Below are 72,089 nucleotides of genomic sequence, written 5' to 3'. Positions count from 1 at the left end.
ATTATGCTGTGTGCATGTATGAATATATCACAGTGAATTCTACTTTTATATGTAATTATAATGTACCAGATTAAAAATAAATTAATAGAATATTTTAGAAAGATAATACATTAGAAAAAATAAATTAAAAAGAAAAATCACTAGAGTAGAGGAAAGGGATGGAGGAGGGAGGAGGAAAGGTAAAGGAGTAGTACTGAGGATTGAAATGGAGCAAAGTTTGTTATTTATACTAATGTTTATGACAAAATGATCTCAAAGCAATGTAAAACTATAATGGACTAGTAAAAACATAAACAAAACAATTTACTATTTGAAACAATCCTTAAACAAATAAAAAACTCTAAATTTAGCAAATTTCTTAATAAAAATATATTTAAAAAAAAAGACACAAGTTAAAGGAATGGGGTATCATTGACATCTCCATCACATTCAGCAACAGGAGGCTGTATGGCCCTGTATACTTTGGTGATTCCTGATTCTCTGTCTTCAGTGCAGATCTTGTTCCACAGTGTCAGTTCTACATGTAAGGGTGTCTAATGGACATCACAAACTCCATCTTCCTCCCTTCAGCTCCATCAAAACACACTCCCTTTTAGACATCTCCCTCCTCTTCTCCCATCCTCTCACCACCCAGGAGCAATCATTGGATGCTCATGCTTGCTGACTGTACCTCCTGAGTAGCTAGAACTCAACTTCCTGCCTAGATATGGTACCCACCACTCCTCAGTTACCATCTCTCACTTGGATTATTGCAACATGCTTTTCACTGCTCTCCAATTCATTTTCTACACAGCAGCCAGAGCCTTGTCTCAAACAAAAATGACCATCTCATCGATCTGCCTAAAGACATTCAAGCATGTCTTAGACTGTTCTGTGCTAACAGAGGAGAAATTTATGATGAACTCCAATTTGTTGGCTCACGGTTCTGGAGGCTGGGAAGTCCAGGATCAAGTCTGGCATCAGAGGGGACATTTTGCTGTATCATCTTTTGGTGGAAGGCAGGAGGTTAAAAGCACAAAAGAATGAACCTATTCCCACAGCCCTATTCCCTGGGGTCCTACATTCTTGGTTCAAATCTTGATACTACTCCTTCCTTGAGCGAGTTATTTAACTTCTTGTAAGCTCAGTGAGCAGCTGTGAGATGGGGACCATGGTGAACTTACCTTGTGGGTTGTTAGAGACGTGTGTTATGCCCTGTAGCACCTGGCACTCTATCTCTCACCACTGGGTCTCAGCTTATTAAGTCTCTGCATGGCCTCCCTCCCCGCTTTGCTTTTGTATCTCCCCTTGCTCCATCTCCATGACAAACACCTACTTCCATTGTCATCCTGGTAGATTGTCTGCTACACTATGGAAACCACTCTACAACATTCCCAGTGTTCCCTACAGTGCTCAGCAATGGGAGGGCTCAGTAAAAAATGAGGAATGCTTAAGACAGATGCAGAAGTCAGTTAATCTGGCTTGACCTTGGGAAGAATGTTCTGACCTTGAGGTCTCAGGGACCTTCGAACACCGGAGCAAGACAGCTTCATTTCTGGCAATGCACTAGTCATTGTATAATTTAGAAGATCTTTAGTAAGTATATTCCTTCACTGATTCTTAAAAATACTGGTTTCTTCACTATATGACCCAGCTATACCACAAAGAATTTAGGGTAATTCTGGGATGGCATTAAAATTTATCCTGAAGGACCAGGCACATGGGACATGCCTATAATCCCAGTGGCTCAGAAGACTGAGACAGGAGGATCACGAGTTCAACACCAGCCTCAGCAAAAGTGAGGCACTAAGTAACTCAGTGAGACCCTGTCTCTAATACAAAAAAAAAAAAAAAAAAAAAAAAATGTCTGAGGATGTGGCTCAGTGGTTGAGTGCCCCTGAGTTCAATCCCTGGTACCCCCCATAAAAAATTACCCTGAAGAATCAAAGTCATCTTACTATAGTGATACATGCATACCCGTGTTTATAGCAGCACAATACACAACAGCCAAACTATAGAACCAGCCTAAGCGTCCATCAACCAATGAATGGATAAAGAAAATGTAGTATATACCCACAATGGAGTTTTATTCAGTCATCAAGAAAAATGAAATCATGTCATTTTCAGGAAAATGGATGGAACCATCATGTTAAGTAAATAAGTCAAATTGAGAAGGTTAAGGGTTGTATGTTTTCTCTCATGCAGAAGCTAGAGAGGAAAAAAGGAAAACAAAGGTGGGGGTGGGTCCCCTAAAACAAAGGGAGATCAGTAGAGGAAAAGGACCAAGGGTGGGAAGCAGGGAGGAAGGGGAAAATTGCTGGGGAGTGATATTGGTCAAATTATATCATTAAATTGTGTGCATGTATGAATATGTAATAATAAATGCCTATGTACAACTATAACACACAACTATAAAAATGTGGGAAAAATGCTGGTTTCTCAGTCGTATTTCTAACTTTAATAACAATAGAAGACATGTCTCTACATCTGAATGATGGAACCACTTCTATCAGAAAATCTTCAGGCAGGTTTAGGGCTGAATTTGCAGAGTGCCAGTTAGTCTTTGGTAGGCAGTGTCTCTGCCTGGAAAATGCCTTCCATTAAGGAGCAGTGTTATTTATTCACAATGCCCCCATGTAAACCTGCCACAGGACCAGCCTTTCTCTTGAAGGGAGGAGTTCCCAGCTGAGACTGGTAGACCCCTCTCACTGTGTGACATGAGCTCAGACAGTGATTTGGCTCCTTTAAGAACTTGGACAGGCTGCTGGAGTTCCGAGCTCCCACTGCTCACAGCCAGCAGCAGAGCCCAGCTGTCTGCAGCCCCGAGGGGACTTCACTGTGTTTACACGGATGGTCATATGGTAACCTCTTCCAGCTCACGGGCAGGCTGCACAGTTACCTCATCTGCAGTCCAATGACCTCATCCACGTAAAATGTAGCAAGTGGGAACTGGGAGCAGAGTGGGGCTGGCTTCTCAGTGGAGCCCAGAAGAAGCTGTTCTCCATGTGGACTCAGGGAATCAGCCCTAGAGCTGTCCACTTAGTAATCATTCCCAGCCTGAGCTGACTCAGAGCCAAGTGGACGCCTTCTCCTGGGAGTGGAGCTGGGAGGCGCCTGTGCAGACATGTGTGTGCCCATACCTGGGACTTGCTTATCTCAGGTGATTCCTCCGCCCCCGCCCCAGTTGGGCCACTGGGTACAAGTTGCTGTTGCCCCAGATTCTTAGGCAGGAACCTCCAAAATGTTGTTGCACAAACAGGATGCAAAACACCACAAAGGGAGAGAAAAAGGCACATGATGTTCTACCTTGGGGGCGGAAGCATCACTAGATATTGTTTTTATTGTTTATCACTATCTTTGAATTATATTTGTTCTCCCCCTCCAAAAAATATTGCATGTGATGACTAGGAATATAAAATAAATTACCTTTGCCATAGGCTGCTGGGTTTATTAGCCCCTTTCAAGCTCTTCACCATGTAAAGGACAGGTTGACCTACAGTTGTCTCCTCCTTCCAGCAGGCTCCCTCTCTCTCTCCCTCTCTCTGTAACAGGAGCTCTGCTATTTGTGCATTTAACAGTTTAACCCTTTGAGTCAATCCAGGACTCTGTATTCTTTCTGGGATTTCTTTTGGGATGGCATTAAATTTTTTTCCGGCTTTATTGAGATACATCTGACATTTAAGAATGTATATATTTATCATGTACGACACCATGTTTCAATATATGTATACATTGTGAAATGATTACCACAATCAAGCTGATTATCCTGCCTATTATTTCACATACTTACCACTGTGTGTGTGAGTGTGGTAAGAACATGTAAGATCTACTCTCTAAGGCATTTCATGTATAAAATACATTATTATTAACTGTAGTTACCATGCTGTACAATAGATCTTCAGAACTTATTCATCCTGTCTCACTGAGCCTTCATCCTCTTTGACCAGGCATCTTACATTGTAAGGCAGTTGATTCATGTTATACACATTTTGCACACGCACACACACACACACACACACACACACACACACACACATATATATATAAAGCAGATGAAAAAACAAGCCCAGGAAATAAAATGGAAAGAACAACACAAAAGTTAAATAGCCCTAGAGGTCAAGAATTTATTTGGATTAGCTCTGCACAGCAAAAAGACTCTTAAAGGGGGGACTGCCCATCTTAAAGAGCAAATGTTAATAAACTTACAGTCATCCCCCTGACTACATGGAGCTCAATTAGCAATACAGGACCCATTGCCCTTGTTCTTTAAATGCAGGACAAAACCAGTTATTAGTGTGGTATCTAAGTCTTGTGGGGGCGGGAGGCAAAGTCATGGCTATAATGAGCAAAAAAGCAGGGGTCATTATTTTGATGGTGTGTTTGCTGTTGACTCCTGGTTGTGCACTTGACATATTCTTTCTTATTAGCAAGCTTGGAGCAGCAGTGGAGACTGTTCAAATGATTTTCCCAAAATCTAAGCCCTAGGACAGTCCTCCTACATGTAGATGAATACCCCGTAAGCAAATTGCCTCCCAACCTGTCCAAAATCACCTCTGCTGCTGGCAAATGGCTTTTCAGAGTAAGGTAAGCACTGCAGAGAACCCGAGGCTGTATATTTAAACAATTACAGGCCTGTGTGTATCTCAGCCTCCTGCTGCATGGTCCCAAGCAAGATGGTGTAATATGTGCATTTTACATATCAATAGCAGAGGAGGCTGTTTCCAGATGGCTGTACCTATTTCAAAGCCACCTTTTTATTCAGAAGGAAGACTGTGTGACCTCCCTCCAAGTAAATGTGTTTTGTAAGCCCTGGGAATGAATGCTTAAAAAATGGTCCTGGGCTATATTTCATGTCCAGTCCAACGTGTTGTGTGTGCACAGCTGTTCAGGGCTGGCATGTGGTAGCATATTAAAAGGAAGATTACCATTTCCAATTTTTTCCCCTTCTGAAAGCTTGATATGCATATATGAAACTTGTGGAAAAAAATAGGCATAATGAGACAGGGAAGCTGGGTCTCAAGGCACTAGTCGGTGCACATCTGGAGTTTGTAGCATTCTAGAGATAGTTACTTATTCCCAGGAGCCGCAGCCGGAGTGGGAATGGTAGCCCGGTATCCATGGTGAGCTTCCCTATCTCACCGTGCCAGGTGTGCGTGTGTGTTATTTCTTGGAAAGGCTGTCCTCTGAGGGGATGGGGAGGGGAGAGGACAAGAGAGGAGAGAAGGGAAAAAACAGAAGGGAGGTAATTAGGCACCACCTTGCCCAGCAGAGCCAGCTCAGGCGTCTGAAATCGAGGATGGGTATTGGAAGGGCGCTGGTGGAGTCAGATGATGCATTCAGAGTCTTCTTGCCGCCTGCCAACTCCAGGCTTGTTTCTATGGGTACGAGGCCAGGGAAGAGAAACCCTGGGGTCAGAAAAGGCGCACAGATAACAATACCAAGCAGGATGGGCCTTGCTCCTTGCCTTTTGTGCAGTTTCATTTTAATCTTGAACTGGCGACCTGAACTCATGCTGCTCCCTCCACACTGTACCCCGACCCCAGTTAAGAAATTGAAAGTGTTTCAAATCTTATATGCTGTTATTTAGAGAAAGGCTTCACAGACTATTGTTTTCATTGCATAATTGGCCGATCTTTATATTCCCATTTAATGGACAGAGAAAGTGAGGAGCTGGGAACTGTATGGACCAACCAGTCTTACAATAAAAGGAAAACAGCAGAACTGGGAAGTTTTCCCAGGAAAAGAATTTGTTATAAATTTCATAGATCCAGGGGATGCGTTAATTTTTTTCTTCTTTCTTCTTCTTTCTTTTTTTTCCCTGAGCTTCAAGATTGTGAGGTTCCAGATGCTCTCTGTAAAAAACAATGCCCCACAGGGAGGGGAAGTGTGAGGTCCGGCTTGAGGCCACCCTTATAAAGGGCTATAAACAGCAGCTGCTTCTATTGTGCGTGCCAAGTGCTGCCTATTAGGGTAGGTCTCCGAACTCCTTGTTTCTTTCTCTTCAACCAGATGTGACCAAGCGGGAGTTTGTCAATTCAGAGGTGGACCCCAGATGGTGGGAACCAGGAAGCGGAGGGGCACAGGGGGCTCTGGGGAGGCACTCCGCTCTTTCTCCCGTGCTTTGGCTTCCGGTCTCTGCGACTCATCAGCATTCCCTCGGCTCAGTTCTCTATAGCGGAGGCTGAGTGGAAAAGGGGACCGGTGTGTGTGATCTGCAAGCTCAAATATGGGCATGTTGAGGGTGCACAACACACTTGAGGGGAAAGATGACAGCGAAAGAGCACTTAGAGGAGCCCCGTTTAAATACCCGCAAAGGGGCAGCACGAAGAGGGTAAACAAAAGAGCCCCACGCTGCGGAGACCAAGCAGGACCTGGATGGTGAAACAAGAGGAGGTGGGCTGGAAAAGACAGAGACGTTTCTCTCCGCCTCATCTACCAAGGGCTCATCAGTTTTTGGATTGGCAGGGCTTCGGGCATAGTCTTAAGCCTCAAGAGTCGTGCAAATCAGGTTAATTGTGCACATGCGTGTTTCCCCGTTTACCATTTAAGAAACTGAGTTCATACATTCTTAAACCCTTATTTCTCCTTCCCTCTTTGGTTCTTCTCCCATGGTAGAGGACCTTGGAGACATGAGTTGAAACAGCTGCCTGCACAAGTTGTTCCCTAACCAGGAAGCACAGAGTGGGAGAGGGGAAGCAACATCTTTCAGAGTCCATGACAGTCCCTGTATGCAAGTGACACAGCCCAGACTAGGGGTCCTCAAAGCAGCATCCTCTGTTGCTTTGCCCTTTCCTTCTTTTGGAGATGATGAGAATTGTGGAAAGATTTATCTTCTGAAGTGCTCCACTGATTGCCAGAGCTGTTTCTGTCACAGTGATTTCCCAATTACACAAGTGAATTCTCCAATGCAGTTGGTAAAAGTAGATAGGTGGAGTGGTATGGAGAACAATTCAAAAGTACTGTATAGCCAAATTAAAGATTTGAATAGGTCATGGCACATCATCCTTCTAGATGCCAGAGAAACTGTTGCCTAGGTGCATATGGAAACAAATGCTTGTAAAGATGTTCCAGTTGGAGTTGGAGGCAACATAGGTACTCAAAATTTGGGGAATGGATAGAACATGGTAGGAATTTATGGTGTAATATCATGCAGCAGTTGAATATCATGCAGCAATTGATATAATGAAGAACCACAGTTCTTTAGAAAGGTGTTTTTTAGAATGAAAATGTAAGCAACAGAAGAACAAAATCTATAGAATGATACCTGTGTTAGTCAGCTTTACATTGCTGTAACATATTCCAGAGATGAATCAACTTAAAAAGAGGAAAGTTTTATTTTGGCTCACAGTTTCAGAGGTTTCAATCCATGGTTGCTTTAAGTTTTGGGGGAGGCAAAATATCATGAGAGAAGCATGTGGTAAGGATGCTGCTCACCTCATGTGGAGAAACATAAGGCAAGGAGTAGCTGAGGTCCTACTATCCCCTTTAAGGCATATCTCCAATGATCTAACTTTCTTCTACTCAGTCCTACTTCCTAAATATTGGGACATTCAAGATATAAACTATGGCACTACCATTTTAATGATGTTAAGGAATGTATATGTATACAAGCAATACTATATTTTTATATGTCCAAGGACAAATTCCTAATACATTAGATGAGTGTCTAATGCATGGGGAGACAGGAAAAAGACAAGACCATGAGGATCAAGAATAAAGGGAAAAAATTAAAGAAGAAAGTGGTTTGAACTGACCAATTATGATAATTAATGGGCCATGAAGTGAAGAAACCATTAACTCAGTTTTGTACTTGATTTTGTAAGAATAAAATTTTCCTTTCTCTGTCTCTCATCTATCTGCCAAAAAAAAAAAAAAAAATAGCAGGGTTTCTGTGATAAGAAGTACCAAAGAAGTGCATAATACACATGTAATATTATCAACAATCAATCATCAAAAATTTTTTAGACCTATGCTATGAGTTTAGTCCTGCACTAGGTATGATGGAAGCATGCAAGAGCATATGGTATTGTCCTTAGTCTTATCATGCAGATTGGAAATTTTATGTGAAAAAATAGCTGCAATTCAAAACAGCTTATAATTGAGGCCCAAACTGTAGAAGACCTACCACATGAGCTGCATGAGATTTTAAAAAAAGGATGGTAAGGACAGCAGCGGTCTGGGAAATTTTCCTGGAGAAAGATGCTCTACATTGGCCCTTACAGGAGGTGGGGGTTGGCTTGGTGGAGGGAAGAAGCACTGAAGCCAGGGGCAGACCCCACAGAAGGTGTGAGTTTGAGGTGAGTGGGAGTGTAGTGCCCACTTACCCTCTGGTAGCTTTCAGCTCTGGGAAATACGCTTTGTCTCTATGCAGGAGGCCATTGGCATAATCCCTTTCAGGCTCTCCTGCACCCTGTGGGCACTTGAGAGTGGGATTTGGAATTTGGTCACATGAATGCATCTGCTCCCAGAGTCATCCCTGTCTCTTTATTTACCCTCTTCGATTTGGGCTGCTTCCCAGCATCCCCTCATCTTCTGTGAGAAAAAGGGAAGGGATCATGTTTTAATGCAACAGTCCTACATTGGCAATGTTGCATAGAAAATTCTCTGCATGCCCATGGACAGATCTTCCATCTTGACAATTAAAAAACAAAAAAAAAACTTTTTAAAAGTCAATATCATACTTGAGGGAATTTAGAGAGTCGACCAACACTCTATGGTTTCTTAAAGAAACCAGGAGTCCCAGGCCCTTCCCTCTTATTTCTCCCTACTCAGACACCGTCACTTGAAGCTGTGTGGATAGATTCCTTTTTACTTACTTCTATATTTCTGCCTAATGGGTGTGCTTTTGATTTTTTTGTTGTAGGCATTATCTTATGAACCTCATATTGTGTAAGAAGACGGGCAGTTAGCTTTCTTTACACTTCCTCCCTTGTCAATGAACATTTCCTATCCCCCATCTTCCCAAGGTACTTTATAATTTCAGTTGAATCATTATTCAGAGTATGTTATTCTAAACTTACCCTTTCAGCAACTATGATTATTTTTTCTTTTCCAAGTAACTTTTTGATCTCTTTAGATCTAGTTCCTATATCCACCAGCAGTATGTAACTCTTGAGAGCTTGAAATATGACTAATGCAACTATAGGATTAATTCTTAATATTATATTATTCAATTTTAATTCTTTTATATCTAAATTTAAAAACTGACAGTTTTTGAAACTTTTGAGAATGTTTGGCATACCTTTGGTATATAAATTGCTTTTCATTTGCTAATTTAATGAATACTAAATACAGCTGAAATCAAGTATTCTGAGAAATTTTAGTGTGCAAATTGTGATGGGTGGCAAATGTAAAAAACACTGGACCTGAAAGATTTAGTTTAAAAAAGAACATAAAATATCTCTTTAATAATTTTTATGTTGATCTTATGTTGAAATAATGTTTTGGATATATTAAATATGATGTGTTATTAACCCAGTAAGTTCCACGTTTTTAATTCTGCAAATATCTCAACAAAATTGACACAGGTGCATCAAAATAGGTTGGAAACCTTAATCTAGAGCTTACACATCATTAAATTATTATTAGAATTATATTCTGATTATCATATGATTATACTGCATGTTATTATATTATGTATTAAATTTGAGTTTTTATAAGTGTTCCATATCTGGGATGATGGGACAAATGAAATGAATTTGAACTCTCTTTTTTAAACATGATTACAAACTGCTGAAAATGACATGTTTCTATTGGATAAGGCTGCAGAGTATTACATTTTGTTTATTTGTTCGGGTTTCTGTGGATTTATTGACTTCCAATTCTATGCCAGTGCTCTGGGTCTCCCCCGTCCTCTGATGAACTCTCATCTGGACTGGCAGCTGTCATTCTCAGATCCCCCTTCGCTAACATCCTGGGAATACTCTTCATTGTTCGACTGTGTTCAACGAATCTCATTTCCCCCCTTCTTGTTTAATTCCTTTGTTTAATGAAACATACTTTTCAGTAGTTTCCTAAGAAAAGTATGTGGCAGGTAATATTTTGTAGCCTCTTATATCTGAAAATTCTATATACACCCCTGATGTAGTTTGTCTGGGTAGGCGAGTCCTGTATGGAAATAATTTCTCAGAAATTGGAAGCTACTGTGCCATTGTCTTCTAGCTTGTTATGTTGAAGCTCGAAGTTATTTGATTTCTTATCCTTTGTATATGACGTTTCTCTTGCCAGTCTTGCTCTCTGTCTCCTTTCAGAATCTTCTTTTTTTTTTCACCAATACAACAAACTTTTATGATGATGAGTCTTGGTGTGGGCCACCTTTCCTTCAATTTTGGGAAGTTTCCTTGACTTACTTCATTGGTGATTTCCTACCCTCCATTTTTTCCATTTCTTCTCTTTTCATTTGCATGAAATAGTTATTGGTCTATGCTGGGTCTCTAATTGTCTTATCTTTTTTATTTTCCACTTATGTCTTTTGCTCTTCTTTCTTTAGCTTTTCTTCTAACTCTTCTGCTGAGTTACTCATTTATACTATCATATTATTGACTTCTCAAAGCTCCTTTTTGATTAATTGACTATCTTTCCTTTTTAATTGCATCCTGCTCTTGTTTTATGGGTATATATTTTCTACATTTCCTTCTTCAAGAATGATGATGTTGTTTTTCTTTTCCTTACATATCCTCTTTTTCTTCCCAATTCCATTTCTTCTGTGTGTTTGAGCTCTCTTTCACGATAAAGGATTCTCTAGATGGATAGAATTCTGAGGTTGTTTGTGTCTGTTGAGCTGCAGCCGGTTGAGCTTCTGAGTTGGGTGCTGTGGGGAAATCTGCAAATGAGTTGCTGGAGAGCTTGGGATTTCAACATTCAGCATGTGTATATTCACTGGCCCCTGTTTTCATAGGGCACCTCAGCCTGCTATTGGCTGCCTCTGCCCGTATCTACTTCTGCATTAACAAACTTCATGGTTTGATTCAATCATTTTATGTTGCTTATGGTTTTTAAGATCAGGCTTTTGGCAAGGTTGGTTGGGTGGTGTGTCTGGTCACATGGCCTCAGCTAGTGCAGCTGACAGAGGGTTCATTTCTGTGTGGCTTTTTCCCTGCATGGCTGGAGCTCCTTGACCTCCCTGTCTCTCTCCATCTCTCTGTCTCTCTGCCTCTGTCTGTCCATCTGTCTTTTTCCATGGTGTTTTACCCTCTAGTCTCCGTGTGGCTTGGGCTTCTCACAGCACAGAGGTCTCTGTGTGACCACATTTTTTACATGCTGCCAACTTCCAGTGGGCACGAAGCAGAAGTTGCCAGTATTTAGAACTGGCACAGTTCTCTTGCCTTGTCCCTCAGATTCAAGGATATGAAAAGGTAGTACAGGGAATTGAACTCAGGACCTGGTATAAGCTAGGCAAATGCTCTATCACAGTAGGTACTTCCATCATCTACAGAATGGAAGAGGAAGGTCATATTGCAAATGACTATATAGCTTTAGAGAGTGTCATCTTTGGAAAATTTAATCTGCTGTACTGCCAGATTAAAATTGATTTGAAAGAAGTTTTAACGCGTATGATTTTGCCTTGATGGGAATGTTTATCATTTTGTTTCTTCTTTATAGCTGTTCTCTGTAATGTCCATGTAACATTGTTGAAAATTCAAATGAAAGATTGTGCTCAGCCAGGCTCCTTGTCATGCACCTGTAGCCCCAGGTACTTGACAGGCTGAGGCAGGAGGATCACTTGAACTCAGAAATTTGAGGCCAGCCTAGACAATACAGACCTATTTAAAAAATAAATAAATAAACATTTTCCCTGAGTCCTCAAATCATTTTCTTTCTTTTTATGTACTAATTTTTTTCGTATATTTTGTGGCTTTTTTTTTTTTTTTTTTCCTTCAAAAGGGAATCTGCATTCATTGAGTTTGGAGACTTAAGGTGATTTTGTCAGTGAGTGTTGGGTCCTATTCTCTTAGTTCCCAAAGGGTAAATTTTATGTTTTTATTTATTGGGTGGTTTTATCTTCCTTACTTGGGTATCTTTTCATCTGGGAGAAGTTGGTTTGGAGGGCAGTTTTCCCTGAGGAGTTGACTGCTTTTCAAAATAGTTCCTTACAAGCCTTTGTGGGCAGGTGCTGATGGAGGTACCTCAGGTCTCCCCAAGTTCCTCCTGGGCAGCTGGCAGTTCTGTGAGTCACTGCTCTCATTTGCCACCCACCAGGTGTACCACAGTCCCATTCTCTTCCAGTTCAAGTCTGCCCAGATCTTTGGATAGGTTTCCACCCACTTACTTCCCATAGGGGCTTTTGGGTTGATGTTGAATGTTGGTTGTCAGGACTTTGATCTGTCTCTTTCCAACATGATTCACACAGACTTCCTCCAAGTTCCTAGCCCACTGAGACCATTTCCCCTTAATTTACATTAATGGTATGGACTTCTCGCACCACTTAGAATCACTCTGTTAGGATCCTTTCATTGAGATTTTGGGAAGGGAGGGGCATTAAACAAACTCATGTTACCATCTTCCAAGTTTCATTGGTCATTTTGTTCTTGATTTGAGTCAATCAGGTTTACTAAGAAAAGCTCCAAAAAACTGATGATGCTGGAAAGAGCGGGCATTTTATTTTCTATGGAAAAGAAGAGAGGAAACGCCCATAGCAGTGGCTCCCAGTCTGGTTTGCAGGGGGTGTGTTGACAGAATGCTGGTGTCCAGGCCACTCCAGAAACTCTGATTTGATTGGCTGGGATGGTGCTCAGCCATCAGTTTTCATACTCTCTGGGTGGATTTGGAGTTGAGTGTGCTGAGAACCACAGGTCCTGAGCCCGGGAATGGGGAAAAAGGGGGAAAGGAAATGTTAAAAGGAAAAAGGGAGACATCACAAGGAAGAGGAAAGAGCACAGGACTTAACCATGTGTCCTCAGCTCCACAGTTGGATGTTTCTTTAACCTTATATTACTTCTTTAGGTCCTGTTTCTCTCTGTAAAACAGTAACAATGATGCCTACCTCATAGCATTGATGCAAGACAAAGTCACATGCCTGTGAAAGTTAATGTTTGTTATTATAAAAAAAAAAGCAGAGAGAGAGAGAGAGAATAGTATTAGAAGAGGGAGAAGTAACACAAAAGAAAGGAGAAACTCAAGATAGAGAACAAAGGTTTCCTTTTTGTTGATTGTCTGACCTTGACCATGAATCTAAGACACCATTTTTTTTTTAACAGTAAAAAACTGCAGGGGACATTCCAGGAAGGGAAATGAGAGGGGCCAACAAGTGGGTTTCAGGAATTCAAATGCTCAGCTCTAGGGCCATCACAATCCCATCAGCTCACAGAGTGCACCCTTGTGATAGGTTATCCATATTTCATGTCCATTCTCCCATGAGACCACCTGCAGTGTAACTCAGGACTGATGGGCAGGTGGAGTAAGTCTTTGAAGAAGTTTTTTGTCTTTTTTTTAAAAATAAAGTTTGTGCAAAGACCTTACACCTAACCAAAGGCAAAAGAAATCTCTATCATATTCCTCAATAAGACTCCTAAAGTGCAAGAAGTGAAATCAAGAATCAATAAGTGGGATGATATCAAACTAAAAAGCTTTTTTACAGCAAAGTAAACAATCAAGAACTTTAAGAGAAAGCCTAGAGACTAGGAGAAAATCTTTGCCACCTGCACCTCAGATAGAGCATTAATCTCCAGGATATATAAAGAACTCAAACACCAAACAAACAAACAAACAAACAAAAAAACCCAAATAATCCAAACAATAAATGGGCAAGGAACTGAACAGGCACTTCACAGAAGAAGAAATATAAAGAAAAGTTCAGCATCTCTAGCAATTAGAGAAATGCAAATTAAAACTACACTTAGATTTCATCTCACTCCAGTCAAATGTCAATTATAAAGAATACAAGTAACAATAAATGTTGGCAAGGATGTGGGGAAAAAGGTCCACTTATACCTTGCTAGTGGGACTGTAAATTGGTGCAAGCTCTCTGGGAAGCATTATGGAGTTTCCTCAGAAAACTTGGACTGGAACCACAATTTGACCCAGTTATCTCACTCCTTGGCATATACCCAAAGGACTTAAAATCAGCATATTATATGATGCAGCCATATCAATGTTTATAGCAGCTCAATTCACAATAGTTAAGCTATGGAACCAATCTAGGTGCCCTTCAAGAGATGTATAGGTAAAGAAAATGTGATATATATACACACAAAGGAGTATTACTCAGCTATAAAGAAGAATGAAATTATGGCATTTACTGGTAAATGTATGGAACCTGAGACATTCATGCTAAGTGAAATCAGTGAATCCCCCAAAACCAAAGGCCAAATGTTCTCTCTGATATACAGATGCTAAGACACAATAAGGGGGTGGGGAGGGAAGAATAGAAGTTCATAGACCAAGGGGAATGAAAGAAAGGGAGGGAGATGGGAATAGGAAAGACAATAAAATGAATCAGACATAACTTTTCTATGTTCACATATGAATACACAACTGGTGTAACTCCACATCATGAACAAACGCAAGAATGGGAAATTATACTCCTTTATGTATAATATGTCAAAATACATTCTACTGTCATGTTTATCTAAAAAGAAAAAAAATTAAGAAGTCTGTATCACAAGGTACCCACTAACCTCTCTACTTTGCCCTTTTAATTTCATAAATGACACATTCATTGATTTAATTAATATTGCTTAATACTATTAGATTTTGTGGGAAAACAAGGATTTTATGTATCTTTCCCCTTGCCCTTTGAGGTGGGTTGGAAAGATGTATTCTAAATGTTGTGGGGTATTTTCTCTGACACTAAGCTGTTTCCTGATTCTCATATACAAACTCTGGATGTCCAATGATTAATTTAAATCTTAACCCTGACTCCTGGAGTTAGAGCAGACCCCACAGGTTAAAGGCTTAGTCCCACAAGGTTACCCAACTTCAGATGCCAGTCACAAGTCTCAGGCAACGTATTTTTCTGGTGACCAGCTATGTTTGCCAGCTTTTCATCACTGTAACCAAGACACCTGATGAGAATAACTTTGAGGAGGGAAAGTTTATTCCGGCTCATGGTTTCAGAGGTCCAGTCCATGGCAGGTGGACTATATTGCTCTGGGCCCACAGTGAGGCAGAATATCGTGGCAAAGGGTGTGGTGGACAGTTGCTTCACTCAGGGAAGCCAGAAGCAGTGGGGTGGGCAGTGGCCTCAGGGAAGATGCACACCCCCAGAGACCCACCTCCTCCAGCCATGCCCCACCTGCCCGTACCACCGAGTTAATACATTCAAACGAGGAGGGACTGCTGAGGTCACAACTTCATAATCCAATCATTTACTTCCAAACATTCCTGCCTTAACACAGGAACTCTCAGGGGCCACCTCATTTCCAAACCATGGCGCTGATATAAGTCAGGAGTTCTCACAGCCCCGCCCTCGCCTGCATTTGATACTTTGCTAGAGCAGTTCACAGAAGTCAGGCAAAGAGCGTGCTCATGTTTACCAGTTTATTATAAAGGACACAGCTCAGAAGCAGCCAGATGGAAGAGATGCATGGGGCCAGGTATAGAGGTTTCTTGCTCTTTCCAAATGCACTACCCTCCCAGCACTTAGATGTGTTCACCAACCTGGAAGCTTTGGAATCTCACTGTTCAAGAGATTTTATAGAGCTCAAACTCTAGACTCCTTTCCCCTTTCTGGAGGTGGGTAGGTGTAGCTAAATGTCTAATCACTCGGTGTTTCTGGCAACCAGCCCCATTGTGAGGCTATCTTGGGGACCACTTATTAGCATAAACTTAAGTATGATGGGAAGGGACTTACTATCAATAACAAAAGACACTCAACAGGAAATTCCAGGGGTTTTAAGAACTCTGTGTCAGGAACTAGAGAAAAAGACCCAGGAATAATTTTGTATTATACCACACCTTGATACCTATGTAGTTGACTCCCTCTTTTTTGGGGAAATACAGTAGTCTCTTCTCTATAGTTTCACTTTTGGCAGTTTGAGTTACCCAAGGTCTAAAGTGGTCCAAAAATATTCAACAGAACATTCCAGAAATAACCAATTCATAAACTTCAAATTGTGCACCATTCTGAGCAGCTCAAAGAAATCTCTCCCTCTCTTACTCTATCTTGCCCCAGATGTGAATTTGTTCAGTGTATCAACCCTGTATGTGCTACCCATCCAGTAGTCACCTAGTAGCTGTCTGAGCTATCAAATTGATTGTGGTTGTATTGCAGAGCTTATGTTCAAGTGATCCTTATAGCGTAGCCTAACACTATGTCATTTATCTCCCTTCATCTCATAACAGGCATTGAATCATCTCACATCATGACAAGAGAAGTGAGTACCAGCACCATAACATGTTTTTAGAAAGAGAAGTCACACATAGCTTTTATTATAGTTTATTGTTATGGTTGTTCTATCTTATTTTTACTTATTGTTGTAATCTCTTATTGTGTCTGATTTATAAATTAAACTTTATTAGTATGTATATATATACATAGTATGTACATATATTGGGTTTGGTACTATCTGCAGTTGCAGGCACCTACCAGGGGGCTTTGGAATGTATTCTGCATGGATAAGGGGATACTACTATAGGGTTTTGTAGGTACAATTAGGTTAAGGATCTTGAGATAAGTTATCCTGGTTTTGGGGTTTGCTCTTATAAAAGACTGGGACTGAGAAACAGAAACAAAGGGGAAAAGACCATTTGATGATGGAAGCAGAGATTGGGGATAATCTGCAATAAAACAAGATATTCCTGGAGCCACTTGAAGATGGAAGAGGCAAGGAAGGATCTGGAGCCTTCCAAGGAACACAGTTCTGTTTCTCCCTTGATTTTGGACTGATGGTTTCCAGAACTATGGGAGAATAAATTTTTGTTGTTTTTAGCTACCAAATTCATGGTAATAGGAAACAAATATGCCCTTCCTTGTTCTGTCTTCCTCTCTTTCCTTCTTCCTCCTTCAGCTTAATCATAATGTTTAAGATAGGACTTAATTATGCTGGAGCAAAGAACACAAGTCCCAACAGAAGGTAAATGATATGCAAGTTAAATGACTAAAGAGGACCAAAAAATGAGTACCACAGGCCAGCAGGAAGCCAAGTGCTAAGGGAAGAATGCCTGCGATCAGTACAGAAAGGTCGGGGCTTCTTTGTCCTCTGACCCAATTTTTCTCTTGATCAAACATCCTTGACGCTGGGAACTGCTTTGTCTCTCGCTGCCTGGAGAGACGCACCTACTTCAGTGACATCATTTTTGTCCCTCAATTCTGAACCTCCAACTGACTCTCTGAGTTCCAAGATATTTTCCAGATCATGTTTATAGCATTTTAATATATTTCTTGCCTCCTAAAGTTATTTTTGGAGTATACGTAACTTAAGGATGGCCAACAAAAATCACTGGGTTGTTTAATCCCTTATGAAAGACCATGAGAAAGTCAAGACCCCCATTGAAGAAATGCTAGGGAAAAACATGTTCTTTAAAAAGAAACAGGGCCTTTCCTCCTCCTGCCCCAATTTCTTTGGAAGGGGGACATGTATGGAAATCTCCGTCATGTCAGTAGCTGACTTCTGAGATAAGAACAGAACTCCAGTGACTACACAAAACAAACACACACATTATAAAAGTACTTTTGAGAAGTTACTTTTGAAAAGTCAACAAGCAAAATTTAGCAATGAGGTATGGGAGAATGAAATCTCCAGAGTCACTGCATCATAATACTCAAAATGTCCGTTTTTTAAAAGCAACAGAAATACAACATACACAGGAAATGTGGCTGATTCACAGGTAGAAAGAGTTTCCCTGAGAAATTCTGGACATTGAACTTATTAGCTGAAAATGTTTAATTTACTGTCTTAAATATGCTCAATGTGCTAGAAGAAACCATGGACAGAGAACGAAAAGAAATCAGTAACACAATGTATGAACAAAATGGGAAAATCAACACAAAGAGAAATTATAAAAACCAGTCAAGCAGAACAGCTGGAAAGTACAAAAACTGAAAAGGAAGACTCCCTGTAGGGATTCAGCAGCAGATTTGAACAGGCAAAGTATATGATCAATGAACTTGAATGTGAGAAAACTGAAATAATCCAGTAGGAGGAACAGAAAGAAAAAAAAATCAAGAAAAATGAGGAGAGCATAATGGATCTGCAGGATAGTATTAAAAATATGAATATAAGCATTATAGGAATCACAGAAGGGGAAGAAAAAATATTTGAATAAATAATGCCTGAATACTTTCCAAATTTGAAAACATAATCATATACATTCAGAAAGTCTAATGAACTCCAAGGGGGAGAAAGTCAAAGAGATCCACATGGAGACACATTATAGTCAAATTTTTGAAACTCAAAGAGAATTTTGAAAGCAATGAAATACAAGTTACCCCTCATCACTGAGGCTTCACAAAAAGATTAACAAATGATTGCTCTTCAGAAGCCATAGATGCCAAAGGGCAGTGATTGACACAAAGTCCTGAAAGATTAAGACATACTAAGAGTGGCAAAACCAACTTTTAAGAATGAAGGAGAAATTATAAGTAAAGACTAAGGGAGTTCTTCACCAGGAGTCCTACTCTATAAGAAATGTCAAAGGGAGTTAGTTTTTTAGTATCAGATGCAAAGGAAATTAATTGAAGACATGAGGAAAAATAAAGACCACTGGTAAAGGCAACTACATATGTAAATATAAAATCTAGTATCACGGTCCTTTTGGTTTGGTTTGTAACTTTACTCTTTTTCCTGTATGGTTTGATAGGTAAATGTCTAAAATGATTCTAAGTCTATATAAATGGGCATGCAATATAGGAAGGCATAATTGGTTACAATAACTATATACAGGAGATGGAAAGGAGATGTCTATAAGCAGAGTGTTTACATATTATTAAAACTAGCTTGATATTATTCTCACTAGTTTGTGATACATTTAAGATATTAATTATAATCCCCAAGATAACCACTAAGAAAATAATTTGAAAAATAAAGAAAAAGAAAGGAAAAAGGGATCAAAATGCTATAAAACCAAGTACTACCCAAAATATTCTACATTTTTTTCAGAGCACTTTCTAATGGTTTGTATTTATGGATTCTCATAAAGGGAGTCAGTTAAATACACTAGATTTTGATAACTTGGGAAACTTAGCTGTGAGATAGTGCATCGAGACACATTTACAAGGTCAAGTGCAGACTTGTGTTAAAGAAAGCACATAATACAATGGAGAGATCAGTGAACTAGAAGTCAGTAAAAGTGAGTCTTGGTTGCCTGGGTTCTTTGTGATAGCAAGTCATATAACATTGGACAACTGTTTTCTTATCTGTAAAGGGAAGATATTTACATTAGTAAGTCTTTTGTTATTGTAATGAAGTACCTGAGAGAGGTTAACTTTATAGGAAAAAAAGGTTGATTTAGTGCATAGTTTTGGAGGTTCCATAGCATGGTTCTAATATCATCTTGGCTCATGGTGGATAATATTACAATGTTGGGAGCATGTCTGAGAGGGAAAGATTACATTACCAAACAGGAAATCTAAGAGCCCTCATTGAACTCAGGAGCTCCTGCTAGGCTCCTCCTCTTAAAGGTCCCAACACTGCCACACTGAGAACAATGAACCCTTGGAGGACACACTCAGACCATACCCAAACTGTCACAGTGTTGAACTAGACAATCCCAAAAAGTTCCCTTCCAAGTTGATGATATGCACCATGGTCATACCTTCTGAATCGATGAGCATAAATAATAGAAGACCACTTTTTACTGACTTGCAGTGCAGATGTGTACTCCCTGATACTAATTTTAAGAGAAATGAAAATAGCACATGTTGGAAGAGATGGTGAGACATGATTTAGTGCAAGAGCAACATCTACACAATATAAATACCGTCTGTGTGAAGTGTTTTGGATTCTCTTCAGGCATCCCTCCCTGCTTTGAGTCTAAGTCAGGTTAGGGAGACGTTCAGTTCAAGTAAATACTGTTTATGGAGAATTTTTTTTGTGTGTCAGGCAATGTTCTCAAATCTGCACACAGAAAAATTTAGAGTGAGTTCTTCCTACCTTCAAGAGTCCACATACTATATCAGTCTAGGTGAGGAAACTGGTACTTAGAAAGACCAGTTTTGTGAATGACATCATGCAAGAAGAGGCCTGACTGGTGCAGGAAGCCAAAGATCTTGCCACACTATCAGGCTAACATGAGCCATTTTATTGATGTGCACATGAGGCTGCTGTAGAATTCTTTTTGGAAATAATTCTAGTCTGGCACACCAAACTGTAAGGATTTTGTCCTAATCAGTAGCCTGACCATCTCATATTTTTTCTTATTTTTTTTTTTTAATTTTAGTTGTAAAGATGAACACAATACCCTTATTTTATTTATTTTTATGTGGTGCTGAAGATTGAACCCTGTGCCTCACACATGCTAGGCGAGTGCTCTTACCACTGAGCTACAACCCCAACCCCACACTTTTTTTCTTAATTGAAACACATAATCTCTGCCCAATTTTGTGTCTGGTCAGTGGCTTATTTTCTCAATGAACACTTTGCAAAAAACACAAATGCAGCATCCTCAAAACAGGACAGCAAAGGAGAAGTGGATCTCCTCACCTGAGTCCTGTGAGACCTTCAGGGCCAAGCACTGTGCATGTTCCAGTGACCAGTTTGCAAAGTGTGTGCTTTCTTCCTCCAGAAGTGAGGAAACAGGCCATTTCCTCTCTGAGACCTTGCCTTTTCTTGGACCCTTAACTCTTAACTGATTATAGATGGTCCCCAACTTTTGATGGTTTGACTTGCGATTTTCTAAACTTACAATGCTGTGAAAGGGATTTAGTAGAAACCATATTTCTGATTTTAAATATTGATCTTTCCCTGGACATGTGCAAAACGACCCTCTCCCCCAATCCTGGGTGATCACCGTGAGCCGCAGCTACCCGTCACAAAGGGAAAGAGCCAGTGTTCTGCAGTGTGGCTAAGACCTGAGGATTGGTAGATCAGGAGTATTTCACATACTTTTCATTTACCATTTTACAATTTACAGTGGGCACATGGGATGTAACCCGAAAGTAACTTGAGGAGTACTTTATTTTGTGGCCTTTGGAATGGATATCTACTTTAATTTGGTGCCTGCTTTGTCACATCCTTGAAATCATTTCATCTACTTTGTAAGACTCAAGGTCAGAATTGAACAGTCAATTAGAAGTTAAGCATAGGAACTGCTGTGGGCTGAATGGTGGCCCAAAGACATGAGGTTCTAATCCCTGGAACCTATAAATATCACCTCATTTGAAAAAAGAGTCTCTGCAGATATAATTAAGTTCAGGATTTGGAAAAGACGCAATTATGCTAGGAGAGGCAGAAGGAGATGACACAGAGAAGAGAGAAGGTGTGTGAAGAAGGTGGCAGAGATGGAGGGATAGGGCCACAAGCAAAGGGACCTGGTTGGCAAAGGCAGGGAAGGAACAGATTCTCCTCTAGAGCTCTGGGAGGATGGCCTGATCATACTTTGATTTTGGCCTGGTGATGTTGATATTGAACTTCTGACCTCCAGAACTGTCAGAGAAGAAATTTCTGTTGTTTGAAGCCATCAGAATTGTGTTATCTGTTATAGCAGCCACAGGAAACTAATACAGAGATGAAGGAGCCTGTGCTCTGTTGTTAGAGCAATCTGGTGAAGTCTAGGAATCCCTTCTCAGAGTATTTTTAAATTATACAATAAGATACTTAGAATTATGAAGAAAGTCAAATATATTGAAATATATTTGTTAGAACATACTGGTGCAGCTTTGAGCATATTAATCAAGACAGTGCATTTCAAGCTGGGTATGGTGTGTACACCTATAAACACAGCTGCTTGGGAGGCTGAGGAAGGAGGATTGCAAAGTTCAAGGATGGCCTAGGCAACTTAGAGAGACACTGTCTGAAAATAAAATAAAATGCCTAGGGATGTAGCTCTGCATTTCAAATACAGGGAAGCTACAGATGATTTTATTTTTGAAAGACATCTGAGCGTTTCACAACAGGTTGCTGTGACTCTGCCTGAGCCAACCCGCCAAGGGTGGAGGGGCCTACAGGAAAGAAGGTGGAGACCATGTGCCATCTATAGAAGTCTCAGCTTCCCCTTGTTTTGAGGTCATTGTGAGGGTAAACAGCATTCCAAGATTCTCACAGTGACTGCAATGCAACTGTGGAAATCTCTGGTGTCCTCTGGTGACTTAGTTATGGAGATGGCTCTGTAGTTTGTTGCCTACATTCGTAATTGGAGGAAATGCTGAATTTTAGGTCACGAACCTCAGGCACAGGACCCCCATCTCAGTGGCAAAGAAAGAGCGGGTTGTGGCCTGAAGGGAACCAGGTCCACAGCTAGGCAGAGGAGGGCCAGGCGGGCAGGACGTTTGCAAGGACGGCAGTCTGCGCAGGCGCGGGTCCTCTCTTGCGCACGGCCACTCTAGGAGGCTGCAAGCGGTTAAGGCAGGCATGGCAAATTGGACAGGGTGTCAGGTTGACTATGAAATATGACGGATTAACAGCCGAGGCTGGTGGTGTGACCTGCTTTCAGACACTTCATTTAGAAGTTATCATATTGCTGGATGCTTCCTATAATTTGTGATGATGCTGATTGTGATAAATCGTGAGTTTCTGGCAAACTCCACCAGCCCGCTCCAATGACTGAACAGAGAAAATGTGTAATTCTATGGGAACATTCATGCCACGAATGAGAGCGAGGGTCTGGCCGTAACAACAGAATGCTCAGTCAGTGAACAAAGTAATTAAATCAAGCTAATTAAATCACAATAAAAATAATTTTAATTTAATTAATTTCTCTGCACTGATGGAACATTATGTGGAAACCAAGAGGCTTTCTGAACGCTAATAGAATTTAGGAGCTGGGACACCAAAGTTGTGGTCACTGGTGTGGTACGTGGGTTAATGTTGAGGGAATGAAATTAAAATACACTTACCGAGCTGCTGATATGTTGACTGAGTCACAGATGGAAAATGATTTTGGAAGCAAGATAATGGGGTCTTGCCCTTTCCCAGTTAGGTTTCAGTACTAACTGGGCCAATAAATGTCAAATTTGGCAATAATTAAAAAGGTCCTAAGTAAAGTAGATGGTAGATGATTGCCTCACCGTGCTGGAATTGGAGGGAATCCTCAGGCCAAGATTTCAGTGATGAGTAGAAGTACCGTACTAGGGATGCTTGCCTACTGTCAGTCCTACCCATAGCCCTTGGGGTAATAACAGCATAAAAGCATTACAACTAGAATCCTGTGAGGTCCCCAGTCAAGGGCTAAGCAAATGGCAATGACTTTTTGACAGCAGCATGAAAGATTTAGATGAGCCATAAAGAAGGACTTCCTGTCTGGGACAGGTATTAACCAGTTACTACTTCTTGAAAACATTAACTATGGCTAATCCCTCCCAGTCCCTCAAACTTTTATCCCAAATTAAGCAGACAGCTATATACTAACTGAAACTCAAATAATAATTATTAAATTAAATCATTGAGATCTCATTAGAAATTTCTTTCCTCAGGGCTTGAATGTTAGGATAGATACTCTTCTTCCAGGGTTGTTTAGACATTGTTCAGTTCATAAGCTGGAGGAGGCTCACACAAGACGACCTCTCAAGGTCACCTCCCTGAGACTAATTTTGTCATGTAAGCAACACTGGAATTCTAAGTGTGTGTTAGCAGGCGCTCGCATAATTACCAACTGTGATTTTAGAGGAGTTCTGTGCTTTGGATCTCAATATTATTTATCATGCACGTTATTTTAATTAATATGTTGTGTGTGTGCCAACATTTGAACCAGACCTCATTATGACTAGTTGGGGCACCACATTGTTTGTGGAGTGGAATTGTTTTCCGGGATGCAGCTGTTTTCCCTCCTCGGCAGCCAGCAAGGGCAGGGGAGCCAACAGCCAGCATTCGCAAGGGTTTTTGCTGCCACAGAGTGTGCAGCCATCCTCTGTCCTTGACTAACCAGAAGGAGTTGTTTCTCCATCCCCTGGAGGGGTTGGCGTGCCCCCAGGCAGGGCTCTGGCAGATGCACGAGGTTCCCCAGGAGAAGGAAGGTGTCTGAGAGCTGCGCCACAGCCTCAGAAGCAAAGGGTGTCCAGGTGCCCAAAGAGGGAACTGGCCCCTTTTCTGTTGTCTGTTGCTAGATCATCGTGCAATTCAAGATGGCACCATGCACATGAGCTGCAGCTACCATTCAACACAACCAGAGACCTGGCAGGTCCAGTTCTTTGTGCCAGTGCTTCCCACTCATCCTCTGAGGGTTAGAATGACATCTTCCTGGAGGAAAATTTTGTCTTTCTAACTTGACCTGCATTTGAACCAGTTCGTTCGGTTGAGTCCCAGTCTGGCCTGCACCCTATACTTCTTCTCCCCTGAACTTCCTTTCCTTTCTCCCCAAATGACCTTCCTCACCTGAAGGAAGCCATGATGCAGATCATCCCAGAGGAACCCCTTTTCTTCCTAGGACATCTTTCTGTTCTAATACCTGCTGCCCCTTACCTGATGCTTCATGTTCCTGTATTTGCTAATGAGAATTAAAACCTTCCTGGCTTTGACCATTTTCCCACACTCACAGAGAGTCATAAGGTCTAGTCTTATTCTGTGCTTTAAAACAATGCTTCAGGGCTGGGGCTGTAGCTCAGTGGCAGAGTGCTTGCCTAACATACGTGAGGCCCTAGGTCCCAACCCCCATATTGGTGGGGGGGGGGCAAAAAAGCTTCTAATAATTCTATAACCTTTATTCACATCCAGTACCTGCCAAACAATGTGCTAAGCACTTTATCTGGATCATTGCATTAAATTTTCCCAAGAACTCTATGGTGCTATTTTAATTTCCTTCCTATAGATGAGGAAACAGTGGCTTACAGGAGTTACATAACTTACCCAGGTCACAGTGAGGTCGAGGCAGAGCTGCTGCTGGAATCGAGGTCCCTCTCTGTCCAAACCCTCTTCTTTACCCTCATGTGGACACATACTGGGTTCTACTCATCTACACAGAGCTGCCCACCAATACACACATGTCCATCTGCACCCTTTGCCCAAGCACCACAATCTCTCTCCAATCCTGTTTCCCAACCTGAAAAGCTGTTTTCAAAAGGAAGATTTGTGACTACCTGAGAATGTTAGGGCTATCCCTCCCCACACACTTACAAAATCGATTAACTACACACTGTGTAATCTGTATTGGTCCGGGGATTCTGTTACTGGAGGAAAACTCTTTAAAGGGCGTGCCTTAGAGACCTGAGGATATCTCAAATATTGTGCTTTCAATTAGCCACGAGTCTCCAGTCCCTATACGTGTCAAGTGGCTGTGTGTTCAGTGGCACAACTCGGTGCTTTAGGGATAACTGGGGCCATTTGCGGGCAATAGACGGCTCGTGTGCCACCCTGAGAGCTTCACCTTGATCGCCACTGGTCTCTCATTCTTTGATCTTTTTCTCCAAATTGACTTTGTTCACTCTCATTCCCATCCCTGTGCTGGCGCTTCTCTCTCCTGTCCTCTTAACTCTTGCAGTTGACTCTACACTATGATTGTCTGGGTGGCCTTTGCCTGCTTCATCCTTCTCTGCTGAAAAAGAAGAATAACAGAAAACCCCCAAAGAGAAAATATTTACCAGTTCTGCAATGGCTTGAATTAATGAAATAATGCTGTGGGGCATTTAGATTGAACCTGTGTAATTGTAGGTTGCGAAGTATAATGGTAGTTCATGCAGGGATATCATTTTGTACTATTTTACTTTCAGGTTTTTGTTAATCCAGTGGGTTTGGTGGAATTAGAGGGCTGCTGTGAAAAAAAAAAAAAAAAAAAAAAAAAGCCCAGCAACCTGCTGGTGCGAGAACAGCCTTGTCAAACTAGCAGGTAGCTGCACGTTTAGCCTTTATCCAGTGTACAATAAGGGCAATCACCAGGGCCTGTAGAAAGAGTATTGAACTGTCGACACAGGACATTTTTGTTGAAAGTAGTCCTTTTGATTTCATCTTCCTGGACTAATGTAATAAAAACAGACATTATGGAACACATTCATCTCAGTTTGATAGGGACCGTCATGAATACCCAGCAACGTGTGCAGTCATAAAGGTTATTTGACTGCTGTAAGTGACTTGGAAGATGATTGTTGATCCAGAGGTTGTGAACACCTTATTCCAGATAAGGATGGATAGCTATCCCTGGAGCAGGCCAATGTGTGGATAGTGTTGTCATGCTGTTTCCACTCAGCGGATGTATATCCTCTAAAAGCACCCCAAATCTCAGCCACTAGCCCAATTTCTCTAATTAGTCAAGCCTTGAGTGTTTATCTTCAAGGAAGAAGAAAGGAAAACAAAGTGAGAGAACTCGAACTTAATCGGATGACTGTTTCTATGGAAACTGAAACAGAGTCAGGAACTAGCCCTGAGCAGCTGGGGTCAGAGGCCTGGTTCATGTCAGCCTCTCCATATTCCTGAATTCCATACTTTGTGGTTCTGTGAGTTTATGACCTCAGTGGGGGCTACTTGCAAAGAAAAGAACTTCACATAACTTGAGAATTTAGGAGTTTTACCCCAAACAAAAAGCTCACTGATGTTAGGTTAACTCTGGCCTTTGAAAGGATCCAAACTTACTAAACCTCATTTCTTTCCTACTTGAAGCATTCCAAGTTTGCTGTAACATGTAAACACCACTCCCAACATTTATTTGTGTGGTTACTAGGGTGTTATTTTTCATGCACTCACTAAAGGGCACTGGAAGGAATAGCTTATTCTCCATCAATTATTTTCTGTCCTGAGTTTATAGGTAACATTGTGTTGGATGTTAGAATGAGAACAGGTGAGTAATTACAGATTGGATTTGAAACATAGTATATGAATGTAGTTCCTCTAACTGAATGCAAAACATGAGCTGATATTTCCCTGAGACTCAAAAGACTTGGGTCTCATTGTTCTAATAATTACTCTTGAATTCACTGTGTTTCATACTATTTACTTACTCCTGCATCTGCTCAGTAAGCAACCCTGCTAGTGAGAGCCATGGTCACTTGGGGTGCGGCGATGGTCCAGTCTGCAGAACTTGGCAGTGCTCCCGTGCTTAGTTGCAAGGAGTTCATTTGTTGAAGGAAGAAAAGAAGAAAGAACAGCAGAGAGTCACTGAAGAACAGGAAAAGAGCTGAGATTTTCTGTGGGTGCCTGGTGATTTAAAAAAAATAAACTATCTTTTAATATTTAACTTCAGAAGCTTGGTTTCCTTGTGTGTGTGTATATATATGAAGTATCACTACTTTCAAGGAATATTATAAGGGTCAAGGGTCAAATGAGATAGTGATGTCAGGCACTTAGCACAGTCCCCTTTGCATTGTTCATGCTCAATAACAGTGCTCATTATTATGACAATGAACGTGGAGGACAAAGGACTAAAGAGGAATGATGGTGGCCAGAAATAGGGTGGGGAGAGCAATGGCTCTGACAGCTGTGTGGGAGGCAGTGCTGGCAGGGTCAGTGAGCGTGGATGTCAGTGGTGAGGGAGAAGAGAGTCGAGAACAACTTCCAGGGGTCTGATTGAGGAACGGTGGTTCCTCCACCGAGATGGACATAGAGGGAGCAACAGGGAATGCCCACAAAGTCAAAGACCACACAACGCTGTCAGTCTTTTTTATGTTGTAACGGAATACCACAGATTGGGTATGGTTTATTTGGCTATGGTTCCGAAGGTTGGGAAGTACAAGATTCAGGGGCTGCATCTAGGAGGACCTTCCTGCCAGGTCATTACATGTGCAAGAGATTGGATTTGCAGTCTCAGGCTCATTTAGAATTAGCCTTACTCCATTCAGGGCGGTGGGGCCCTCCTGACCTACACATCTCCCACCAGGGTCCACCTCCCATCACGGTTGCATTGGGCTTCAAGTTTCCAACACATTCTTTTGGGGGGACTCATTCAAACCACGGCAAACACCAATAGGCAAATCAGTCCTTGATCTCCTGAGCTTGCTTTACAAAACCAGATGGAAATCAGAACCATGCCAAGCAGTAAGGATCTGTTATTTTGGGAGCGTGGGGTTGAAGAACAGCTCAGTGGGAATAGGTGGGGCTTGTAGCAACCTCAAAGACCCCTCCTCAATGCTATGCGATGACTTGCACCTTCACTTCTCAGTCCGTCTTGCAGATACTGGTGACAGGGCCTGCTTCTCTGTAGCTCCCCGACCACCTGTAAGAATCAAGCCAGACTTCTCATTGCCACCCATGACCTGTGCTGCCAGTGACCTTTGATCTTCTCTGCACACCAGACCCAATGTCATTGCACATAAAACTACTGCTAGAAATTTAAAAAAAGAAAGAAAGAAATAAAAGAGATTTTTTGGGGGGAGAGTTATGAATCCTGCTTCTTTGTGTTCTAGCCAGAGCAATAAAATTTATTCCCAATACTAATACTGCAATTTAAATTTATTATCTTTGTGCTTTACAGTATCCATAGCAGTAAAATCTATTCCCAAGAGAATCATTACAATTTCCAACTACTTAAGAAATTATTTTTGTTTATATTTTAAAGCCACAGCAATAAAATTTAACACCAACAATAATACTACAACTTTGTATGCCTTTAAAACTTGCCATAAATGATAATTGTGAGAAGAATGTCTGTAAACAAGTAAATGTTTTTCCAGGAGAAAGTAGCTTTTTTTTTTCTTTGTCTCAGAGTAAGACTCAGATTTTTAACAGTGTGTTGAGAAGCACACTCCTTTCCAATTAGTCAACAAGTCCTGTTGATCCTCTGTCCTCACATTTCGCAAGTTGGCTCATTCCTCTATCCAGACAGCCTCTAAAATACACACCGTTGCTCTTGTCCAAGGAGTATCTTGGGCCTGGGTAACAACACAGCCTTCTCCTTGCCTACTGTCCCACCCTGTGACCCATTCTCCACACAGTAGCTAAAAAGGACTTCCCCAAACACACATCTTTCCAGTTTCAGGGAAAAAAAAATGGGGAATAGAAAAGAAGTTATATAACAATACAAGAAGGTGACTAGTTACCTGTAGAATGCAGACACTGTGCTGGACAAATAATCTCATTTCTCTAACAAATCAGTGGCATAAAAGATGTAAAGGGGGAAGGAAAGTAGGAGACCGTGATCAAACCAGAGAGAACCAAGACCTCTAAACACTGCCATGTGTCACCTGTGGGCTTTGTGTGGCTTCTGACCCCAAGAAGCTAACTGAAAAGACATTTTCAAGAAATCAGGGAAATGTGAGTATGGTCTGAACTTTAAATGATATTAAAGAACTACTGTTAATTTTGTTGGCATGTGGTTTATGTTACCAAAGCAAAAAAGGCTTCATTTATCAATTAGGGGTGCATTCTTAGGTATTTATGGAGGAAATGACATGATGTCTTGAGTTTGTTGTAAAACACCCAGCCTCTCTTTTCCCTGAGTGGATGGTGGTAGGATAGATGAGAATAAGAAATGACAAAATGCTGATCCTTGCTGAAGCTCAGGGGCTGGGTACCTGAAGGTTTGTTATATATTGTTTACTTTTGTGAATGTTGGAAAAGTGGCATAATTAAAAGTAAAAACATTCAAGATAATAGGCCAGATGAAGTACTTTTTCTTTTTAATAGTAACTTATTTGAGAAAGATACTTTTTCATCAATGAAGATATTTTTAAAATAAATACCTACCTTCTGCGATATTGATTAAGACATAGCTTCTGTGTCCCTGAAACTCGCCATCTGGTTTGAGGGAGGAGATTGTTTATGAAAAGATACATAATAGTAGTAATAATAATAATAATAATAATTATAATACAAGAAGTCAGTCAACAACATATAAAACAGTCTGAAGGGAGACTCAAAATTTTAAGGTTCAGAGCACTGTGCATGTTATGCTACTTTTTGAATGTATAAGGAGGAAAATAAGAATCTGTACTCATATTTGTTTGTAGAAGCATAGAGTTAGGAAGGACTTAAACTACAAGCCAGGTGCAGTGACTCACACCTCTAATCCCAGCAGCTCAGGAGGTTGAGATAGGAGGATCTCAAGTTTAAGGCTAGCCTCAGTAATTTAGGGGGGCCCTAAGTAACTTAGTGAGACCCTATCTCAAAACAAAAAATAAAAAAGACTAGGGATGTGGTTCAGTGGTTGAGTACCCCTAGGTTCAAGTCCTGGCGCTTGCACACACATACACGCGCACACACACACACACACACACACACACACCCCTACAAAAAATTGTTATGATTTAGGAGGGAGGAGAACCAGCCAGCAGGGATTTTTACTGAATAGCTTTTATGCTTTTTTTTTTTTTCTTAAACATGTGAATACATTCCAGATTCAAAAATTTAAAAATGAAAGTACTGGGACTAGAGGTGTGGCTCCGTGGCAGGGTACCTGCAAGCATATGCAAAGCTCTGGGCTCCATCCCCAGCCTGAAAAACAGGAAGAAAAAAAAAGAAAGAAAAGAAAGTACTCTGGGTTCTTTTTCATATGGAATCCTTATCCAGGGTTCATTATCCTCCATATATAATCTGAAGTACTTTACGTGACCTCTCGACGTCCACAATCTGGCTTCTGTGTTCTTCCCTCTAGTTCTGCCTCTAGTGTCGAGTCCCACCAGGTTGGGCTCTGAAGGATCTCAGCTCCACCCTGCTCCTTCCAAGGCTGGATTCCAATATGCTCTTTGCTCCTCTGGCTTGTTTTCCTTCCCCACGTGGCCTCATCAAGTCCCACCCATGCTTCAGTTTCTGCTCAAGAGAGACCTCTTTCCCAGGCAGCCCTCCCTCATTTCCTTGAGTTCTGGAACCCAGTCAGTTCCTTGCTTTAAGCCCTTTTGTTATACACTTCCAGAAAACCTTTCGACTCTCTTTGGGCTAGGGTGACATGTGTCTGACTTGTGTGCCATCATCTGACTTCATCATTTTTTACTGGTCCATAAAGTCTCCAAGAGCCCAACTGATTCTTCTTTTCCTATGCTCCATCACCTATTCCTGAACTTCGTGTTTTGTGGAGTTCAACATAGGACATGTAAGTAAAGGAGTCACAGTTACAGAAAAAGAAAGAGGGGATTGGTTTGCATGTAAGGGATACCTGGAATACTGGGGCTGGTAGAGTTTCTGCAAGAAGTGAATGCAGACAAAGAGAAAAGCTGCTGCTAGGATGATCAGAAAGAGTTGGCACCAATTAGGTGAGTTGTGAAGAAGAAGGGCTATTGGAGGCAGATATCTTCCTCAACTCCCAGTAGGGGATGGCAAACATTTATACTGGAAAGAGGAGAGTTGTGGGGAAAAGTGGATGAAGAGAAAAGACTTTAAAGTTGAGGAAATGTGAGATATATATATATATATATATATATATATATATATATATATATATATGATGGGATATTACTCAGATTTAAAGAAGAATGAAATTATGGCATTTGCAGGTAAATGGATGGAGTTGGAGAATATCATGCTAAGTGAAATAAGCCAACCCCCCAAAACCAAAGGCCGAATGTTTTCTCTGATATGCAGATGCTAATTCACAATAAGGGGGGTGGCTAGGGAAGAATAGAGGTACTTTAGGTGGAGGGGAGTGAAGAGAGAGGAAGAGGCAGGGGGGTAGGAAGGATAGTACATATATGACTGCATGACTGATGTGATCCTACACCATGTACAATCAGAAAAATGAGAAATTATAACCCATTTTTGTATGATTTATCAAAATGCATAAATGTGTTCTACTGTCATGTATAACTAATTAGAACAAATAAAAAATTAATTTAAAATAAAGTAAAGGGAAATGACTTGTATAGTGGTTATTAGAGAGGTGTTGGTGTTTCCAGAGGTCTACCAATTCCATGGAAACCTCCATGAGAACACTTTGTTGTTCTTTGAGGATTCAGAAAATCTGGCAATTTAAGAACTAAAGACCTTTCAGATTTAGACAAACTAAGGAGAAGAGAAAGATGTGAGTCACGAGAGCTGAGATGTGAGATGGAGAAAACCAGGAGGTGAATTTGGGAAGCATTTCAGGGTAGGCAGCTGCAGTGAGGGGTGGGGGTGGTGTTGAGGGGTTCATGGAAGGTCATGGAAGGACATCCAACAGACGAGCCCTGGTATGGCTGGGATTCATAGCAAGTGATTTGCTTCACTGAGACATATTTTCACTGTTGGGAAAAAGACGGGCACTAAAAAGTACATTCTTATCCTCACAAGGATGGCATGAGGGGCTAAGGAAAGACTGCCTCTGGAAAGTTGTGGGTTGTTTTCTTTCTTTAATTTGTTTTCTGCAGTTTCCATTACATTTGATGTAAAAATGGCTACAGTCACTACTGAATGACAGGGAAGGGGAGGCTATTAGGATAGCTTGGTCTTTAGCCCCTCATTGACTTTCTGGAACTATGAAGAGATTCATAGCATTTCCTCATACTATGCAATCCTTTTCTGGTTGGTTTATATGCTGTTTTCCCTCCTTATGTGCAACTTCACTTTATGTAGTTCAGTTCCTTAAGGTCAATAGTGGCCCTAAAATATTAAATGGAAAATTCCAAAAAAAAAAAAAAAAAAAAACAATCCATAAGTTTTAAATTGCATGCCATTCTGAGTAGCGTGATGAAATCTTGTACCATCCTATTCCATTCAGTCCAGGATGTGGATCATCTTTGTCCAATGTATCCACACTCTATACCCTACCCACCCACTAGTTACTTAGTAACCATTTTGGTTATCAGGTACACTGACAGTGCTTCTGTACACACAACCCTTCTTTTGCTTACATTTGCTAAGTGCAAAAGTAGTGATGCTGGCAGTTCAGGTACACCAAAGACATTGAAGCCATAAATTGCTTCCTTTAAGTGTAAATGGGAAAGTTCTCAACTTGCTAAGGAAAGAAAAATGTTTGTATACTGAGGTCACTCAGGTCAATGGTAATAACAAATCCATGTGTGAAAATGTAAAGGAAGAAAAAGAAACCAATGCTATTTTGCTGTTGTACCTGAAACTGCAAAAGTTGCAAACACAGTTTATGATAATTGCTTGTTTAAAATGGAAAAGACATTAAATTTGTGTATATCCATGCACAGGAAAAACAACAACAACAACAACACAGTATGTTTAAGGTTCAGTTCTATTTGAGGTTTCAGACATCCACGGCAAGTTTTGGAACATTACCCCTGAAGAGAAGGGGGAATCATGGCATTGTCAGAATGGAACAGTCTTATGCTAAAGTGTCCAGCATGGAATTCTGCTGCACACCCTGTGCTCCAGAAGTGGTTTCAAGCAGGGGGAAACTTGTGAACCCTGAGCCATCCTGGATTCTTGTCCTACTTTTCTTCTTACTGACTGATGACCCTGAGCCAGTTGCTTCACTTCTGTGCCTTGGACCTTTTGTCTATAAAATGGTAGTCCAGAACCTATTGAGCTGTGGAGAGGATTATCAGGTTAAGCACACATGAAAGCCATAGGGGAGCACTTATTCCACTCAATCGTTGGCTCCCCTGGCTGCCCCAGCAGCTTAGAGGGAGGGAAGCTCTCCTGAGTGGCTGGGCAGGGTCAGTTAACATGGCAGCCAGCAGCACCACCTCCTACTGACCTGCCTTATCAGTAATTTGTCCAGAGCTTCCATAGCTGGCAGGTTGAAGGGCCTGCCTATGGGGCAGGGATGCTTGCTGTCTTTAGAGATAGGAAATGCCATTTTCTTCCCAACATCACTGAGTCAAAGCGGAAAGATCTATTTTCATTCCCACTCTGCTGTGCTGTAATTTTGGAATTCTGAACAAGCTGCTTTCCATCGCTGAAGCTTCATGTCCTTGTTTCAAAAATGAATTAAGGATGGGCCCTAACCAATGATGGTTCTAGTTATGATTTCCCCTTCTGATGGTGCAAAAGCAATATGCATTCAGTAGAAACCATGTTTTAAATGAGGATTTGGATCTTCTCCCAGGCTGGTGAGATGTGGTATGAGTTTCTCCAGATGCCAGCAGGGCAGTGGCAGTTCCCTGCAGCCCCTGATCATGAGGGGAGTCAACCCTCTATAGTGCATTGTGTGGCTAAATGGGAGTATTTAGTATTTAGGTGGATTAAATCCATTTTTGATTTATAATATTTTCAATTTGCAATGGGATTATTGGGATGTAGCCCATTGTAAATCGAGGAGATATTCAATGTTGGCTATTGGAAAGGTATATTTTTCTGCTCAAACTGTCATAATAAAGTGCCATAGACTGGACGGCTCAAACAGTAAAAATCTAGTATTTAACAGTTCTGGAGGTTGGAAGTCAAAGACAAAATGTGAACAAGGTTGGTTTCTCTGAGCCCTCTTTCCTTGACTTTCAGATGGACATCTTTTCCTTATGACTTCTTATGATCTTTCCTCTGTGCACATCTTTGTCCTATTCTTGTTTTATAAGGTCAAAAACTATATTGGATTAGTGCTCATCCACATGACCTTCTTCAAACTAATTATCACTTTAACAGTCCTGTTCCTACATACAGTTACATTCTGAGGTACTGGGGTTTAAGATTTCAACATATGAATTCAGGGTGGGATGGTGTGGGGACACACTCTATCCCATAACAGAAGGCTAAATGAGAAACTATGTGTTAAAACTTGACATAAAGCAGGCACTTGATAAACGGTACATGCCACTGTACTATATTTTGCCTGAGTTGGAAATTGGACCTTATTTTTTTCTATTTCACAGTGCAATTGTCTTACATCCATATCTGCCTCTGATGTGCTATCACTGGCTAGGGGTGAATGAGTGAAGAGCTAAGGCCTTCTCAAAAATTTTTTTTGGTGGCAATACTGTTGAACAGAAAAATTGATTTGGTAAATCTCCCTAGGCCACTTATGATCAGGGGTTCTAGGACATCATCTCTATTGTCCAGAATTTGCTTTTACTAGTCACATGCCATGTATCTCTGGAACACAAGGTCACACTTGTTACCTTATGAATAAAGGGAAATCTGTCCTGAACCTTTTGGATTGCTTATGGGGTCTTTGCAAAACAGCTTTTCAGTATTTCTTCAATTAAAATAAAAGCAAGCAAATAGCAGAAGTGACAACAACAATAAAAGGAGTTGAAAGAGAGGGAGAAAGAACTGCATAGTTCCAAAGATAAGAAAAGTCCAAAAGTCAATCAAACTCTTGGGAGTTCCACCACAGGCCCAGCTCCCAGGGTTTTGGTACAGGACCCTGCTGCTAGTGGGCTTTTATTTTCTTTTCTCTCTTCTCGTTCCCAGGCTTCTGCATCCTACAAATGTCACCACCAGTTATGTATTCCTTTGCGTGGTGCTCTCATGGCTCTCTGTCACTCAAAATGTCCCTCTTGCCGAGGTTAATGACTGTGAGCAAGGACTTGCTGGTTGGCACCTACCCTTCTTCAGGAGCAAAGTAGACAGAGGCTTCAAGCCCTGCACCATTGCCTGCAACCTCTGACTCTCCAAGCCCTCTGCATTCTGACCTTCTCTGCTCTTCTGCTTAATGACAATTATAAATGTTCAAGAGGCACACCACTGAGGCAAGAGGCCTTAGCTAATTGAGCAACATGATTAAATGGAAGTAGACTTTTTTTCTTCCTTCCAGTACACAGTTATGTATATTTCAAGAGTAGAAATAATGAATTTGAGAAAAAAAAAAAATAAGGCTGAAACCTAATGGAGCTTTAAAAAAAAATATTTCTAGATTTTTGGGTAAAAAAAATCCTGGTTGTAATTTTGGGTTTCCTTGATGGATGGATCCACTTCAGGTGGGGGATGTCAAAGGCTCAGGTGTGGGGGGCAGGAGGAGGGTGGACTACAGCTGCAGTGCAGAGAGGCCAGATGGCTTGCAAGGAAGGAGCGGAAACTCAGGGAATTCTAATGATGAGAAGCCCTCAAAGAGCTTTCAGAGAGCTGACGGACATGCTGGGAATCCTGGGAGCTGCCGCAATTAGCATCTAGAAATGACTGTAGGACATCCTTGCCTAAAATATAGGTCTTCAGTGCAACACAGCCTCTGCATTTGGAGCATGTGGTATGAAGAAACACACAAGCTGAACAATTGTATATGCATTTACCATATATATGTATGCATATATATTAATCCTATGTATAAATAAATCAAATTGGTACACATCTGTTAAATACATGCTGATGAGAATAAAACCAAACAAGGGGGAGATGGTAAGTTACAAGGTTCCCAGTCTCCCTCTCTTGTACACTATGTCAGGTTGCTGTCAGGAACAAGTTCCTGGTTGCCTATCTGGGAAGGGAATGGTTTCCTGGAGTGAAGGACAATGCCCAGCTTAGTACTGGCACAGGCAGGTACTCTCTCTGCCTTTGGGGAAAGCTGGACCACCAACAAAAGATGAGGCTGCCACCATTCCTCATCTTTCTCTTCTTCCTTTGGAGGGGAGCAGTACCAAGGATTGAATCTGGGGCACTTAACCACTGAGCTACATCCCCAACCCCTTTTTATATTTTTATTTAGAGACAGGGCCTCACTAAGTTGCTGAGGTTGACTTTGAACTTGGGATTCTCCTGTCTCAGTTTCCTGAGCTGCTGGGAATGCAGTCGTGTGCCGCCATGCTTCACCAACCTCTCTCTTCTTGAGCTGTATGTACTTTATTTTAAACAGTACAGGACACCTCAGGTAACCAGTGTCAAAAGATGCTCTAATGTTCAAGCAGAGTTCACGGGAAAGGAAGGCCCAGCCCTCTTAGGAGTCCTCCTTGTCCTTAAGGGTTTCTGGTGAGAGTGTGTATATAGAGGGTGGTGAGAGGGCTGCAAAGAGGTTGGAAGGAAGACATCTCCTTCTTTGTAGAAAAACAGATGCCCTGCATTGGGGATTAGCTCATTGCTTCCCATAGGAAAAAAAAATCCATGCAGTGGGCTCCTTACTGAGCACTGTCTCAGGGATGACATGACACAGGAGAACGGGTCTGGTCCTGTTCTCTTATAACAGTTTTGGAGCTGTCAGTTGGGAAGAGGACAGGCAGAGGGAGGAGGGGGCACTGTGACAATGCAGGGAAGGCTGGTTACTCCTCCCCATGACCAATTTGATTCCTGTCTATCCCACTATATCTTCTGGCTTAAACTCCTCCAGCCACGCTTAGTGACTTATTTGACTTGATTCATTGCCTCAATGTCACACCTGCAGTTTCATGAGAAGACACGAGTGCCTGCCTCAATGGTGACAGTCCCTGGGGGTAGGGGATAAGGATGAGGGTGTATCTTCTTCCCTGTGGCTTTCCCTGTCCAGTTTGACCACTGTCACATTTGGTGACAGAGGAGATGGATTAGGGGAAAAAAGAATTCCTGTCAGGCTCAGAGCACTATAGGAATTGTACTTACTGATCCCCTCCTCTGGCTAATTTGTGCCTTTTAGAGTAATATTGTATTTTTTGCTATTTGGGTTTGTTCCTGGTCCTAGGAGTGAAATTAGTAAATATGGCCTTCAAATCTCAGTGCACAAAGAAGAAAATTCACACACAAAAAAAGTGATTTTTTTTTTTTTTTTTGCATGTTTTCCTTTGTCTGTAGTGCAGCTTTGTTGAGTGTCTCACCTGGTGGGGTTTGCTTGCAGGTATAGTCACTTGAGTTGCCAGAGACTCTGTCTATTGGGTTTTTCTATTTTCCTTTTTTTTTTTTTTTTTTTTTTGTCTGTATCTATTTGCCCCTGGGAGTGCTACAAAATACATTGAGGATGAGAAAATAAACAAGACAAACATTGGTGAGCCTCTGTGTTAGTCAACTTTTTGTTACTTTGAACAAAATACTTGACAGGAACAACATAGAAAATGAAAAGTTTATTTTGGCTCATGATTCCAGAGGTTTAGTTCATGGTCAGCAGAATCCATAGCTCTGGGCCTAACATGAGGTACAGTACATGGTGGAAGGATGGGAGAGCAGAGGGAAACTGCTCACCTCATGGCAGTCAGGACTCAGGGAGGGAGGGAGAGAGAGAGAGGGAGAGGAAGAGGAAGAAGGAGGAAAGGGGTGGAAGGGCAGATGAATCCTCCAGGACATGCCCCCAGTGACCACCTCCCCCAGCCACAACCCACCTGTGTAGTCACCACCCAGTCAGTCCATTCAAACTGAGGGACCGATTAGGTTACAGCTCTTGCTGTCCAATCATTTTACCTCTAAAAATTCCTGCATTAACACAGGAGCTTTGTGGAGACACATCACTTCTGAACCATAACAGCTTCCAAGATTTTCCAGTTCCTGATGGTTTCAGAACACAGAGGACAGTCCTACCATGAAGCAGCCAGCCAGTGACTGGAGTATGGTGGGGGAGGATGGGATGGAGGTGGCGGACCTATGAGAGAGGATGGGGGACAACTGATGACAGAATTTGAGATGAAAATCCTACTTTAGAGACAGCTCATGACCAAGCCAGGGTGTTGAACTCTAAGATGGAGCAGGACTTCTAGCTGATCTATTCCCCCAGCTTAGTGTGCAATGCTACTGACTGGCTGCAACTATGCAGGGACAACAGAGGCAAGGACCAAGAGGAAGGGAAGCAACGTGAGTGACACAAGCCCCAGCAGAGGCTTGATGAGAGGTCTGACAGGCAGAAATGAGACTGTGGAACAGCAGTGGGTGAAAAAGTGAAACAGAGGAATATGGAGAAAGCCACTGTGCTTTGGAAGAAGAAGACCTGTGTCTCTCTTTTCCCCCTTGACGCAGAAAGCCTTGGGAATGGGATTTACCTTCTTGGCACCTCCATTTTTACCTAATTGTAAGATGGAGCCAATGATAATCCTACCTCACAAGGATAGCTCATGAGGAGATTGGGTGACTTACTTAAAACCAGTAAACACGAACTGGATTTCCATGCTAACACAGTACTTGGCCAGTGGTGACCACCTAACAGATTTGGATGAAGACATAAATAAATAGGTGAACATAAGACAGAAAAGAGAGAAAAAATGAGTGATCAAAATCATTAAGAGGGAGCTAGGCAGAGAACCAAGAAAAGAGCCAAATGGTGAAGGCATCCACAGAGGCCTCTGACTCACACAAAGTGGCAAAAAGAGTGGCACAGTCCAATGGAGAATCCATGCTGTGAGAACCTGGAGTACCAGCTACAGCGGGATGAGTGGGAAGCAGAGAGAGAATGGTCACCACTGGGTGGGTGAGAGAAAGTCAATAACAATCTGTTCAATGAGTAATATGATTTGGGTCTTAAATGTCTCCCCAAACTCATATGTGGAAGGCTTGGACTCCAGTTGGTGGTGCTGTTGGGAGGTGGCTTTTAGGAGGTGGGGCCTAGTGGAAGGAAGTTAGGTCATTGGGGGCCTGTCCTTGAATGGGATTTAGGGACCAATCCTCCTCCTCTCTCTCTTTGCTTCCTGCCTCCCATGAAGTGAACAACTTTCCTCTACTTTGTGCTCCTCCTCATGATGCTCTGCCTCACCACGGACCCCAAAACAACAAGCCAAGCAACCATGGGCCTAACCCTTTGAAGCCATGAGCCAAAATAAACCTTTCCTCCTTTTAAGTTGATTACTTCAGGTGTTTTGTCACAGCAATGAAAAGCTGACTGACAGTGAGACTGAAGGGAGTGGTAGAATTTATAAGGACTTAGGTTGTGTTGGTTTGGATGTATTAGAGTTAAGAGTAAGGTGGGAGAGCTACATTTGCAGACTGAGATGATTCACCATATCTGACATTTGCAATAGATGAGAACTTTATTCAAAATAGCAATCTAAGAAAGAGACTTAGTTTTGTGTTTTATTTTATTTTTTTTTCAGGAGAGACAACATTTCCTTATTTGCTCTTAATTTAGTGATTTGGTTCAGTCCAGAAGATAAAGCAAATGGAAAAGAGAGCAGAGAAAGAGTTCCAGCTCTAATTGAAAAGATGGCAAGTCAAGCTTCTACAATTGTGTCATGAGAGGTAAAGAGTTTCTCAAAGGAGGTGACAACATTGTTTTGTCCTTCAGGAAGGGAGCTGGTGAAAAGGGGATGATTGTAGTTGATTTAAGGGGTGAACATTGAGAGGCAAAAGACCAAGGGTGAAAGGGCTTCTCTGAGTGGTTCTTTTGTTCATGGGCAAGATGTTGTTGATGATGGGTTCAAGGGGAGTGGGAGGGCACTGGGGAAGTGGGAGGGATGATGGATTGCCCATGAACCTATGAAGAATGAGGCAAAGCAGCATGAAACCATTTGTTTGGGCTTTATAGATTTTCTAATAAAAACGTCAAGGTTTTTTCACACCATTTTGAAAATGTCATCAAATGCAAAACAGTTCTCCTTGTGCCAGTGACAAAGGCTGCATTTCCAATGGTAAATTCCAGCTCGAGATGCAATAACAAACCTTGTCAGGTTTGCCTCCAAGTCAAACCAGGGGTCAGGTTTGGTCCAGGACCCTTTAGGGTGATCTTTGACCCCTCACTGTAACTGAACCCTCCCAACAGAATCCAGAACTTTCCAGCCTAAGAAGTATTTGGAGGGTGATTAAGGGTTCGTATTTGCCTACTGGGAATATCCCTAAGATCAAGGAGTCCAACCTTGAGCCATATTTGGGAAGTATAGCACAGATCTCTGAGTCACTGACTCATTTAGGTTCTTTTTCATGTAGCCATTCAAAATATTCAGGGCTGGGAGTGTGGCTCAGTGGCAGAGTGCTTGCCTAACATGTGCAAGGTCCTGGGTTTGATCCCCAGCACAAGAAAAAAAATCTTTCAATGGACTTGCTTGTCTCTAGTCTCTCCCCTTTACAACCTGCCTCACATACATTTTCTAAATTATCTTTATTTTAAAGCATCTCACTCTTATAACAACCCAGCTCAAAAAACTTCAATGGTTTCCCTTTGCCTTTTAAAAATTTCCTTTCTATAGCATTTTTCTTCAACCCAAGAAATTCAAAACAATATAATTTCAAAACACAATCCACATCAGAGTGATGAATAAGATATTTGATATCCTTGCTTCCTACCATGCCTCAAAATCCAGCATGTCTCATCAGCACATGTCTTATAGTACATCTCAATGTGGAAGTTAAATTTTATCACATATGCTTGATCTCTATTTAGCTTTTCTAAGATTTCCAGGTTTAAGAGAAGATTGCTAAACCAAACGTACCTTACAGTTTTCTAATAACTGATTCAAATATCAACTCTTTAGAGTTGACTTATACTAGTTAAATTTGAATCAAAAACCCAATTCTTGTTATTACAGACTGCTGTCCCACTGTAGGAATGGCCCATTCCATTTTGCCTTCTAAGTGCCAGCTCTGTTGGCTGGCTGGTTGCACCCTAATTTGTTTGCTGCCTTATCTTTTGAAATTCCTTGGCATGTATTCCATGCTTGGCCAAACTCAACCGGGCTCTGCTCCACCCCCAGGGTTTGCACTTTGGCTCTCCATTGCGATGCCTTTGCCTATGTCTGTCCTTCCATCCTTGCCTGTTGGAAATTTGCTGTTCCTTCAGGATTGGTCTCAGAAATCACTTCTTTCATGAAATCTTTCCTGATCCCCTTAATCTGTCAACTCTGTTTTTTTTCCCCCATGATTTTGAACACATCAGTATCTTCAATCAATCCCCTTTAACATGTATTCTTGTTCCTGTGTTCTGACCTAATTAAAAATGCTCATCTCTTTGAAGTAGAAATCCATTCCTTGTGCATTTTTGAGCCCCCTACACCCACCACCTGCAAGGCAATATGGATCTGAAGAGCAGCTAGAGGCAAGGCAGTGAGGGTTACCCATGGCTCCCTGCTTGTCTAGAAGACACTAGCGTCAGTGTGACAGGTTTGCTGCCAGGTGCTTCTCTGGAGCCACCCAAGTGCCGGTAGTCTGATTAGCAACATCTAAGCAAGAATTTTGTTTCTTGCAGGAAGAAAATTTTGAGAAGCTACTAGAGCATCTCCCAGTCACGATTTACATACAGGGTATAGAAGGCCAGTGCTAAAATAACTGGAAGTAGCTCAACCTGTTAGTCACAAACAGAATAGTTTAGTCGTAGATCTGTTAGTGGTCTGTGACAGAATCCTGAGCACAACTGTCTCTGAGTTTTCCATTTGTAGGAGGGATTGTCATTTCTGGCAACCTGACCAAACATTTTGACTATTTTAGTTCAAGTTGGAAACTAAAAGCAGCCTTATTCATCCATCTGCCCATTTATTTGTTCACTCACTCTATCTATCCATCCATCCATCTATTTATTCAATCAATAACTGAACAGATAACTAAATACCTGCTATGCTCCAGGAAGATAAAGCAGTGAGAAAAACAGTCTCCCATCTCACTCACATACTAGCACAAACACATACACAGTCAGACCTCTGTATCCACAGACTCCTCATCTGTGGAGTCAACCAAACTCAGACTGAAATATTTAAAAAGGAAAAAAAAAATGAATGTGTACTAAACATGTACAGACTCTTTTTTGGGGGTCATTATTCCCTATACAATACCACATAACAATCATTTACAAAGCATTTACATTGTATTAGGTATTATAAGTAATCTAGAGGTGATGTAAAGTGTGAGGATATGCATAGGTTATAGGCAAACACCACACACCATTTTATATAAAGGACTTGAGAACCTTTTGAGAAGATTTTGATATCTTCAGAAGGTCCTGAAACCAATCCTTCTGGGAAAAATATATATACATTTGAAATCAGGTGTGATAAATGCTCCAAATAAAGATGGATGAAGAGACTGAAAGTAACATAGTGCTGTTTGGGACAGACCAGTGTATCTAAAGAAGCCTCATTTGAAGGTGTGGCATTTGAGCAGAAGCCCCATTTGAAGGTGTGGCATTTGAGCAGAAGCCCCATTTGAAGGTGTGGCATTTGAGCAGAAACCTGGATGAAATGTGTGTCCCTGGGGATGCTCTGTTGTACCTCCGGACAGAAGAGTTCAGTCAGACAAATGCACCAGCTGTATGACCCTGGGCAAAATAATAAGTTCTGTGAGCACTGGTTTAAAATAAGACCAATAATGCCCACCTGGCAAGGTGCTTGTGCACATTAAATGCAATAATGCATGCAAACTGCTCAACATATGGTAGAGAGTACCCAGGTGGCTGCTATCAATGATAGTGGATGCTCTTATATGGAGCCAGGGTGGGCAGATTGAGAACTAATTCTTCTCTCTCTTTTTTTGAGGGGGGTGCTGGGTATTGAACCCAGGGTTGCTTATCCACTGAGCCACATCCCCAACCCTTCTTATTTTTTAAGACAGGGTATGACTAAGTTCTGAGGCTGACTTTGAACTCGTGATCCTCCTGCTTAAGCTTCCACAAGTCACTGGGATTACAGGTGTATGCCATCACACCCAGCTCATTCTACTCTTCCCTAGCCTCCTATTATCCTTCAATCTCTCTTGGTCTCTTTTTAAATCTAGAAATGGAGAAGCAGCCCTTCTTGCACTCTTCCCCCAAAATGAAGGAGGCCAAGTAAGACAGCAACTATAAGAATACACTGAAGGGCTGGGCATATAGCTTAGCAGTAGAGCTCTTGCCTAGCATGCCTTAGGTCCTAGATTTGATTCCCAGCACTAAAATTAAGAAAAAAAAATACATTGAACTAGCTCTTCAGTTTTTAAATGTGTGCATAAGCCAGGAATGTGCCAGCTCTTGCCACGTAGCGTTTGGCTGCAAAGACTCCAGTACAAGTCCTGCCCTTTAAAGACCTGAAGTGTAGACCCAGGCGGAGTCACATTTGCTAGCACAAGAGAAACTGGGAAGAGAGCCAGCTCCAAGGTGGAGACAAGGCTGAAGGGCAGGCTCAGAGTGACCGCCAGGAAGCAACAAAGCAGTGACACAACAGGAAGCTGGTGACAGAGTGTGGCCCTGTGAGGGCCAGGAAGAGCCCCGGGTGGTGGGGGCTGTTCGAGAGCTGGGATGACAGATGACGCATTTTAAGACAGGAAGGGAGGTAAATCTGTGCAGACCCTGAGTGAAATTCACATTACTATTCAAGGACCAAACAAAGCTTCCCCTTTCATTTTTCTTAAAAATACAACAGACATCTACCTATTTTGTAACTCCCCACCCCCAATGTTGGGAGAGGGCTTTTGTACCTCATCCCTCTTAGCCACTTACACATCCACCTTGCCATTAGTAGAATATCATCCCCAGGCCTGCCATTACTCTGCTGATCCCAGAGGCTGGAAATCGGAGCCTGCCTTATTATATAGAAAACTGCCCGATGGAGGCATCTAGCAGATGATTGACTCTCAATGACAACAGGATCTGCGTCTAAAATAATACCAGTAGATTGCAGATTGATTCATGGGACTGAGTACTGAACAACCCAAACTCCATTCTGTCTTCTGAGTTCCATCTCCAATCTCCTGACAGTTTCAAAATTGATAGAACAGCCTGAAGCCATTGAACAGAGTTATGTCGGCAATCACCTTTCTAATTCTTGCATATAGGTGCCAATATGTCAAGAGGACCCAGGGAAAAGGACAACAGGGCGGCTTTATTTAGTATTATGACAAGCAAATGCTTGAATACCAAGAAACTTTACAGCAGAAGGGAAAAGGGGTGGGGGGAGCCCCCGCATGGACGCCTGCCTTGAACTCCAGTGGCTCTGTATGGTGCAAAAAGGCGATTGCTAACAAAAAGGTTATTCAGCGGTTCTCCGAATAAACCCAAAGGTAACAAGTACGGACGGAGCAGATGTCAGGAGACTGAGCGCTACTTTGGAAAACTGCCGAGATATTTAAAAATAGCGCTTTCTTATTAACCCAAGCATAATGCTGAAAGTCCTTTAAAATAAAACTTCCCAGATGCCACCTGCATCTGACATGGCAATAGGATGAATGCCAGTGCGTCCACTGATACTGGAAATGCTCTTAAGAAACAGCCTCGACTGATTGTTCCGGCACAAACAAATCACAAACTAATTTATGTATTCCTGCAGCTGCAGCCCGGCGGAGGCAGGCGGAGGAGTCGGACCAATTCACAGTTGACTAGTGCTGCCTCATTCTTCGCAGATTTTGGCATTTAACTATAATTAAGATTTATTGTTCACTAGCTTGCAGGTCAGGGCAAGCATGACAATATGGGTAACTTTTCTGTTTACTAGTAAAATGTCTGGTAGGAGGAAGTCTCAAACCTTCCAAGCAGAACTTGACAGAAATAAATAGCGCCTCTTCACTCCAGGACTAGCGCATTACCGATTTTAATCAGACGTGAGGAGTCACTTGAAGCGAGGGCAGGGACAAATCGGAAAGAGCTAGTGAACTGTGCTGTTGCGTTTGCACCAGAAGGGTACGGGCCAGAAGCCAAATCAATTATTGCTGATCTTCAGGATTTGGGGAAAGGATTGTCTGCTTGGCGTGGGAGGGAAAGGGCCCTGGATGCCGACAAAGGTCATGCAGAAACGGGGATCTGCAGGTTTTAAGGGCCCCTCCTTGCCACCCGTAGGAGAACCATTCTTCATTTCTCCCCACTCTCAAGGATGCCCTTGGATCAAGTCAGATGGCCCGAGGAGGAGGGAGGCGGGGTTCAGCAGTCAGCGGTCACTCACCTGCTTTTACCGTCTGTCTGCTGAGGTCCTGTGCGGGTGACCCACGACACAGTGGGTGTGAATGCACAAACGGTGGTAAGCAGACAGCTGAAGAAGGGCATCTCATTCCCACTGGTTTCTTAGAAGGCAGAAATGTTAAAGCCTAACGTGCTTCCATTTTCTGGCATCTAAATGTTTTGTGTATTATTGCTTGCCCTCCTTGTCGTGTTTTTTAGGTACCTATATAAAATAGAAAAATATCACCGTCATGGGCCAAAGATTTGGAACCTAAGCTTATTCGATTTTTCTTGCTCCCTATTAAAGGAGGAAGGGAAAAATCCTTTGCTTTTCTGGAGAACTGCTGACTACAGAACACAATTTTACATGATAATGTAAAAATGTCTTTGTATCTCACCTAATGCTATAACAGATTCAAAATTGAGGTTTTGAAAAAAATCCATGCAACACTTAAGGAAAAATTAAGGATAAAATAACAGAAAATTATGCAATTCCTGCTTTGCCCTGTTTCATGTTGCCTGTTAATATTCGAGCTACCAGTTCATGGAAATTGAAGGGGGTTGGTTTCTGCTGGGATTTAGTATTCCTGAATTGCCTCGATTCAAGCACATTTGTTTTCCTCTTAATCAGAAAAATAGAAGAGTCTAAGAAGTAGAAGGGAACTTTTGTTTTGACATTGGGAGAAGGCTATAAAAGCAAGCATTTTCCCCAATGTTGAAAAGGGTATGAAGTTCCTGTTAATGGCGGACAGAGACAAGATCAGAGAAAGGAATTTAAAGAAAACTCCCATTTTTTTTAAAAACAACTGAAGGTATTTTTTAGTCCTAGATGCCTGACTTCTAACCTTGTAGGGTCCTGTTCAATGAAGTGTTTTTGGATCACAAGGGAGAAAATGTGAGAGTAGATTCTAAAATTCAGATTTGACTGCTAGCAGTATTTTTAACCATTTGGGGAAGAAAGCAAATGCCCTGATTTAATGTTCAGGTCTTGCCAGTTTACATGAGACTTACCCTATCCCATGGAAACTTGAAACAGGTGGAAAAAGGTTCAAGTAAATCTTGCAGAGAGCAAATTTGACCCCATATGCAAAAACTCGATTACTGTGCCATGGAACTTTGAACTTGGTGATATTCTGCAAGGTCGTTTCCAGTGAACATAAACAGTCACCACTCAGCTCTCCCGCACTGCTGATACAAGCAAAACACATTTATAAATAAGAGCCTCTGCCTTCGTGGACGCAGATGCATAGAAAAGGACATGCAGGACACTGCAGCCATTTAGTGAACAGGACATTGTTGAGCCTGCTGCCCTTAGGTGCACACAGGGTAGGAGGAAGGAGGGAGCTGCCCACGCTCAGAACAGGTGGGAAGCCGGAGGAAAATCACTTTGCTCTCAGCTGGGGAGGGCTTTGTGGAGGAAGCAGGACTTCAGGAGCTGCTGGAATGATCGCAGGAGACAGCTTGACAGGATGGGATGGGGCAGGATTCCAAGCACAGGGACTCCTGCCCAGGAACCAAGGAAATCTTGAAGGAGGGAATATATGCTTAGTTGAAAGGGCAGTGGGAAATATTCCAAGGCTAGAAAAGGAGGAACGGGCCAGATATTAACAGGGCAACTTGGATGCACAGGATGCAGGAGTTCCTCATGCACTCAAACACAGTCATTATTTTCCAATCATTGCAGAATATATCATTACTTCATTGCATGTTTTTTAAGAGTAATATGGGTTGGAGATGTAACTCGGAGGTAGAGTGTGTATGGAGCATGTGTGAGGCCCTGGATTCAATCCCTAGTAACAAAAAAAAAAAAAAAAAAAAAAAAAAATCAGATGGCATCACATTGATCACCTTGGTCACCATACTCACACTCCTAACAGAGTGTTCAAAAATGAGAGATGATTCATCATGCTGCCTGGAATAGATGTTAAATGGACCAAAACACAGGGAAAACAACCCCAAAATTTGAAAAAAAAATTAATGTGTTTTTTAAATTAAAGAAGAGAGAATCTTGGAATAATGATTATTTCCTAAAACGGTTAAGAATTGGGAATTTACTTTTAAAAGGAGGAGTGTAAATAACAGTTTTCCCTTCTCCTTTTCCTTCTGCTTCTGCTCAGTGTTGTGGATGCAACCCAGAGTCTTGGACATGCTAGGTGAGCACTCTGCCACTGAGCTACATCCCGGCCCTAAGGAACAGATTTCTATCTTCAAGGAAGAAATGCAGAGACATCAGAGATTTCAGTTAATTTTGACTGAGACTGTTGAGTTATCCTTCAAAATTGCTGTAGTGAGGTATAATCCTACTATTGATTTGTGAGAGACTGTTTCCCCAAATCCTTCTCTATTTGCTTTATATTACTCTAACAAAATAACTGAGATAATTACTTGTGACGAGAAAAGGTGTATTTTGTCTCAAAGTTCTGAGGTTCCACTCTGAACTTATATGTTGCATGACTTTGGAACTCTAGCAAGGGTAGCATGCCATGACAGCAGTGGGCGATGAGGCAAAATGGCTCACATCACAAAACAGGGAACAACAAAAAAAGGACCAACTAGGGTCCCACAATCTGATTCCGAGGCATGCCCTCAATTCTCAATGATCTAGGAGCCTCTCATTAGGCTATACTCCTAAAATTCTATAGCACCCCCTTATAGTACCATGCTGGAGACCAAGCCTTTAGCACTGGAACTTTGGAAGACACTCTTCCAAGCCATAGTTACTTCTCAGGAATAGAAGTTACCAAACTTACGACGTCATAGGACTATAACTGGTATCTTGCTTTACTTTGACCTTCTCTAATTGTGATGGGAAATATTTATCTATATCTGAATTTCTATCATCATCTGAATCAATATCTGTACCTAATCTGTCTCAACCATTTGCATCTCTTCTGTGAATTGTCTTTTCAAACTCTTTGCCCATTCTTCTCTTGGTCTCTTTTTATTTGTTATTTTGTGTATGTTCTTTGTATATTAGGGATATGAATCTCAGTGCCAGAGAGTACACACTCCATTGCAAATTTTCTGGTATTCAGTAGAACTGATTTTCCTTAATTTCCAAGTTAACGGTTTAAAAAAAGTATTTTGGGACTGGGGACGTACCTCAGGAGAGTAGCACTTGCTTAGCAAATAGGTTCTATCCTTAGCATCAACCAACCAACCAACCAACCAACCAACAAAAACCCCAAAATAACAAAAAACAAAAAATCAAAACAAACCCCGAAAAAAAAACCCACAAAAAAACCAACCATGCCCCCTATATTTTGATATTTTAAAAAATTGTATTTCCTTATTAATCGGGTTGGACATTACTAATGTATATTTCTTTTGTAATATCTCCTTGCTCACTTTTGGGAAATGCTAATAGAGTTTAGGTTTTTGTTGGTTTATAGGACATGAATTCAGGGTCCATTATTTGTTATAAATATTTTGTCATACAAATTTTAGGTACTTCAGGTATCCATGAACTTTCAGTGAGTTTTTCTGCTTGGTTTGTAGGGCAACTTCTGATGCTGTGGACAGCCCTCTGAGATTCACTGTCATTGTTCACTATCTTTGTCCCTATTCCTTGTGTCATGGTACCAAGTTATGTGATGAGCTAGATCTGTCTGGTAGAAACTTCTCTAATGTAACCCTACATTAATGTGTATCTGGGGCCCAGCACACATCAGGTGGCACCACACACTTGGTGGGTACAAATTCTGTCTAAATTCCCCCATATTTGTTATTTGATTTTCCTTATGCACCTGTTCCTGAGTGCTGGATTATGGGAGACCCAGCACTTTTCCCTGGAGAGGTTGTACATATGGTTTTCCTTTCTAATTTACAGTTTTAGGTTGCACAAATGTCCCTTTATATTTGATACTCTTATCACCCAGCCTCATACCCACACAGGGACTTAGCTCTGGTCGGGTAGCCATTGTGGAAGGTGCGTATGCCTTCCAGCAAAGGGAGCAGGTGTTGGGGCTGATGCAGCAGACAGGACATGGGTCAGATCACTGGAGATTGGGTACAGCCCACACAAGGAGTCGGGGCCTAGGATGTCACAGGGCACTTGTTGTTAACAGATGGCTCCAGAAGGGCAAAGGGATCCCAGTCCTCCTCTTCTTGTATTCATTCCCTCCCTTCTCTCTTCCTTCATCCCACGTCTGCATTCCCCAGTACCCTTCCCTCTACCTTTTTTCCATCTCTCCTTCTCCCCTGCTTTCCTAAATTTTCTAACTCTCCCCATTTCCCTCCCTTTCTTCCCATTCTTACTATAGAGCAGGCATCTTACAGACCTTTGGTTTTATTTTTATCATTTTGACAATCCTACAGCATAAACATACATATTTCCATTTTTCAAATGGAAAATAGGAATGTTAGCAAATGAGACATATTAAGGAACTCTAGTCAGGGAGAGATGAAGATGGCTTTGGAAACATCTTCTGACTGCAGAGTCTGCATTTGTGGGCACCATGTTGGACCACTGTTTAGCCTTCAAAAGATGTAATCTCAGGGGCATGGCAAGTGGGTGGGTGGGGTGGGCGTCCTGTGTGGGATTGCATGAACACTCCTCCACCTTTATCCATGACCAGACTCGGTGCTGCGCTCCCTCTTCCTCTCTCCATTTGTGCCAGCCCCACCCCACCTATGACACTCCATCATCACCTGTCTCCTTTCTGCTCCTTTGTTTGTCATTCATTACACTGTAGGTTTGCTGTTTCCTCCCACATCTAGGGAGGCATTATTATTTTGCAAACAAAACATGTCCTGCTCACCCTGGAAGATGGGTTGTCTGCAGAGATTTCCTGCAGACTGCTGTGCTCATCGGTTCAGGATTCTTGTAAACTGCAGTCACAGAGGGTGGCACTTCCTGCCAGAGGGAACCTTGTCCTCTCCCTGACCTCTGTCTTATTATCCCTTGTTGTCCATCTTGGAATCCCTCTCCCATTTGCACAGAGGCCCTCATCATACCAACATCAGAATATCTCAGGCAGGGAAAGAACCATGTCACTTGGAGGTGGCAGGGGACATATAGACATTGCACAGTGGTACATGTTCCTGCCTGTGTCCTCACTGGCCATTCAGATGACTCACATCTCGATCCTCCCCCAGAACCACTGAAGGCAAAGACCTGTATGTTCCTGAGCTCCAGCACAATCAATTATATCACCAATAAATAAAGTCTGAGAGACATGGCGTTCCTTCCCAACCCCTGTAGAACCTTCTTTGAATGACATGGTTCTGATCCCCTGGCAGTTGCTGAGAAAGTATTTCAGGAACTCCACCTCAGACAATGCTGGCCGCTGTCCCTAGCTCCCCAGCTCCTAGTTACATTTTGCCTTTAGCTTGGGAGTTTCTGCTTCTCTCTCCTCTCAAGCTCTTTCTCTCTCTGAGTCCCTTGGTCATTCTCTTTCTGGGTTTTACAAAGGGGCAGGGGACAGCGAAGCAAATTCAAACCCTGCTTTTTGAGTGGGGTGAAGCCTTTCACATGAAGAAATAAAGGAACAGACATTAATAGCTTGGAAAACAATGGTAATATTTAATTAACCTTTGGAAATGGCTGATCTGCACATCTGCACGTGTCAGCTCCTCTTCAGAACAGAGGCACTGTGTGTGCCGATGCCAAAATCAACACGCTGGTCCGTGCATTTCCTCCATGGGGATTTCACAGGGGGAAAAAGTAAGAATATATCCCCCTTCCCTCCCCCTCTCCCAAATCAGTTGTTTTACTTTTAAAAATTCATGTGATCCAGCTGCCCCCGTCGGGGTTGGACATGGCCTGTTGTGCAGCACATCTGAGGGCCCCGAGTTGAAGCCTGGCTCCTTTCCCTGTCATTGTAGCAGACAGGCCGCGGGCCTCCTGGGGGACTGAGGGTCAGTTCTGATGACAGCAAAAATCAGCTCGATGCACTTGGAGCTCTCCCAACAGGCACATATCCACAGGACAAAGGGAATTAAACTCATCTGCAAGTGTCAACGCTCTGCCTTTTTTAGAGATTTTTTTTTTTCTTGTAAAGGTGGCTTGCTCTCTTAGTTTGAGGAGTCATGTCATCCAGGGAGCGTGGAGGTTGGCTCATTAAAATATCACCTGGTTAAAGTAAATCAATGTTGATGGAATTGTTTAAGGTATTCCCCCTCGTGGAGCTGGTGTGTCATGCTGATCAACTTGTTACTCCCATCACTGGCTAAATGGAAACCCCTCCTTCCTGCTCTGTACCCCATACCTACTTTAATGAGCATGTCTCACATGTAATCAGAAAGCTCAGTTGATGGGTGGAGATTGATGAATACATTTCACTTCTTTTTATCAATAGCCATAGCTGAAAGAATAAGGGAGGGTAATATTTTGCTCTTTGCAACTTCCAGGAATTAAAGGACCAGTTGATAAGTACATTTAAGCTCTATGTACGCATCAGTCAAGCAACAGAGTGCCTTTTGAAATGGTAAAAGAAATTGTTATGACTTGTGATAAGTCTTTCATTGTTGTTTTTATGTGCTTTACATGATCAAAGAAAAAGGTTTGGAGTTTCTAAGAAGCATGTATCAAAACCATAAAGTTTTGGGTAAAATTGTGGGTATATGAAGACTTGGTGAGAGTGGAATGAAACACAGTTGATCCAATGAACTCAATTACAAAGATGACTTTCCCCTGATGGGAAGGACATACCACAGTTGAGCACAATGATTGCAGAATGATCTTCTCTCTGTTTTTCTAGCAAGATCAATATATGTGGAGATCAAGAAATGAGACTAGAATGGATGAGTTCCTTTCTAACATGACCAGGGGGCACGCCTCTCTGGAAAAAGCAGCCTAATCTGTGTGGACCTGGCCATCAGTGACTTGACTCACATGGAGAGGACAAGAGCCAAAGACCCCAATGATCTACAAGTGTCATAAATATCAAATCTACCAGTGGAAATTGCTGAGTTGAGAGTGAGGGTCTTTTCGGTCTCTAAAACTACAAAAGTAAGGTTTTCTAGATGTAAAAGAAAATTGGTGGTTTGGTTAGGAGCCTACACTTAGAGACCACTTACTACACTCCAGGGTTATATTAGGTATTTTATGTTTCATCGCACTAAATCCTCATGATAAACCTATGAGGTATTTTCTAGTGTGAGACCTCCATTACAGGTGAGGAATCTGAGGCACAGAGAGGATAACTTATCCAAGGTCACATAGGATGTGTGTTTCTGAGTAATAATTGAAGAGTTGAGTGACAAAGGAACATATCAGTTGTATGTGATGGTTTGCATTTGTTAAGTGTATTTTCTCTGTTTCACCTTGTTTTAATTGTGTTAATAGGGCTTAGCTGCCCAACCTGACTCATGGTGTATAGTAGCGTTCAACTCCCCTCATCTCAACTCCCTCATCTACCGGGGGACACAGGAGTCTTTCCTCCATGAAGTGGAAACAGGGTAGATCTGAGACTTTTGGAAGAGCCCTTCCATTCTGAACACAGTCAGGGATAAAACTGAAGTAAATTAAAACACAAGAGTAATGGAGAGGAGAAGCTGACACACATGTATGAAACTTTTCTTTTACCTCATCTTCTTCAAAAAGGAACGGTTAGCATCAGGAGAGAATTAGAAAAGACGACTGAATGGCAAACCAAAGGAGATATTTATTGGTAGAAAAATGTGATCACTTCCAACCTGGTCACCCAACCTGGGTCTATCTGACTCAGAGCTCCAGCTGATGGCTAAGGACTGACAGCCTGAGTGCAGGACATCAGCATCAGGGTTCTGAGAGCATTGCATTGCAGAGCTGGGAAGGACTTCAATGCATGAACTGGTTGAAGTCTCTACTATCTGGTCTGGGCATGATTAAACCATCCAGAATTAATAAAACATGGCAAGCTGGGCAATTTCTCATTAAGGAAACAGCATATGGATGCAATATTCTGGGGTCCCGCAATCCAAAGCATCTTAGAGATAGGCCTGTTTTAGTCTTTTTTTCTGCTGTTGTAACAGAATACCCAAGACTGGATATTAGAAGGTTTGAGAGGCCAGGAAATCCAAAAGCTTGGCAGTGGCATTTGGTGAGGGCTTTGGTGCTATGTTATCCCATGGTGGAAGGCAGAAGGGCAAGGAGTGTGCATGATAGAGCATAAGGACTGATCTTATCCTTTTATTTTATAACTCATTCTCACTATAGCTAACCACTTCTAGGATAAAAGCATTAATTCATTCAGGAGAGCATAGCTCTCACAACTTTATCACATGGTATTTGTTCCCCCCTCCACCCACCACCAATACTATTACAATGGCAAGTAAGTTTTAACATGAGTTTTGGAGTGGACATTCAATCTATAGTAGGGTCATAACAGAAAGAGACTTAAACCATCTCCTGAGGTTCCTCTTGGGCCAGGGAACAGCGTTTTCATCAAGAACTCCCTCTGATGTTGAAACTAAAGGCTACCAAAATGGAAGGGGAATAACAGTGTCATTGATGGTGCTGGATGGTGGGAATAACCATGAGAGCCAAGGGACTTCTTCAATGTCCCATGTATTCATACCTGTCTAATCCCTGAGCTGCTAAACTATCACTTTCAGAGATCAGCTTTCTTGAAAATCCTAAGGAGGTAGGGAAAGAAAATTGCATGTGCATACTTAGGAGTGGAAGCTGTGTAAATGTGTGTGCATGCATTTTTTTTCCCCCAGCACTAGGATTGAACCCAGGGCCTGATGCATGCCAGGCAAGCACTCTGCCACTGAGCCACATTCCCAGCCCTGTGCATGCAATTTTGCACACAAGTGATGAGAAGCTGAGGATCTGAGCAGTTTTCCGAGATTCCCCAGAATATGGAAGCCTTGTGGTGCATATGGGAGAACTGACAAGTATACCAGAAGGTGAGAGGAAATGGCTGGAAGCAACACTAATGCCACTCCATCTGGAAAGAGGGGTGCTGTTTGGTACGTCTGGAAAGCATTATTTCTGCAAATAGCTCAACCTCTATCAACTTTCAGGCAGGGATCCCGATCTGCTGCCAAAATGAGATCTCCCTGACGGCAATGTGGTGAGGGACACTGAGCAAATGAACAAAGCAGGAAATCTGTAGAGATGGCAGCCGTTAAGGTACCACACAGCAAGCACCTGCCTCTCTCCAAAAAGACAGCCGGGGCTTCACATCACATTAGACTGGGGCTGTGCTGGGGAGGGATGAACCTGGTGGGATTTGGAGCTCAGCAGCCATATCCAACAATTTCTCACAATTTTTGGGCTCAGAAAAGCCCCCAATGTAGTTAGCCAAATGGCTTTTCTGCATTGATTTTTATACCCGTGGGTATTATGAAGGAAATTAAATCCATGTGTTTCTGATTCAGTTGCCATTAGCACATGAAAACGCTGTTTTGTGAGAGTTATGGTATGCTGTGGGTGCCTTCGCACAGTGCTGCTAAATGCCATAAAACCGTCTAGCCAGACACGGAGGTGCAAGAAGCCGGGTGCATTCTGCTGTATGCCATTTCCCTGCCTGTCCAGAAGGCAACATGTTTTTGTCATTTGCATCCTTTCTGAATGTAGCACAACATGTTTTCTCGTGCCTGTTAATCATCTATCATTTCCAATTTGAATGAAGCCATATTAGTGTGGATGATGAGAAATTGCCCTTAACCACTAAGAGCTGGACAGGATTCATATTAAAGCAGCCATAAAGGCTGGTACTAGTCTCCAGGTCCAGAAGCAAAGAGCCCAGTGGAAATGAATCCCCAGGAAGGGCTATGCAGGCTTGGATCTGCAAAACCCAGAAGTGGGGAAGCATGTGTTGGCAGTGAGAAATGGCAGGGGAGCCTTGGTCTGGGAGCAGGATGGGGGTGCAGGGGGGCATGTGGGGCTCATTGGATGCTTGCTACTTGCTATCTCTCAACTTCCTCCTTGTTGATCGTTTGGTCAAATGCCTTTGGTTTAGGTCCCTTTCTAGGTCTGCTATTCTATGAACTAAAGAATGGCCCTTAGCGGGGTACAGTGGTGCATGCTTATAATCCCAGCAACTTGGGAGGCTGAGGCAGGAGGATCACAAATTTGAGGCCAGCCCTAGCAACTTAGTGAGGCCCTAAGCAGCTTAATGAGACCCTGTCTCAAAATTAAAAATAAAAAAATAAAAATGAAAGAAAGGGCTGAGGATGGGGCTTAGTGATAAATTGCCCCTGGGTTCCAGTTCCCAAAACAAAGCAAAACAAAACAAAACAAAACAAAAGTTTGGTCCTTCTTTGTCCTTAGTTATCACCTTCATTTCATGATTGAGTGTACAGATGGGCCCTGCCTTATGATAGGTCCACCATTTGACTTTGCAATAGTGCAAAAGCAATATACATTCAGTAGAAACTATACTTGGAATTTGAATTTTGGTTTTTGAATTTTGAACTGCTGCCTGAGATGTAAACCCATTGTAAGCTGGGGACCATCTGTACTATGTGGAAGACACAGATATTTTGCTTTTGTAGGAAAGATGCAAGAAAAAGGGGAGGGGACTAATTTATTGAGTATTGGTTGAGGCCAGCACAGTGCTAAGGTCTTTATCTTCCAATTGCATGTTTTCTTCCCAAGAACTTTCTAAAGTAGACATTATTGCCCCAATTTTATGAATGGAATTTTACTAAAAATCAGACAGATTGGGTAATTTGCCCAAGGTCACAGAGTTTGTAAGTGAAGGAGTTGAGATATGGAGTCTCTTTTCTCCAACCCTAAAGCTCATGTTATTTTCTGTCTTCCTTACTGTTTTGTATAATTTAGTGTGATGAGTATTAACTTTATATGTATAATATATACTATTTTATATCTGGAATCACAGTAAGGGGGAGACTGATTTTGCTTTGTGGACACTAAGATTTCATGAAGAAAATAACATTTGTTTTGGGTTTTGAAGGACAAACAGGAGTTGATCCAGTGGAAATGAAAAATGGGTTGCAGATGGTAGGAAGAATGGTGTGTGCAAAGATACAGAGTAAAAATAAGGAGAGAAAAGTATTTTGGGAACTGACATTATACTCTTTTCAAAGATGCTTTTAGTTGTAGATGGACACAATACCTTTATTTTATTCATTTACTTTTATGTGGTGCTGTGATCGAACCCAGTGCCTCACACATACGAGGCATGTGCTCTACCACCAAGCCAGAGCCCCAGTCTCTGAAGATACACTCTTTACCTCATTTAACAATACTGACTAATGTACACACTCCTGAAAAATTTGAGATTATGTTTCTCCTGTGGAAGTAATTATAGCTTAATTGTGTGTTTTCTGAACCCCAGGTCTGGTCTCATCCTTCCATTTACTGGGCTGCTCAGGATCATCTTTGAGACCAGGTGGCATCTTTAGGAGTGGTTTGATTGATTTTGACTTTGGTCAACCTTGACCAACTCAGTGGAAAAGGTGTTCCTTCAATTTTTCTCCAGTCACATTATCATCTGAGATATTTTTCTCTTTACATGCAATTGGGAAAATCAGTTTGAGCACAGCTGGTGGCAATTTTGCTCTGAATTCAGAGGTTGTGGAGCAAACGGGAAATTTCATGCTGCAGCCTTGGTGGCGGCCAACTGAGCTTTAGTAACTTACATGGTGTGTTCACAACCTGCTTCCCGTGAAATTGCCCATAAGTGTGGACAACCTGGGAAGTCACAGCTGAGCTGCTTCTCTAGAAGGCTCTCTGGATTTCACGAGGAGGCTTGTTCTAGCCTTAATACAACAGCCCTCTTCTATGCCTTGAACCAGCCAAGATTGTCCTGTACCCTCATCAAGAGTGGTGGAATCCTATCATAAGTATTCCAGAAACCTCTCAGTTCTGGGAAAGGGGTGTGCTGTGCTTCTGACTGAACAAACTTGCCTACTTCAGTCTAGAATTTAATCTGACGCATAAGTACCTTTGGTGACAAGTCCATGCTTCTAATAATTTTAAATGAATCCTTCTGGAGCTGATGATAGCTAATAACATTCCATTTCAACCTAGAGGAACAACTTTTAGTTCAGAATCTTTCCCTAAACTTCATTCATTAGTCAAATGAAGAGGTCTGACTCAATGATCACTAAGGACCTATCAGCGATAGAATTTTTCTGATTTATTTTAGCTTTGCTGGAAGTTGAGACCAACTGTTTACTCTCATTCAATCAGATAACCTTACTCTCTCATTCTCATTCTAAAGACCGTTATAAGGGTCTGTGTCATTCCTATCCTTGCTTTCTCTCTTAGCTCCATTAAACAAATCCCAATTTGTTTATTCTTTTCTCAGAATGCCATTTTCCCTAGACATATCATCATGTATATGGACATGAAACTTTGGGACCCTCTCCAAAGTCTATACATCACACTCTAATTGTATCATCTAAACATAGCTCCAGTAGAGGCTTAATTGCAGTGGGGTTATGTGGTTGTGCATTGATATAGTCAAATACTGCCTTTCCAAGTCTTCCATGAGAATGAAACCATTTCAGGGAGCTTGCAGTCCACCATCTTCTTTGGTTGGTACCTTTTTGAGTATAGGCAACATTAACTGTGTTATCAACATGGTGGCCAACAATTAATGTCCTGGACCCATTCCACTCTTGGCTTATACAGAAAGAGGCCACTCAGGTGGCCTGGAGACACTGTTGGCAGGAACCATTGCTCCCTCTATAAATAAGTAAATATAGGGAGTGTTGACATTGGTGTCCTGGCCAAAGACCAGTCTACTTCTAACTTCATGTTGGGGGAGATGGAAAAGAGAAGGGTTACTGAATAGGTTTTTGAGAAGTTATCTCAGTTCTACTTGGAATCTCTCCCCTTTTTGGAAACCTTTCAATTGCCTTTCTGGCCCCTATTGGAGAGTGAGACAATTCTGTCAAACATGAGATTGTGTTAGTTTGTTCATAATAATTAGCAGCAATAGACTGAAATGGAGCCATTTCTAAAGATGAACTGTTGTCAACAGATACTTCAGCTGTAGTTTGGAAAAATGGCTTAGCCTCTGAAAAAGAGTGCATTTAGCTTACCACCACCTCCAAATCAATTTAAGGTGCGGGACAGGCCCATACCACTTTAGGTATACACAGCTCTGGGGCTTGATTTTCCTCAGTCCACAGATTCATGAGGTGTTTCATCCCTGCCTCCTGAGTTACAGAATTTTGTGCATTGACTGAATTTGAAGTCAGACAAAATGGTGGCCATCTTTCTAAGTAAAGAAGGCAGTGTGGAGAAATAATTCACTTACTTTTGCATGCCTAGTGATTGACCTGGGCTCATCACATCAGAGTCACTTCACAAGATTTGTGGAATGAATGAATTTGGAGATTCTTGGTTTCTTTGCTGTGAGCCACAATCTCTGCCTTTTTCCATATTTTGAGTTATTCTACAGCCACACTCTGAAGATGTCTTAAATTTAAGATCTGACTCATGCTTTTCTTGCTACCAGTTTTCATCCAGTTTTCTTTTCCTTAATACCTTACCGCCAGTATCGTGTAGGGCTCTCCATAAAGACTGTTCTAGCCCACGCTGCACATAACTATTTTGCTCTCCTGGAGCACGTGCCTAAAGATTCTATGCACTTGCCCGTCCCCCCCCCCCCAAAATCATTTCACTTTTTTCTGTTCTTTTTCCTCTTTTCTTGAAAAAGTTCAAGATCCTCCAATGGGAACAACTAAGCAAACCTGAGAAACTAAGGAGAAAGAATCAAAGGAGTGAAGAGCATGATTATTTCTCTTTTCTTGAGACCCATGGGGATGGCTGGTTCCCTGCGAAGAGTCACCAACCTTAAAGGTCCATGCACACTTCAGTGTTGCACTATTGTTTTGACAGCTGAAGTCCAAAAGAATTAATAAACTTTGAGTCAATATCTTCTATAGTTTGGTTACTGCTTTTATTCAAAGTGTGATGCATTATCTATGAATTGAGGCATGATGTAAGGCCATATTCACATATAGCCACACTTACTGAATATTACTGGGTTTTGGCTAGTTTAGATATCACTGCACATTCTCATGGCATCAGAGCAATCTGAGTTCCTACTAACAGTTTCATGACGAGACTTTCACGTAATTGAGGAGATTTTGATTTCCAAGAAAGGCTTATCTCTTCAGGACTCTGGTTCCAAAGAATTGTGGATTAGTGGTGTGGAAGTTTCAATGGACAGCCTTCCATTTAGGGGCAGGCGTGGTTTAATGGGCAGCTTATGCCATATAGATCCCTAACATATTTGTGTCACATGATTGTCTTTTCCTGGGCTTCTTAATAAATTTTTTTAAAAAAATTTAATTGTGTGAAAATACACACAGGCTTAGTGGCAAAGGAAGATAGTTGTAAAAATTGAATAAATAAATAAATTTTTTAAAAATCCGAGTTATTGATGTCTGACTTCCTCTATTCATGTTTTTGCTACTCTTGTTGCTTTTTGGTTTTTGTTTTGCTTCTTGACTGTTGTTGTTTTCCAGGAAAGCTGTCATTTATCGTGAGAACAAGAGCAGCCATGTGTTGATTTTTCTAGATTCTTTTTGGATACTATCCCAGTGCTAATGAAGGCCCTTCCAAAGTGCTAACGAGCTGGTGCCAAAATCAGTTATGCTGAACACAATAGAGGAGAGTGGTACACAGAAAGCATGTACACCCGTCTATGTATACACACGCATCAATATATTTGAATTAATGTGTGTGTGCAACTTTCTCTGTGCAAATATACACACCCATTCATGCAAACATGAAATGTGGGTGCAGGAGCCACACTGAGGAGAATGTGAGGGCTGCATTTTTATGAAAGGAATTTTTACATCTGCTTGCAGAAAATTGTCTTTGACCAAAGTTTTTAGATTTTTTTCAGTTCTCTCATTTTTCAGGGAAGCTAATGGAAATGTACATTAATCAACTTAAAAAATGTAAGGGGCATGTAAATATGGTCACAGATCTTATTTCTTTTATTAAGAGATGAGGAGTCTACTACCAGAAGCACCTGGAAAGTGCTTAGCGTAGTATTGGCTGCTGACTAATTTTAATAAAGTCTTTAACATTGATCTTTGAGTACTTTGGAGGTAGTTTATTAGGTGAAAGGAGGATATTTAGTAGCTGGGGCATTCTCTGCCCTCAATAGATTGTCCCTGCCTTTCTCCCAGTGTGTAATTATTCTCTTCTCTATTTGTTTACACAGCTTGGAGATGGGGACAGAGTTCTCTGGCGACCATGCAACTGACGGCAATCACCCTAAAGAGAAGCATTTAGAAGCTATAAAACCTAAGTGCCCTGCCATGCACCATTACATCGCACAGTTATTCAAATTTAGTAAATTAAATTAAATAATCTCAAATAACTTGATTTCGGGGCTTTAAAAATTCATCTCTATGGTGCCCAGTAGTCAATTTCCTTTATTATTATTGTTCATCAAGTAGAATTTATGTTTTTTATGAATCAAAATCGTCGCCTGCCTCGCGGTCCGCTGCCGCTCAGGGCTCCCTCGGTCTAGTCAGTAGCTTGGTGCGCCATCTACCGGCCGCCTCTGGTACCGCGTCTGGGAGCCCTCACATCAGCCAGTGGCTCCGGAATTGGGGGAGTCGACCTGAACGCCCGGGCGGCCACGTAGTCCTTCCTATAAAAATCATAGACCGGACGATGCTGTCAGCTACTGTGCTAACTACTCCCCTGGACTTTGCAAGTGTGGTTCGCTTGATGTCTCGGAGACAACCCAGAGAGACTGGCTGCGGAGCCTGGAGGGACGTTTTCAGTCCCCCCTGCAAAGCCAACACATTTGGTCGAGTTCTGAGGCTCCCATTCTTTACCAAAGCCCTAATGTTTGCCCCACATATCTGGAAAGCCAAGTCGTCCCTTCCTCATCCAAACCCTTATTCTGCTTATCTATACTACTGTTCAAAGGGGACATTTGATGTTTAGAGGGCTGCTGCTGGTGCTAAAAGATCCCCTAGAAAAAGACAGTGATGAATTTTGTCATGTTTTCAATTTTTAAAAAATAATTCGTTTCTGGGGAAATCTTTTTAACATTTCTGAATTGGAGTCAAAGTCAGGGGTGGTAATGGCAATGGTAAGTCCTGCGTTGTTTTAGAGGCTGGTTTAAATTTACATATAGTTTAATTATAGTTTAACACATGAACAGCCATAAGACAATGGTGATCTGGGTTGAAGGAGGGAAATCCTTTCCAAACAGCATTAAAATATTCCTTAATTCAAACTTCTCTGCTGTCTTTGCTTGATCTATCTTGCTTGCAAAATATCACATAAATGTGCCACTTATGTTTTCCCATATTTTGAAGAACATAATAATCCAAGCATCCCTAAAAGGCATCCAGGAAGTTCCTTTTCTCCTCTAGGCCTTTAAGCAGAGGGAGCAGAGTGCATGTGTGTGGGTCTGAGTGCCTTCCAGTTTATCAGCCATCTTCCTCCCTTCCCCCAGTCAAATGTTTCAACATAGCAACAGATGGTGTTTGGGGCTTTTGGTGAGTTTAAGATGATCTATTTTGTGCTTTCTCAGGAGAACTGAGACCATAAGTCTGTTCTGTCATTAATAAGTGCAAACCTTCTTTTAAAAATTATGCTTCACACAGTCTCCTGATTCAAAGTTTTTTTAATGCGTTTTTCTCATCTTCAAAAGGAAGTCTCTGTCCTTCTCCTTAAAAGGAAATTGCTTCTCTCACCTTGTATCTCCACTCCCATAGTTCCTAAGCATTTTTGCTGTATGTTTGGGCAGAAAAGAAATTAAGGAAAAGCTTGCCAGATTGGAAGAAAGACACAATTTATAGTTCCTTTACATGTGTTAGGTTGTAAATCTCCAGAGATTTCAAGATCATTTTATTTTCCAAGCAAAAGTCAAAACTAAAGTAACAACAAAGTAAAACATAACATTTAATTCAAGAAAAGCAGATTGAGGACTGGGGATGTAGCTCAGTGGGGGAAAGTTCCCCTAGCATGTGCAAGGCCCTGGGTTTGATCCCCAGCATTGCAGTAGAGTAAAAGAAAAAAAGATTGAATAGTGCTAGGGGCTCTTGTTACTGACATTACATTTAGTGAAGAAAATTTCATTCTCAAAGGACTTTCTGAGAGTTTTCTTCTTTGCTACTCAGTCATGTGAGGAAAAACCAGTCTCTTCTTGTAGGTTGTTAAAGTTCAAGGTGGAACCATCCTTCTTTTACCTGTTAACTAAAGGTCAGCTCTTCTAAGATCCTGGCCTTGTAGTTCATGTCATTTTGTGTTATTACCATTACCATTAGGGTAGCATTCTTTAAAGATTTGCCATGGTGTGAATGGTCCTACATTGCATTAGATCCAGGTTCTGCAAAGCTTCACCAACCAGCTACTGTGCTGATCCAGGTGCTAGAGTCTGGATTTACCCCCCTCATGCTAATCTACCTCAGTACTATGGCCTTCTGGTACCAGTCTACCCAGTAATCTTTATTTATTTATTTATTTATTTATCTCTTTACAGAGTTTAAAAGAGTTGGTAAAGAGACAGGCATTATCTAACTAACCCAGACTTGGTACTTACTCTGTTTTTTCCTTAATAGAGAAAACCAAAAGAACTAACTTTGTGACTTCATGCTTTCTGAAACCAAAACACAATAGGACAGTGTTATAGGCTAAGTGGTGTCCCCTTCCTGATTCATCTGTTGAAGTCCTAACTCCTACTACCTTAGAATGAGACCTTATTTGGAGACAGGGTCTTTGTAGAGATAGTTAAGTTAAAATGTGATTTTTAGGGTAGACCCTAGTGCAGTATGACTGGTGCCCTTTTAAGAAGAGGAAATATGTGCACAGACATGTGCAGAGAAAAGATGATATAAAGACACAGCGAGCAGGTGGCTATCTATCTACAAGCCAAGGAGAGAGGAATGGCACACCCTTTCCTCACAGTTTGTAGAAGGAACCAACTCTGACACCTTTACTTTGGACTTGCAGCCTCTGGGACTGTGAGACAGTACATTTCTGTGGTGTGAGTCACCCAGTCTGTGGTCTTTTTTTACAGCAGCCCTTGCAAACTTATACAGATGGTGAGAAAATTTATTCAGTCACATGTATATTTTGGTATTTCAAAATAATTTCTACTATTCCAAAATTCCTGGGACTTACCTTCCCAGGTAGGGAAATGTGGTATGCTTTGGGGAAGACCTCAACAGCACACTAGAGGCCTTAGGTGGTCTCTGGCCTGGCCCTGCCTAACTCATATGCTGAATCCTCTGTAAATCATAACCTAGTACTGGAGTCTATGGAACACTATGGCCACATGCAAACTGTAGCTATTAATGGGAACAAATGTCTTCTATTTACCTTCATGTATCTAGACACAAAAAGCACTTTCCTGCTAAGGAATGAAATACTTCAAGACCATAGTGCTTTATGACTCTCTCTTGCAAATCCTGAACATGATTTTGTGCAGGATAATACCCTTAATACCAGACGTTTCGATGCCCCTGTCTGTGCCACCCAGATGGAAAGCTCAGGTGAGAGCTGTTCGCTTGTGAAAGGTGAGGCCTTATCAATAAATGCTCTTTCAGGGCTTTCCTGATTAGCATTTTCATGACTGTAGTTGTTTTCCCCCAGAAATGCTTGGTCAATGCTAATTCTTTGCTAGATGCCATGGACATTGGGTTGATTCCATATGGTGTGTGTTGTAACCTCACAGAAGCTAAAGTAGCTTGATATCTGGAGAACACAATAAGCATAGCAATGATGGATTTAGTTTCATAAATAAGAAGAGACACAGCTACAACATTTAACTGGGTTTGTTTTTCATTTTAGGTCAGTTAGTACACATTTCAAAACTAAAACAAACCGTGAGAATTTAATCTCATTGAAAACGAGTGTAGTTATTTTTATTTTCTTTAGTGTGGATAAAATTCAAAATGAATCTCAGGAAGGCAATAGAGAAGCAAAGCAAAGAACTATCTTTTTATTGAAGTTTCTTAGTTTTGAAAAATCAGGTACTGTTATCAAGAACCTGAGAGATTACTAATGTATACAGGTCATGGTGCCAACCTTAAAATAAACCTTTAGTAATAAGCAAATTGTCTTGCATTTTTATACAATAGCCATCATATTGTGCCTGTTCTAATAGAGCAAAGAATGCATGAAGGAAGTGAGCATGATGCATCGTATATACATACCATTCTGTCACAGTCCATGAGTGAGGGGAACAATATCTCATGGGGGCTCACATTGTCTTCCCGATAAAAACGAAGAAGAATGGGAATTAATAAGGATCTCGTATTTACAGAAAACTATCCACTGCCCTGTGTTAGGCTGTGTTTTACACACACACACACACACACCAACACCACCATCATGGGAGAGAACAGAATTCAGTAGACATAAGATATTTGCTGTGCATATATGATTACATGACCTGTGTAACTCTACATCATGTACAACCAGATGAATGAGAAGTTATACTCCATTTATGTATGATGTGTCAGAATGCATTCTACTGTCGTGTATAACTAATTAGAACAAAAAATATATATATCAAAGAAAAGGACATTTGCTCTTAGAATTTGGGGATTAAATACTCAGGAGCTAATCAAATGTCAAAAATAGGAACAGAATTGATAAAATGAATAAAATGAGTTGTCTAACTCAAAATGATATAAGTATATCACCTTTTCTTTGGGTTCATGTCTCAAGACCCTACATAAATTAAGTTCATAATTTGACCCATTTAAAAATCACTTTCCTTTGCTATGGAGGTCTTTAAGGTCAAGTTCAAGAAGTGTTAGTACTATAATAGTTTACCTTTTCTGGTTTCTTTTCTGAATATCTTTCTCTAGGATTGGTGTGCTTAAACTCTCCCCATCCCCATCTGCACCTGAGAACCGATGGGCTGTGTATTTTCAATATCCAGTACCTGGTTAGAATAGTATGACAGATAATCTGCATTATTTTTCATTTTTCACTTGTCATTAGGATATTTGAGGTAATATGCCAAATATACTCCTATGAAATCCCATGCCTTAAAACATCATTCCTCTCAAGGTAATCTCATTCCAATGTTCACATTTAAAAATATGATTTTGTTTACTGGTGATAATGTGTGTTAAGCAATCAAGAGAATATTTTCATAGTTTAATAGAAAAGATCCTGATGTTTTTCCTCTCTTGATGCTCCTTGAGATGAATGTGGTGCAAAAATATGATTCGTTTCATTGCTACAGAAACCGCTCAGAAATCTTTACATGTAATGATGGGCTAACAGCTGCAAACACAAGGTGACATCTTTAAAGATAAGGACACTGAGGTATTGATTCGACAAATCTATTTGGCAAGGCAACTGTGATGTATAGATAGGAGAAGGGGGTGTCAGGTGAATGTGCTAATAGAAAATGCCTTGCACAGTTCATAAATAATAATAATTATAATAAAGGCTCTGCCAGTGGTTTAGGGAACCGAGTAATATGAATTGATTGTTAACATTTTACTTTAAAGATGGATTAAATTAATGCTGAATCATACAGTAATTCTTATGAAAGTACTGTACATATGACATTGAAATTAATACCAAATGAATTCATTACAAGTGAGATAATTACAATGAATACCCAATAAATTAATAGCAACAGGACATTTAGAGTTCTAAGCATTAAAATACAATGTTGAGGGTCGCAAATGCCATGGCTACTGTCAAGGGTTGGGTGGCCTCAAGCTCAATTCCACAGGTTCCTCAACCTTTCAAGGCGAGTTTCCCCACAGCTGGGTTCAAGAATGGTCATCTTGCTGGCGCTGGACCAGATATGCTGAAAGATCACTCAACTCTTTTTGCAGTAGTCTCCTTAAGCAGACCCTTAACAAAGAAGTGCTGACCAGTCAAGTAAACCACAACAGCTTGGTGAATGTGGAACTTGTAAAGATTCTAGAACTGAGTCTTGGAGTGTGAGCAAATTCTTGGATTGATCTTACTTCTTCTTTTTCCCTGCTACCTAGGAAGCTTTCTGTGGTGTATGTGGGAATACAGTAAAACTCTTATTTTGCATAGAATCATGCTGGAATGCAGAGAGGTACAGGGACTTCCCCAAGATCCCCTATCTGGATATCCCCAGCCCAGAGTTCTCATTTCTCCTCTGTCTGACAAGGAGACAATAAACATGAAAACTAACATTTATTAAGAACTTATACAAAACCAAATGTTATGCTAAACGCTCTATGTGTATCTTTATACATTCCTCTCAGTTAAAGATCTTATCTGTTTTACGACAGTTGACATACAAGTTGAGTAAGGTGCTCAAGGACACATAGAAAGTCAGAGAAGGGTTAGGAACTCTAACCTATGTTCATCTTTCACCAACATTTGGCTCTGAACGCCCAGACTGTCAAGCAGCTGTGAGGTTCCACCTGGCGCTGGTGAGACATGGTGTCCTGTGAGTGACTGGGTTACAGAGGCCCTGGTAGCTATACCAGGAAACTGGGTCATCTGTGGGAAGAGCAGAGGAAGCTGGCAGAGAGCACAACATGAGTGGAAATGAAAGGTACCACTTCCAGGCTGAGGGTTTGAGATCAGGGATGCCTTTACCCTGTCTGATCTCCTGTCTGCAGGGGCATGGTAGAACCCGGATGAGTGAGGCCTAGCAACAGGGAACCCTGGTATCATACTGTTTTCTGTATCAGAAATATTTTTCAATTGCTAGTTCACAAAAATGTTGGGATTTCTTGGCTCCATTAACACCTATAGGATGCAAAACAGGAATACAGGAATGCAGGTCTAAGGTGATTTAAATTCTGATTTGGTTCGTTGTGATTTTATAACTCCTACAAAGCAGGAAAATCATATTAGGGTCAGTGACATTTCCTGGGAGGAAGGGGTCCTCCTACACATGGCCCCTGAGTCAAAGAGTTCAGAAGGTATAATTGCTTCTACGGTGTCCCTGCAGAAATTCCAGATGTTATTGGAATTTTCCTGAGGCCCTGGCCCATCCTGGCCTCTGGCTTCTCCCATGAACTGACAATGGCCCTGGGGCTGCAGATCAACTGTGTACACCTGGGCCACGCAGTGCTGTGCTGACCATGTGACCCTCACACGTCTGTTTCTACCCAGACCAAGCACACAGCAGTGACAGGACCATAGTTTTAATATCCCTTCTTCAGAAATAATTTCAGTATTATGAAGAAATGTTTCTGTCCAAAATACTTAGATCACTCTCATGGAGAAGGGAAGCAGAAGAGAAGGGGAAGAAATCCTGAATTTACTGTCTTTGCCCAAAAGTGTTTAAGAAAAAAATGATCATGAATTGGCAAGACTTAGTTTTCCATCTGTGGGGTTGGGGGTGGGGGTGCAGAAATAATTAAGCTTGGCTATGGAGAAATAAAGGTATCTTTGCACACATGGATGCATTTTGTACTTTACTCTTGTACTTTACAAATGTAGTGACTAGTTAATGCTATGGAAAGTCCTGGACTCCTCCAGGCTTCCAGAAAAATCATGACAAAGTCCCTTTAAGACAGGATCTGCCCAGCAATGCTGTTTTGTGCTGAGAAGGTGGCTATCATACAAGTAGCATATTCATTCATTCATCCAACAGGTATTTATTGAGCACATATACAGGCATCAGGCTTTCCAGGGTGCTAAGAAGCTCTCTGCCTAGAAGGATGACTCTTTTACTAAGTGAAAGTCCTTTTATGCCTTAGCCACACTGTTTAAGAACTTTGCTGAGATTAGCTACTATGTAGGAGAAATGCAAAGCACTGAAAAGGTGTAGGTTTGGGGTATGGTCACTTGATACTAAGTCTCAGCTGCGTTTGTAACTGGGTGAGTTATGAATGCTCTTCCGGCTTTAGCTTCCTCATTTGTAAAATGAAATTACAGATTGAGTAACCCAATCCAAAAGTCCCAACCTGAAATGTTCCAAAAATCTGAAACATTTCTTTTTTCAGTGCTGGGGATTGAACCCAGGACCTCACACATGCTAGGCAAGCACCTTACCACTAAGCTACACCCACAGCCCTTTCTGTCTTATTTTGAGGCAGGGTCTCAGCCTGGACTTGAACTTATGATTCTCCTACCTCAGCCTCCCTAGGCACTAGGATCATTGGTGGGTGCTACCATGCACAGCTAAAATCAGAAACATTTTGATCTTTGATATGACAGCATAAGTAGAAAACTGCACATCACAAAACTTTGTCTAATATGAACAATTATTAAAAATATTTTATAAAATTACTTTCAGACTATGTGCAGAAGGTGCATAAGAAGCAAATGAACTTCCAAGATATCTCCTTAAGTATATGCAAATATTTAAAAAAATTCAAAATTCAAACTACTTCTGGTCCCAAGCATTTAGGACAAGGGTGACTCAACCTGTAATAATAACACCCATTTTGTTGCAAGGTTAGTGTGAGGATTAAGTGAGATCATTTATTTAAGATTCAGAATATATTTGATCCAAGTCTATAAAGTTATGAGCAATTGAGTAAATTGAAGTTATTATAATTGATAGAAATTACAATTATTATAAAATTATAATTGTTATAATTGATAGAAATTAAGAATTTCAGTGACTTCAAGGGAAGAAAGATTTTGCAAGAACAGAATGGGATAGGACTCCAGGGCTGGGTACATGGGCAGTCAGGCCTTAGCCTGGAGATGAAGGGCTTAGGGGGAGTCGGTTGGGGGCAGGAGGGTCTTAGAAAAGTAGGTTTTGTGCCCTTGGCCTGTCCTTCTGGTCATTGAGAAGCCCATACTGCAGCATCGCGTTTGCTAAACGCTTCTCATGGGCTTACTGTGGCCATCTGAAACATTCCCATCCCATCCAGGGACTAGCCCACCTCCTTTCTCCCACCTCCAGCCCTATTTGTCCTCACATTCAGACTCATCCAGAGCAAAATGCTAACCTGGCCACTTCTGTGCCGCTGTGGAAGTGAAAAGCAACAGAATAATTCATAATGCCCCAATTTTTCTCTGTGCCTTTGAAGAAAATCATCATTTTATTCCTTTGAGTTTCACATTGTTATTTTCTCATTATTCTCTGTTTGGAGTAGTGAATGAACAGAACTACACAGCAGAGAAAATAAACCAAACAAATTGCAAAGTTCCTGGCCATTGAGGAACTTGAAATCTAGCAGCATGAGTGGTATTAATAATTCAATACAGAATGGAGACAAGGTGATTAGTGGCTTTTACTGATGAAATCCTCTATAGCACAGGTGGGGTTTCAGGAAGAGCAAACTACACTTCAAGCAAGAAAAAACCAATTGGCACAGGTTTTTGATGAAGGGAGAAAACAGGGGGAAAGTTTAAAAAAACTAAATTTTAGGATACAGAAGGTAGAGGATCGAATATTTTCTGGATTTGGGTAGAAGGATTCAAGGAAAAAAATAAGATAAATCATGGGACAATGTAGCAGTAGAAATTTTGGTTTTCAGAAAAACAAATACGATCTTTGTGCCAATTCATAAAGATTGTATGTTAGGGTAACAGGTGGGGCAACTCAGCCCCAAATAGCTAGCCCAGAAAGCAACTCTGAGCCTGGGAAGTGTATGTAGCATCAAAGATGACAAGACTCTACCCTTGATAAGAATTGCTTCCATCTCAAGGGGAGAGGCTGGAATGTGGGATCAGTCAGGACCCTGGGATGACAGAGGCAGGAAAGGGCCTGGGGGTGGGCCTGAGCCATGTATTAACACACACCTGCCTCCATGGTTTTCATCATTACTATTACTACTACTCTACTTTCTCAGACCAACGAAACTGGAGACCAGACTTTGTCACAAGTGTCTTCCTCACTAGCAGCTACCTTTCCTTTGATGACATCTGCACATTAGCATCTCGTTTCTGGAGCCACCTCTCCTCTCTCTCTGCGGGTAGTGTGTGTGATGCAGACCAGCCCTGAAATGGTACTGGTCAAAAGGTCAGAGACCATCAACAGAGACACTTATTTCCAGTTAGGCCTTGGAGGATTCAGGGAACATGGTAGGCCTCTAGACTACAAAGAAAAGCAGGACGTCAAAGGATGGAAGCCACAGGATTGCTTCTCTCACATCTCTTCCATTTAAACATCCAGCATGTGAGATTCAGGAAGGGAGACAACAGGGAAAGGGCAGAGAACAGGTGCCAGGCTATTTATTTCTTCTTCTAGTGCCTTCCAGTTTTGAAGCCTCTTCTTAAGTAAAATTGCTGTGGAGTTGGTTAAAATGGGTCCCAATGGAAAAATCCAACGAGATGTATTACTAAGCTACTGTTTCAATATACCATCAAAGTTTCTCCAAACTCTAGAATTTAGAACAACAGCCCCTGGTTAGTTTCTACAAATGTGAGGGTCTGAGCTCCAGCCAGACGTGGTTCTGGCCTGGTGTCACTTTTTGGTGCAGTAGGCCTGACTGCTTGTTTTTCTCAGGAGGATGGCAGAAGTGCAGCCCCACACCCTTTGCTTGTTTGACATCTCCTGGCATGCAGAGTAAGTCACAGGGTTGGGTCCAGCAAGCGACCACTGTCTTCAAGGCTCAGGTGGGTCCATACGATGATCTGATTGAGAAGCAGTCCTTTGCCTGCTCGTCTGGTGCCGTCAACTCTGCTGAGTCTGCTCCATTATCCACAAGTTCAAGGAGAAAGTTCAGAGCCAGGGTCTTGTAAGGTTTTACCCTAGGCCCACAGTTTAGAGGTTAGCAATTCCTTACCCAGAGACCCTGGAGCTGGAAATGGCCTTTCTACACTTGGCCTACCCAAGAATCATCCACTAACAAGTTGAGGAGTTTTCTAATCTTATTGATTGATTACAAATTAACAAATTATGATTATACATGTTTATAGGATACAATGTGATGCTATGATATGGCAATATGAAATGATTAGGTTAAGTGAATTAGCCAGCTAATTAACATGCCCATTGCCTGGAGTATTTATACTTTTTTTGTGGTACAAAATATTTGAAATTTATTCTCTTAGCAATTTTGAAACATGCAATGCATTGTTTTTAACTACAGCCACCCTGCTGTGCAATAGATCTCAAGAAACTTGTTTCTTCTAGATAGTTGAAACTTTGTACCATGTGACCAACAACTCCTCATTCTTCCCCTCCCCCGCCCTCCAGTTCACACCACACCTCCCCCACCATTCTGCTCCCTGTTTTTATGAGCAGGATTGCTTTAGGTTCCACATACAAGTGAAATTGTGCAGAAGTTTTTCCAACTTTGTAAAGATTGCTCCCTCTTATGTCATTGGGTGAACTTTAGCATATTGTGAAATCAGGTGTTACTTTCAGGAAAACTTTGAGTGAGACTTTATTTGCAATTTCTCTTTGTGAAAGTTGTATTCAGTGGTTCCTGGGGAAAACCAACACAGTGACTGCAAAAAGGAAGGAGATGACTTGGAAAAAAAAAAGAGAGAGGAACATGAGAAACACAGGGGATCGAAAAAAAAAAAAAAAAAAAAAAAACCGGACATGCTGGATTCAAGTACAGTAAGCATACAACTTTCCCTGCACTTTTATATGTTTTGAATAGTACAGATAGTCTGCTTTCTCAGACTAATGACTGGACCTAATCCCTTAAATTTAGCAGTGCTTCATCTGACTAGGGGTCTGGAGGTTTAAGGAAATATTGAGCATATTATTTGGAAGTATGCATTGTTTAAAACTTAGTTTATCCTTTATTTTCTGATTTTTCAGAGACCCTAAAATTTATTTGTGTAAGATTGACAATAGAGATGCAAATTGCATCAAGCAAAAGTAAAACCTGTTGGTCTTTAGTTTTTTCTTTGGATGAGATCTGCACCTTTCAGTTTCCTCCTTTGACCTCAATAGTATTATGTGGTGGGGAAGGGGGAGGGTCTGAAACTCATTTAC

General features: G+C 41.5%; 1 long non-coding RNA gene across 1 annotated transcript; it reads left to right on the top strand.

The window, feature by feature from the left end:
* Positions 1-16,258: 16,258 nt before the first annotated feature.
* Positions 16,259-61,426, top strand: LOC124958445 (uncharacterized). The gene is made up of 4 exons (XR_007103887.1): positions 16,259-16,292; positions 39,653-39,797; positions 54,031-54,219; positions 60,474-61,426. It is a non-coding gene; the product is annotated as an uncharacterized LOC124958445 (long non-coding RNA).
* The last annotated feature ends 10,663 nt before the right edge of the window (positions 61,427-72,089 follow it).

Source organism: Sciurus carolinensis, chromosome 1, assembly GCF_902686445.1.
Source record: "Sciurus carolinensis chromosome 1, mSciCar1.2, whole genome shotgun sequence".
In the NCBI taxonomy this organism is placed as follows: Eukaryota; Metazoa; Chordata; class Mammalia; order Rodentia; family Sciuridae; genus Sciurus; species Sciurus carolinensis.
Note: the sequence above shows the minus strand (reverse complement) of the source record. Positions and strands in the feature narration are given on the sequence as shown.